The sequence below is a fragment of the Rhinolophus hipposideros genome (genome assembly GCF_964194185.1).
Source record: "Rhinolophus hipposideros genome assembly, chromosome: X".
NCBI classification, from domain to species: domain Eukaryota; kingdom Metazoa; phylum Chordata; class Mammalia; order Chiroptera; family Rhinolophidae; genus Rhinolophus; species Rhinolophus hipposideros.
In genome coordinates, this window is record NC_138046.1 from 126,257,686 (window position 1) to 126,329,774 (window position 72,089).

Here is a 72,089-nt window from a genome sequence, read left to right on the forward strand (position 1 = left end):
GTGTCCTCATCTCCTCTCCTTATAAGGGCACAGTCCTGTTGGAGCAGGGCCCACCCTAGTGACCTCATGGTACCTTAATCCCCTCTTTAAAGTCCCATCTCCAAATGATGGTTTATTTAAGAGTGAATGAAAGAAAGAAAAAATCACAGGACCCATTGTGTTTTTACACAGCAGTGGGAAAAGATTTCTTCAACTTAATAAATTGAAAAGGGTTAATAGAAGGTGAAAATGGACTTTCCTTTTACCCTATGGTTATGGACTGAATTGTGTCCCCCCAAACTCAGATGTTGAGGTTCTCACCCCCAGGACCTCAGAATGAGGCTGTACTTGGAGATGGGTCTTCAATGAGGGGATTAAGGTAACATGAGGTCACTAGGGTGGGCCCTGATCCAATAGGACTGTGTCCTTATAAGAATAGCAGATGAGGACACACACACACACACACACACACACACACAGGGACGACCATGTGAGGACACGGGGAGCAGACGGCCGTCCACACGCCCAGGGGAGAGGCCTCAGGGGGGACAAGCCCTGGGACACCTGGATCTCAGCCTCCAACCTCCAGGACCGGGGGACATAAATGTCTCTTCTTCAAGCCCCCTGGCTTGTGGCCTTTCTTAATGGCAGCCACAGGACACTAACACATGTATGCACTGGCCAGGCCTGTCCACACATGTTTTCTGCATATCTGAGCTCAATAGGGTCCCTCTTCACAACCCTTAACAGTCATGGTGAGAACCATCGCAGCTTACGTCACGGTATCTGGTTCATTTTTTTTTCCCACTTTCATCTTAGATTTGTTATCTTTGACCCACGTCAAAGTTCATCTTAAGACACAGTTGGCATAGAGAGTTTTGCAAGCTTGGCATAGAGAGTTTGTGGCAGTGACCTTTGACTTTTAGAGATGAGTATATTCTGTGCCTCTCTCTTCCCATTAGTAATAAAGACAGCCATTCGTTAGGAACTTGTAAGAGATATTTACTGAACCGAGTCTTAGTTAACCGCAAATGTCCGTTCACGGAAAGATTGCAAGAGTAAATCAGAGAGGTTGACTAGGAAAGGTAACTCCTTTGATTAGGGTTACAGAAACTCTTAAGTCCTGAGCCCTTTTGAACCACGGAGATCGGAACGTGAAAAGGAAATCTTTTCAGAGTATCCGCATAAAGTGCAGTGTGTGCTCTGAGTATTCACACTTCTGGAAATCCCATCCCACCACCAATACATGGTGAGATGTTTACTGTAGACCAAACAACGCAGCAGGTAAATACGAGAGCGCGCGCGCACACACACACACACACACACACACACACTCGGTGCTTGTGGAGGTGTGCCATTTTAGGTTGCAGATGAAATATCACAGCAAGGAAAGAGTGTTCTGTGCTTCCAAAGAAGTCATTGTAGGTTAGTTCAGTGCATTGGCTGGAGGTGAGATACGACGGGTGTGCTCTGGTGTCTTACGTTTGCAGCTGGCGTTTCTACAAAGGTTCCTCACTAGTCTAATCAGCAAATTAACTCCATGTCTAGACAGTGAGTTACGCCTGGCAGGGGTCAGCTCCGCTCATGCAGATAGCATGGGTTGCAGTCATCTAGCCAAGACCTCTGAGAACCGCATACTGTTGTACAGACAGCAAGGAGGACGGGTTCCATCATAAGAATGGCCCCTTTGAATTCTGAGGGATACGTTGCATATATTCAACGAAGGACCTCCCACACATTATTTACCTAAAACACAGCTTGCTGAGATCATTTTTGGCAAAACCAAAGCATCATAATAAATCATTATTTCCTAGTCTTCATATTGTTGGCAATTTTTTTTTTTTTTGGCCTGTGTTATTCTACAATTCCCCAAGGCACATTTTCATATCCTAACAGCCCTCCTTCCCTCCGCACACGAATCTTAAATGATCTCATGGCTTCAGCACGTTGTCAGTAGGTAACATGTCTGGAACGGTAAGAAGTTGAAGAGAGCGCATTGTCCGATGGGCAAAAACTAAAGGGAACTAGGTGATGAAACATCATCATGAAGAAACAAAAGGATGTAAACGTAGCACGATAACACTTATCAAACGCTTCCTGCATGCTAATTGTTGCACAGCCATTATCTTCCTGCACCCAGTGAGTCACTACTCTTAGGATTGATTATCCAAGTGGAGGCTGCAGTCTGAATCCATGGTTTGGCTGGTGTCTCTGCCTTCTTACTCACCAGTCTACACAGCAGAGCACTTCAGGGCTCAGCACAATCATGACATGTGGGTTTTTTGCTTTTTCCTTCTTCTTCTTTTCACATCAGGGATCTTGGAGTTCTTTCAAAATATAAATAAATGGAGATTTTTGGTGTATGAAACAGACACTTTTTGCTGGAATTTTTTTTTTATTTTTCACTTTTTTTTGCTTTTTCTAATCGCCCTCCAAGCCGAGGAGTATAAAGGTTCCTCACTAGTCTAATCAGCAACTGAAGTATAACTGAAGTGGTGATGCCCTCCAAGTAGGAATCACTTCTTGTGGGTGAGGAGGTACCAGAAACCTTCTGATTTTGTTCCAACACCAGCCTGGACTGAGGCCATCAGACTCTTAGCTCTCCACTCAACTTTCAATGGAGGGCGTCTCTCAAGGTATGGTTCACTGGTGGTTTCTGTAAGGTGCCAAAGGATATCTCTCAATGGGAAATTTCTCAATGACACAAACTCTGTAAATCTGTTCCTTACGTTCTCCAGAAGCCATGGTCACTGTGGAAGAGACATCTTTTGTTTCCAGAACTACAGAGTTTTGGATAGCCCTGCGCTGCGGAGTGACAGTGAGACAAGGCAGGCTGAGGCCCTCTGCTCTCTCACCGTTCACCCCTGGCTGTTTTACGCCCCCCTTCAGGCTGAGTTCATTTGCAGCTTCAGATACTGTTGGTTCTTATGGCTTTTCAGGAAATTGCTTTCGAAAACAAACAAACAAACAAACAAACAAACAAACACATTTTGATGAAGTTGACTGGGTGTGTTGGAAATGTAGATGGGCGGTACAAAGAATGGTGGTGTCCTCCAAATGAACAGTAGGATTTTGTGTCTTGCGAATGCTGGAACCCAGTGTCACCTTGACCAAATGCTTCTGTTGTCACCACCTGTCTGTCTCTCGTCTCTTCCTTCACCTCATGGCCTTGTAATTCGATCAAGGATGAAGAATGGCCTCTTCCCATGTGGTAAGCCACATCAACACCCAAGGACAAACGACAGGAGTGTGTGCTTGAATTTCCTCCATTCTTGCTTTGGTAACATGAACAGAATGTCGTTGAGTCCTAAAAACCACTCGATCTCATTCCCCTCTTTGGAGAACCCAGGTGTCGGTGTCAATCTGCAGTTTGCCATTCAGACTGCATGTTAGAGTTACCCGGGGAGTTCTAAGACAAATTCAGTGCCAGGCTCTGCTCCTAGAGATTCCAGCCCAATGAGTCTACTACTCAAAGTGTGGTCCATGGACCCACAGTGACAGCCAGCCTCACCTGGGGTTTGGACCCCACATGAGAGACACTGAACCAGAGCCTGCATTGTAACAAGACGCCTGAGTGATTCATCCCCACGTTAAACTTGAGAAGCTCTGGTTTGGGAGAATCTCTCAGATCCTTATATTATGGTTTTTCTTATTGCAAGGCATTATGCATATTGCCACATATACTAAAATTAGAAAGTACCAATTTTCTATTAAGAAGTTCTTACCAGGCAGATCATCCACGAAACACATTCACCCCAGAACACACTTCTCATGCCTATGCAGTACACCTATGCTTTTAATTATTATTATTATATTTTTAGATGTCCTTAATAGATACTTGCTCTTGCAACCCTTAATTTCATGTAGGAGAAATTATGCACCAAAGAGGAACCTGAAACTTCTTCCAAGTAAACAGTGTTGAGAAAGAACCCTTTTGATGGTGAATCAAATCTCTTTTTCTAAACCCAAACTAAACCCCAGAAGACTGTCTACTCCAATTCCAGGGCACCATGTGGAACTGTAGAAACAAATTATACGTTGAGAATTAGCAACCACAAATTCCCCGGTGATCAGTAACTGGGAGAATGGGCACAATGTACAAAGAATAAAGAAGAAAAAAAGAGGAGACATTTTTCCGGCTAAGGCTTTATTTTTTAATTTGGAACTTGGCTTCCTTTTCCCATTTGTCTTCCAAGATGTGGACAAACTTAATGAATGGCCACTTGCCACCTGCTTCATTCAATTTAAAACGCCTCTGATCATATGATTTTTTAAACCGCCACTTTTTGCCCCCTATTTTTGATCTACCTGCTCAGTGACAGTGAAAATGTGCATTTGCTCTAAGTGGCCGCAGTTTTCAAGGTCTTTGCCAAAATGATACACGTAGATACAGTTGCTTCTCTTTATTAAGTTTTTAGAGTTTTTCCTTTAGCCACTGACACTCTATAGATCATGGTTTATCTTCCTTTCCAAAATCTGTCTTCTGCGTATAATGAATATTCACCATTTGCATTATTTAGTGACAATGTGTTATGTTTTGCACTTACAGTATAGTCTATCATAGCAAAATAATTGCAGACTATTTCCCCCTGTGCTGTGGTCTCTATAAGAACTGTTCAAATAAAAATGTCTAAAAATACCAATTGTTTTCCCTTTTGGATGCAGTTGAATTGAAGATCCAAAGGGTTTCTATATCATCAAAGATTACTTCTGACTCCAGCGCCAAGATGAAGAAGTATGAGTCTTTTGAACTGATGTCACTTATTTTCCAAATGCTAGCCATATAATGGTTTGCAAATGCCAAGAACATACTTTAAAAACACCCAGAAGGCACGTGGCTGAAAATGATCAAAGGAGGATAGGACGAATATTTTAGTATCACATATGGAGATGAATTTTAAAAATACATTTGGTCCACATTTCTACTTTGAAAGAAAAGCCTCTATATCCTGTGAGTTCAATGGTTCATCTTTGCCTGATAGCATCCTGACCTGGAGAAAAAAGAAAAAAAGGGCTGATGAACAAGATGCAGCAAGCAGGCTTAACCTTGGATGGATATTAAAGGTAAAGAGGGAAATTCTCCCACCAAAAGAAACAGTTATCACCACCACCACCACCATCACCATCACCATCATCACCACCATCATCACCATCACCATCACCACCATCATCACCACCACCATCACCACCATCACCATCACCATCACCACCATCACCATCACCATCACCATCACCATCACCATCACCGTCATCACCACCATCACTGTCACCATCACCATCACCACCATCACCATCATCACCACCATCACCATCATCATCACCATCACCATCATCATCACCACCATCACCATCATCACCACCATCACCATCATCATCACCATCACCATCATCATCACCATCATCACCATCACCACCATCACCATCATCACCACCATCATCACCATCACCACCATCACCATCATCACCACCATCACCATCATCATCACCATCACCATCATCATCACCACCATCACCATCACCACCATCACCACCATCATCATTCTCTCCATCACCATCATCACCACCATCACCATCATCATCACCATCACCACCATCATCATCACCATCACCAGCCACCATCACCACCATCACCATCACCATCACCACCATCACTGTCATCATCACCATCACCATCATCACCATCACCATCATCACCACCATCACCATCATCACCATCATCACCACCATCACCATCATCATCACCACCATCACCATCACCACCATCACCACCATCATCATCATTCTCTTCATCACCACCATCACCATCATCACCATTATCATCACCACCATCACCACCATCACCATCACCATCATCACCACCATCACCATCATCATCACCATCACCATCACTACCATCATCACCATCACCACCATCACCATCACTACCATCATCATTCTATTGATGCTAAAGGGTCAGATGTTTAAACTAATATCAACTCATTTATCTTTCTACTTCTCTAGATTCAAGTGGTAGGGTTGCCAGATTTAGCAAATAAAAATACAGGATATTTCGATTTTGTGTAGTGGAAGGGGCGTTTCAGATTAACAAAGAGGTTTTTGTTTTTTTGTTTTTTTCTCAAAAAACAAATTTGACCCACTAAACATGTAGGATAGACTTACGCTAAAAAGAAATGTTCATCAGAAAATGTAATTGAACTGAAGTCTGGTCTTTACTCAGGAACCACAGCATGTACAGGGAACGCTGCACCTTTGATGCGTCAGACACGAGGGGAGTGCTGTGTTGGGCAGCCTTCTGCACACATGGAGCTCCAGTAAGGATGTGTTGCCTTGGGGACCATGTGCTATGAAAAAGGACGTAGGCAATCAGTCAGGCTCTGTCTGATTCGTGGTGTGGCCCTGCGCAAAACCTTGCTGTTGGAGCCATCCCAACACATGATTGCCTCATCCCCTGGCTAACGACACAGTTACCACAGAGTGACTTCATTAAGAGAGGCTGATGTCTGGTTAGTGGTTCCTAAGAAGAAAGGCATATGGACTAGTTTATTCCGAGATGCCTTGTAATCTCCTTTCTCCTGGCCACTTAGCACTCATTGCCCTTTCCTTCTGTCATCTGTTTTTGCCTCACCAACACGTGCCCTTCCTTGGTCTTGGCTATTCAGTAAAATAAAGTTAAGAAAAAAACAAGGCCTGCATTCTCGCAACAACTCTTTCTTTTCTGTCTTTCTTCTTTTTCTAAGGAGGGCGCAGCTCACAGTGGCTTATGCAGGGATCGACCCGGCAACGTTGGTGTTATTAGTCCCACTCTCTAACCAACTGAGCTAACTGGACACACTGCAAATGTTCTGAGTTTTCTTAGGCTTCTCTTTGATTTTGCCATCTCCTGTGTCTTCCCTTCTCTCACAAATCTAACAATACCAGACCCTCATTGGTTTTGAGTGGAGAGTTGGATAAATCAATGAACGGGGATTTAATATGAAACTGGGTCACCTCCTCCCCTAAGGTAGAGAATCCCTGATTTCCATGGAGCCTGGAAGTCCAAAGAGGAGAAACTTTTCTCTCCCTCATTGCCATGTGCGGCACTTGGCTGGCACCTGGTTTTGTATTATATTTTCATGGATATCTATCTATCCATCCACCGCACTGAAGTCAAGTTCTAACGGGAGATTGTTTCCAAAAGTAAATCGACACAAACAGACAGGAGGAGGTCATTTTAGGGAAATAGAAGCATGTAAGCTCCTCTGAGAAGGAGGTCTCTGAATAAACCATTCAGCATCAGACAAAGACGTTTCTAAGCAGAGGGACCAGCAGTCGCAAAGGGCCTGAGGTAGCTTCCTCTTGTAGTGTATGCTGAATGTCAGTGTGTACGTGTGTGAGTCTCGTAGGGTGGCTGTAACAAATTACCATTCATTGAGTGGCTTCAGCAAGACGCATCTATTCTCTTTCTATGCTGCATATCAAAGTCTTAAAATTAAGGGGTGGGCAGGGCTTCTAAAGCCTCCTTGCAATCCTGAGCTCACATTGCTCCAGCCTCTGTTTCTCTCAACACATCTCCTTTTTCTAGCACTGAGCCCGCTCCCCGCCTCCCTCCTCCCTTTCAAAAGGACCTCTATGATGACACCAAATCCACCTGGTTACCCCAGCTATCCTGATTCCTTCCACCACCAGCACATGCCATGTCCGTTCTATACCTGACGGGCAGAGATTTCTGACCAGCTCTGAAAGCTTTCACAGATATCTACCATGGACTCCATGTGGGTGGGTCGTGAGAAATACCTGCCCAGATCAAACGCTGTACCATGACATCCATTTCTATCACCTGAGGGGTAAACACGGCACTCTTTCCTACTTGGGCTCACCTGGGCAGCCATGAGCATGGGTTGCTGTGCTGTGAAAGGACATAGGAAAGGAGACGTGGGCAAGCAGTTAACCATGGCATACGTGAGCCCACATTTACTCCAAAGAGGATAAATGTAACATATGAAGGGCTGCCATGGAGAAGTACCAGGGATCTCCCACATGTCCCTTCGGGAGGTACCCAGGACCCAAGGCGGTTAAAAAGAGACAGACTCAGGGCGTAACAGCGCTGGCTGAATGTGGGAAGCACCTGCCTCAAGCGCCCATCACTGGGGGCTGTAAAGTAATTTAATCTGAGCAAGGATGGCATGAGATTCATTTTGCCATCAGGGAGCTGATACCATTCAAGTGGGGCACGTATGACCCAGCAGAGAAATGCCCCCGCTGAATTGCTTTCCTTTGAAAGCACAGTGTTATCTCTTATTTCAGTCATCCCTTAAATGACACTCCTCTGTTAAGCACATCAGCGTGACTTCTCTCTTTTTATATTATAGTGCCCCTCAGGACTAAAGCTAGAAAAGGATCCACTGTATCTGACTTCCGGATGTACACATGCTTTCCCTCCATCAAAGTTACACTCACTATTGCCACCCTATTTTATTTTTATTTTTTTGCAATGAATGTAGCTACTTAGGTTACGTTGGCAGACTACTGTTTCCTTACATGGAAACGATGTAACTTGTATCAGTACCGTCAGAAGAAAAGATATAACTTTCCAGGTGTTTCATTGCTGTTTTGGCCCCAGGGTTAAATTTGATGTATGAACATGTTACTTGCTTTTTACTTGTTGAACAGTCCTGAAATGTTTCTTCTTTCTTGGAAACTGTTACATAACATCCTCGCATGGGTGTCACTTAAGGATATAGGATATTTGGGTAAGTCAGCTCTTCTTAGATACCGAGGCAGGACACCTGGGGAGACTGAGGGTGGTTCCTTTAGAACACTTTACCATCATATTTTAGCGTTCTAATTCAAGTACAAAGGCCCATGTGGCACTTTTTTTTTTTCTGAGACTGGCAGAAGCAGGGTCTGAAATTATGTGGTCAAATTCATTTTTTTTAATCCAGCTACACAATCTGATTTGCACTCAGTGCCTCCACAAGCGCTTTTTAAAAAAGGAAGTTGGAGTGTCAAGTCCCTAAGTGGATGCTATGAGAATTGCATTTATGTGTCTTGCTGCCCACGTGTCCCTCAAATTACAAGCAAGATTGCCATCGGCGGGGTTGATAATTCAGGGTAAAATTGATAAAATTGGGGAGGAGGAGAAGAAAACTTATGACAAAGTTTCACCTCATTGGACTTGCCAAAGACTTCTTGTATATGACTCCAAAGGCAGAGGCAACAAAAGAAAAAACAATCAAAGTGGACCTCTTCAAAAATAACAAATTTTGAGCAGCAAAAGACAAGATCCACAGACTAAAAAATGCAACGTGAACCATAGCAGGAAATATTTGCAAATCGTGAATCAGATAAAGGATTACTATCCATAGTCTATCGAGTTCTTATAAAACTTAACAACTATAGCAAAAAAAAAACCCAATTTCACAAATAAACAAAGGACTTGAACAGACCTTTCTCCAAAGACAACGTAAGAAGGGCCGATAAGCCCATGAATCAACCTCACTAATTATCAGGGAAATGCACATGAAAACCACAGTGAGATACCACCTCACACTGTGTTTAAAATAAGAGAGAGAGAAAAATATGAGGGTTGGTGAAGATGTGAAGAAATTGGAACCCTTGTGTCTTGTTGGTGGGAATGTAAAATGGTACAACCGCTGTGGAAAACAGTATACAATTCCTCAAAAAAATAACAATAGAGCTACCATGTGATCTAGGAATTCCACTTCTGGCCATGTACCCAAAAGAATGGAAAGCAGGGTCTCACTTTTTCTTTTTTATATGGAAATGCATTTTATTATTATTTTATTTTAGAAGAAATCATCAGACTCAAAATTTCACATGGGCCTTTGGATAAGGCTTTTTTTAAAAAAAAATCAAACTAATAGAAGTGGGGTTCACTCATTTATCTTCAGTACAAGTAGATAAAGATTGATAATAGATGATAGAGATAGATAGATAGATGATAGATAGATGGTAGATATAGATAACCTTACTCCATCCAGCAGAGAAAAGTAGCATATATTAATATATTGAGTGGTAATAATAGACAAAATTTCAGAAGAGTTTCTGCGCCGAGAAGAAACTTACCATAAACAGGCCCTTATTAATACCGTTTTTAGTATCTGTCTCTCTACTTTTTCATACATGATGGATTGGAAAGATGTACGCATATGTACATGAAATGACTGAAACATCGGAACGAGACCTTATCTGGAAACGGGGTCTTTGCAGATGGGACTAAGTGAGGGGTCTGAGATGAGGTCGTCCTGGATCAGGGGGCCCTGAACCCAATGACAGTGTCCTCATCAGGGACAGAAGAGGAGGGACACAGGCACAGAGGAGACGCCACATGGAGACGGAGGCAGAGATGGGAGGGAGGCGGCCACCAGCCCAGGGACGCCTGGAGCTCCCAGGAGCTGGAAGGGGCAGGAGGGACGTCCCCTGGGGCCTCCGGAGGGAGCACGGGCCTGGGACATCTTGATGGTACACTTCTGGTCCCCAGGACTTGGGGACAATAAATGTCTAGTTTTAAGCAACCTGATTTGTGGTGATTTCTTACAACAGCCCCAGGACACACCATGCAAATAATACCAATGTTTGGAGGTAGTTTCTACTTCATGTTTGCTTTGCATTATTTCTTCCTTGCCTTTTCTTCTGGAGCTACCTTTTGTCCTCCACTCTTCCTCACCATTTCGAATCATGTGTTCCTTCTGATTCACTCACAAATGAATGATATTTATACCTGTAAATACTGTGTCCCAAAGCATGTGGACACTTCTTGAGTTGAGTTTGGGTGTCGGAGACTGTCTCCTGCTCACAAACAGATGCCTGAATTCACAACCAGGGAAATCTCTGTGGTCTCTTCCCTGACATGCAGGGAGAGCAGAAGGTTCCCGGGCACATAGATTTATTGACTTCAGGTCTCTCCACAAATCATCATTTGTCCATTCGTGAGGCAGCTCCTTCCAATTCATGAAACAGGCGTGTCACCAAAGAATCAACGACTTTACCTGAGGTCCTGAATGCATCCACAGGTAAAACGGAGCCCCCCACTTATTTCCTTATGAGAGCCATGGAAGGGCTGGGTCTCACCAGCCTTTGGCACTCAGAAATATCTCTTAATGACATGCTTTCCTTCCAGGCTGCATGGCGGCTTCCCTGGGAAAAGTCCTGGAAGCCACTGGGGTTTCATTCCTGGAGTCAGCTTGACTGGAGGAAGCGGAGTCAGCATGAATGCAGACCAAATGCCCTGCACAGTCCAAAAAAGGAACACACACAATCAAAGGTCTTGACGCTCTAGGGAATGCTGACACTTCCTCCTTTGCAGTCATCTTTCTGAAATAAATAGCTTCATGTTGAAGTGGAGACCTCCGGCAGTTTTTATTTTGCAAAGGGAGACGGGTCTCGGTGTATGCTGCTGAGTCAGCATCCAGCATTGAGGTCTTTGAAGGGGTGAACGCATGGGTGCTGGCCTCTCCACGTCCATCTCCCTATCTGCCTGTCACTGGCCTGTGTGGCACAGTGAGGACCGTGCTGAAAATGCACGCTCTCATCCCCCAGCAGTTGGTTTTTTCCCAAGCGGAATGTGGGCAGTACCCAGAGTACAGGAGCACGTGTCTGACTCCCCTCGTTTAGATACAGGACAGTGATGGATACGTAGCTTCCCTTTTGCCCTGAAATCCCTTGCAGCGTGTCCCCCACGATGGGTCACACTGACCTCATGACTTGACATGCTGGCTGACAGGCGGGCCAGCGTTTTCTCCAGCTTATTTTTGCAGAAATGATTCAACTGTCCTTGGGAGATCTGGAGAGTTTCTTCAACATGGACCTCTTTTTTTTTTTTTTTTAATCCTGTTCCATTTAAAAAATATGCTGTTGAGAAAATCTGGAAGCATTTTAGGACACACAACCAAGCAGGAGATGTCTACTGACTGTGGTGTGTGTGTGTGAACAAACCCAAACAAAAATACCCCGTCGTTTTCAGCGAGATTGCCAGCAGCCCGTGCTGCCATTGAAGGGTGACCTAGACAGACGGGCCTTAAGTTCCACATGGAAAATTCCTAGAAGGCTCTTTCTGCTCACATAACGATATGGCCTCACGCGCTCTTGTCCACCCCCGGGATTTCCCAGCTGTGCAAGTAGAGACTTCCTGTATAGCCTCTGTCTGTGTGTGTGTGTGTGTGTGTGTGTGTCCACGCGTGTACGCGCGTTTGTCTCCAGTCACCTAGAACATTTGGGGGCCACCATCCGCTGGTGATGCAGGTTGGACAGCAGTGGGGATGGAAGTCAGCATGAGTCAGGAATAACGTGTACAATCCCTGGTAAGCAGAGAGCCATGTATTTCCCTACAAGTCTGCTTGACAAAAGCAAACTGTCCCACTGAAGAATCAGAAAGCCTAAGACCTTCAGCCCAGGCAAGAAACAGCCAACATATCTGCAGAGATCCTGCCTTGGGGTAAAATTATATACAAGGATGAAAGACACAAGCATGCAGTCACAATGAATGACTGTTGCTTCGCGAGGTGCTGTAGATTGCATCCTGTCGTCACCACAGCTCTGAGAGGTGGTGTCATTGTCCTTATTTTGTGTCTGGGAACGCTGACTCCAGGGAAGGTGATGACTCTGTTCTCGGCTCGCCATGGAGCAGGCTTGAGGAGCATGGCACCTGTCTGGCTCAGGAAGCATTTGCTCTGAGGTGGCTTTATGTGGGCCATCCTCTCCTCAGAAGACAAGCAGATTGGAGGGCCCTTACAATGATGCAGAAAAGACTGGGTGGTGAGGGGTCCCCCACAGAAAGGCCAGAGGGACTTCTGGGCAGAGCTTTAACTACCCCCACATTCCTAAGGGAAGCCTGATGAAGCGCACGAGTTGGAACCTGGGAACTGAGCTGGCCAGCCTTGCTGGGGTTTCCTTCTGAATGGACACACATACACACACATACACACACACACACACACACACACACACAGAGCTGAATTTCACGTATCAGTCATGCCTTTTCCACATATCGCCTTTAAAAGGCTGCACACCCTCTATGGCTGCTGCTGCATCTCAGTAGACAGGAGCTGGAAACCATACCATTGGCCTCGTAACAAATATATGTGTGTCCTAAGAGAGGCCTTTTGTAGAGCTGAGACCACAAGTAGGCGAGAGTTCAAGACGAAGTGTATTGTCTTAGCTGGGGGACTGCTGTAACAAAATAGCCCACAGGGGTGGGGGGTGGGGTTAGACCGCAGACATTTAGTCCTCAGAGTTCAGACACCAGGTCAGCAGCAGAGTGAGTGACGACCGTCTTCCTGGTCCCTGACGGCCGTCTTTTCCCTGTGTACTCACGTGATGGAGAAAGACTTCTGCTGTCTCTTACTCTCCTTCTAAGGACACTGATGAGCTGCATGAGGGTCCCGTGGCATTGGGTCACGAGGAGGAGTCCCTCTTCCTGTCAGGCCACCATTACTTCTCTGCTCAAAGCACGTTAGTAGGTACCTACAGAGTTGTCCTGTCTCCTTGGCCTGTCTGTCATTCTCTCAATCGTCCTCAAGCACAGCCAGAGCAGCTGAGAGCGCAGCTCAATTCAATTCAACCAACATGGATTTCAAAGCTACCCTAGGCAGACACAAACTCTGTTGGTGCTTCTGGGGATCCGACCACAAGTAAAACAGGGTTTCCTACCCGTGGGGCTAACCACCCAGGAGGCGGGCAATGCTAGCAGGACAAATGTCAAAAGGAAAGCACGACACACACCGTTACCATTTCTTCCAAGGCACACATGTCAGCAGATGCAATATCCCTGGGATGGGCTGGGGTGACACTGGAAGGTCATGTGCCACCCAGGACAATGTCAGGACCTGTTTTGGTGGGGATGGCAGCTTTGGTGGCCCCCTGGAGGTGGAGTAAAGAAGGAATCAGGGGAATCAAGTGGTTGGCAGAGGCTGAGACATGGGTACTCACTACTGCAGTGAGACAAAGGGAGGCTGTGGGGTCCCACAATGCTTAGGAATCAAAAGTCGCTCAGCTGGTCACCAGTTGACTTGAAAGTCTGAAGGAGAGACATTGGGGGGGGAGGATGAGCTCCCAGTTTAGTTGAGTTCGTGGATGATGAACACTGATATTAAGGAAGGTAAGGAGATCATCTGGGAACAGTCTTTGTTTTGTTTTTGTTTTCTGTTTTGTTTTAATCGATGGGTTTTGGGCTTTCCAAGAAAGTGAAGACCTGGAACGACCTCCTGGAAGTATGTCAACACATAATTGAGAAGTAAAGTTACAGGAGAAGTGAATCGACCCATTAGTGAACCCACATCTACGGAGACTGTACCCTGGGGGCAGCGCCCTGGGCGGGGGCGATGAGCAATTGCTGGACGCTTCCTAGGGGAAACCGAGGCACACCTTACTCCATGCTTTGGAAGGAACTCATCTCAGAGCCGGTCTGAGGCCACCTCCTAACAGCCCTGCTGTTAAGAGACCTGAGCGTGCAATACGCTCAGCCAGGACCCCAGCACGCTCCTCTCCTGCATGGATGCTGGTGCTTGGACACCTCTGTTCTTGCTCTTCACAGTACCTCTGTCCTTTGGTCCCAGGTGGGTTCAGATGACGTCTGTGCCCAGCTGACCGCTTCCTACCTTTGGAGGGTCTGATTCCTTCTGGAGGCCAGATGACCTCCTTCTCTTCCTTCCCTTTCTGGGTTAGCAAAGCACCATCCTCTCCAGCCTCTGTTTCTTGCCTTCTCCAGGTCGTCCGTTCCCATTTCCCCCAGCGAGTACCATGACGCTCCCCACATTCCCCGTGCTGGCCCGGCTCCCTCAGGCTCCCCCAAATTCCCTGCTCCCGCAGGCTCCCCGAGCCGGAGGAGAGCCGTTCCACCTTTTTGGCAGGAGGACGCTGGCAGCCGGAGGGAAGCAGGCGGCCAGGAGCCACAGGAGAGGCGGGAGGGCGTGTCCGTGGGTCTCACGTTGCAGCAGGGCCCGCAGCTCGGGGGACGCTGGCGGGGCGCAGCCGGCTGCTGCCTGCACACGGGCTCCGAGGCGCTGCCGGAGGACACACACTGCGTCCCGCCTCGGGGAGTGCAAGCCCTGCTCCTTCCCTTTTCCCGAAAGGAAAGAGCCCGTCCCCAGCTCTGCTGGGAGGAGAGCTCGGAGCGCGGACTGTGCAGCTCGCAGCGCTTCCTGCTGCCCCTCCCCACTCGGGTCCCAGGACTCTCTCTCCGACCAGCAATACACGGTGCGAGTCGGGCGCCTGCCCTCCTGCCAGCGGGAGTGGACGAGGCGTGCCCACCCGGGACGAGGCGCGATGAACAGACGAGAGGAGGGCTGAGCGCAGCGCGGCGCGGCCAGGGTCCCTGGGCTCCGGCCCGCGCGCGTCTCCCGGGGTGGGGCAGGGTGGGGGTGGGCCGAGGCGTGGACTCGAGAAGCCTCTCGGCGACGGGGATAAAAGGGCGCCGGCTCGCCGTGCCGCGCTGGGACGCCGTGTCACCTCGCCCCCGGCTCCGGGAAGGGGATGGCCCCGGCGGACCCCCGGCGGTGACTCGTGCGTCCCGGCCTCGCGGATGCTCGGTGCGCACAGCTCCCGTGTGTCGCGGCTTCCGAAGAGCAGGTGAGGTCGGAGGACGGCCTGGGCGGCCGGGGGAGATGGAGGGCGCGGGCTCTGTGTGCACTGAGCGAAGAGCCGTGGGGAACAACCAAGGCGAAGACGGACGGGGGGGGGCGAGGGCCAAGCGGCGAGGGCCAAGCGGCCGAGGGACCACTTAGCTCCAGAAGGGAAGCTGAGGCAGTCTGGCGGGTGGGTGCTGCAGTAGGTCTAAGGAGCGTCCGACTCTTCTCCCTCCTTCGCTCCGTCTCCCTAGGGACGTGTCACCCATGCACCCCTGGTTTCCAGGGGGCCACCTCCTAGAACCCCGAGTGAAAGCGACTGCGCCCCGGCGCCGGTGGGGAAAGCACAGTGGCGGGGCCTCCTCCCCAGACCCTCGGGCTCCCGGTGCTAAGAGTCTCCTCCCTCCTCCTACCCGTCCCCTGGAAAGGGGGAGCCCGAAGGCCCCGCCGGCGGCTGCGCCGTGTGGAAGCTGGGGAAGTCATCATGTTACTCAAGAGGCGGTCGGTGTCCCACTCCCAGGCAGCAGGGATCGGCGGGGCCACCCGAGCCACGTTCGCGCAAGGCTCTTGCTTCCCCGGGGCGCGTCCGAGCGGGCGCTGGAAGCCGGCGGGGGACGCCAGGCAGCTCCAGGTTGTGCGCCCCCGGCGCGCACGGCCTCGCACCCCGCGCCCCGCTTTCCGGGCTTTGCCAGCCCGCTCCGCGCAGCCTCGCAAGCTCAGGGCGCTTTCCCGAGCGGGCCCGGGACTAGGGTTCCCTGGGGGCGCGCGCGTGCTTTCGGTGCCCGGGGGACCTGGGCAGGGCGGGGAGAGAAGCCTGCAAAGGCCGGGTCCTCGGTGCCCTTGGCGGAAGCCCAAGCCGAGCGCGCAGGCGGGGGCGGGGAGGCTCCTCTCTGCAAAGCTGCCCCAGCGCTTCGTTCCAGAGCGCGGAGGTGCAGCCTGAACTTGCTTTTTGCAAAGCTGCCTGCACGCTCAGCTCCTCCGCAGCGGCTGGAAGGCGAGACGCACACGGGTGTAGGAGAATATGTATTTGTGTCACGGATGGAAACGCTGCGCAGTTTGTCCCGACCCGGTCTGAGCCCCTGTGCAGTTTTCATGCGTCGTGAGCGCCTGTTCACCGCACAGACGAATGGACAGGCGCGTTTCTCTGCTGTACCCTTTCCTTTCCGTGTGTATGACTGTTGTTAAATAAACTTCATTCCAGAGATGACAAAAGCATGAGACGATGAAGTCAGGGTCGGTGCATGGAACTACCATCACGGGCATCTAAGTGGGGCAGCTGATGCAATCCAGTACTGATGTGAAGTCCTTCCTTTCCTTTCCTTTCCTTTCCTTTCCTTTCCTTTCCTTTCCTTTCCTTTCCCTTTCCCTTTCCCTTTCCCTTTCCCTTTCCCTTTCCCTTTCCCTTTCCCTTCCCCTTCCCCTTCCCCTCCCCCTCTCCCTCCCCCTTTCTTTCTTTCTTTCTTTCTTTCTTTCTTTCTTTCTTTCTTTCTTTCTTTCTTTCTTTCTTTCTTTCTTTCTTTCTTTCTCTTTCTCTCTCTCTCCCTCCCTCCCTCCCTCCCTCCCTCCCTCCTTCCTTCCTTCCTTCCTCTTCTTTCTTTCTTTTTTCCTTCCTTCTTTCCTTCCTTCCTTCCTTCCTTCCTTCCTTCCTTCCTTCCTTCCTTCCTCTTCTTTCTTTCTTTTTTCCTTCCTTCTTTCCTTCCTTCCTTCCTTCCTTCCTTCCTTCCTTTTCTTTCTTTCTTCCTTCCTCTCTCTCTCTTCCTCCCTCTATTTCTTTCCTTCTTTCTTTTTCTTTTTTTTTTTTTTACCTCACTGATCGTTTTTGCTTCCCTGAACATATTTCATCAAGCAATCCTTTTCCTGTTTCTCTAATGGCAGATTTTACAGAAATTTCCCCAAAGTTCCTCCGTGAAAACAAGGACGCTGCACCAGCACCACCAGCCTCTGGCTCTGCCCAGAAAAGAAAAGAAAAAAAAAGATAATAAACAAACCCACAAATAATGGAATAAATTTCGCTTTAATGAATGCCTCCTTACCAAGACATAATTAAAACTTTAAATAATGTCATTAAAAGAAGGAACTAGTCCTAATAACAGTGACCTTCTTGGAAGTTTTCTTATTCAAATACATACCATATATAATGGCTCAGAATGAACATTGAAGACAGACATATAACAGTTATTTTTATTGTTACCTTTACTTTTACTTTTATAGAAAGAGTGGACCTCTCTCTCTCTCTCTCTCTCTCTCTCTCTCTCTCTCTCTCTCTCACATCTCTCTGTCTGTCTGTCTCTCTCTCTGTTATCTCTCTCCCCCACCCCCACTCCGAATTCCATACCCTCACCCACAACATAGTGAGATTTCCAAATCCAAGTACCAAACTCAGGAATTAAGGCTATGTCCTATAGTAATGATTAAAGTTAACGGCTAAAGGTCACCTAAATATGTTTCGTGGGTTTTTTGTTTTGGTTTTTTTCCTGCCTTAAATATTTGAAAGGGCTCTAATGTGTATCAGTGGAAGCCTTGGGATGCTGACAGCCGTGACGCACAATTCAGACACCGTTGGCTGGCCACGAGCAAGCGCCACCTGACAGTGAGCGCATCTCCTCTTTGTGGTTCTCCCCACGCAGGTGTCCAGCGCCCACGAAGCTCCACAAGATGCCTCCGCCGGCGCCCTGCGGAGCCCTCTCCGTGGTGCTGATTCTGCTCTGGGCACATCCACGCACGGGTCTCGCCTGTCCTCACCCGTGCGCCTGCTACGTCCCCAGCGAGGTCCACTGCACGTTCCGCTCCTTGGCTTCCGTGCCGGCTGGGATTGCTGACCATGTGGAAAGAATCAATTTGGGGTTTGTACCACATTCTTCCTAAACATTTTCGCCTGTTTGCCCGTGTGTGTACTTGCTTCTGCCTGTGCGTGGGTGCGTCCGTGGAGCTGCAAATGGCTTTCTTTTCGGGTGGCTCTTGCGAGCGCTGTGAGGTTCTATGTGGGCAGAATGGAGGTGGTGAGTTTTAACTCTACTAAATACATTCCCTCCGGGCGATTATCGGAACGTATCCGTCCTCTGTAATCGTCCTCATCGAGTTTCATAAGGAAGCCTCAGGAGCAACTGCAATTGTCCAGGAGTGTCCCTCCACGACAGTTGGTTAATATGTCGTACATAGGAATGCACACAACGCACACGTAAATGTATGACTATTATTTAAGTAGACGTCAGAAACTACTCAAGAATAATAAAAAGAACAAGTGGGACATCTCCGACATTTTGTAAGCTGTCTGGATGAACTGCTGTGACTTTGAAAAAATAAAAGCGTTCTTTAGGATTCCACCTATTTAAATAACATAGCCAGGGGTGCCAAAAAACTGTACACAACTGGACGCTTTGGTCAACGTGGCTCAAACCGTAGTTCGCGGTCATCAGAAGTGTCTGGACCCTGATGGGAACTACTCTGAGCACCTCTTGTCATTGCAGAAGTCACATGTGACTTTTAGTCATCTTTTGTTTTCGGTATATGTTGAATATTACAATTTTAATAGTTTTCATTTCTTAACATGTGTATACATTTTTTTGGCACCCTCTGTCTTTCAAGAGATATTTTAATGCAGCATTCTGGATAGAACTTTTGCATTTTAAAATTTCATTTTATACACCTAAATGTTTTGTATACATAAATGCTAGTTGTAATGAGCTGCAGGTACTCATGGGCAACTTTAGTTGCAAATGACTATTTGGATTTCTTTAAAAAAATATATTAGCGATATTCTACCATCGACAAAACAAGAAAAGTAATTTAGGGATTGGTGACTATCTACTGTGGAGAAATATCGATACCATAAGATGGTCAAGCTTGAATCAATGAGCAAAGGCTTTACACCTTAGCATACAGAGTCTTAAAATATTCTCGGTTTTTTGAATCCATAGTGCAAGAGCAGAATGAGAGAATGGGAAGTTAAGACAATAAAAGAAACTTCCCTAGTCCAAGGCCCAGACCATTGCATAGTTTTCTCAATAAAACCTTAGGAACAATTTATGACTTGACTGTCTGAAAATCCAACCACAGTGATAATAGCTCCGTGGGGAAAATCATCTGGGTTTGCCAGAAGAGGGAATATTAATAGATAATCTAGTTTCCTTTTCACAATCTTACCATTTATTATGACTCGTTTTTAGCATACTGTCCCTTTGAAGCACTTAATCCCTCAAGCCTGACCCCTTTATGGGGCATAGAGTTGTGGATTCTACTAGACAGGCCCTAGAAGAGCCCCCTGGAAAGTGTGACAATTCACCTGCTGTTATTTGGGGGCCAAGGCCATCAGTTTGAGAATGGGGTGGAGAAGATACTCCATGTATCCTCCCGAAAAGGTCAACTGTGTGATGGCTTTACGCTTGCAACACCCAGAGACGACTTCTTGTCAAGCTGTTGGCATCTCATGTACCCAGAAACTCTGTCCCACTCATCTTTACATTGAAGTATTTTTGTAAGTGCGGAAGGTAACTAACCTTTCAATTAGAACATCATTTCTTGAGGTTTCGTTTTGGGCAATGCACGGTAAACACAGGAATTATGATGCCCTAAAAGCTTTGCCACAAGAATGAAAGAAAGGTAGCCAATGCTTCCTTTTCCTACCGATGCCAGTGATACCCAAGATGATTTTGTGTAATATTCAAGATAAAAGAAAAAATAACTAAGGAATAGCTTCACTGTCTATAGATGGAATATATTACTTCCAACTGGCTTAATTTGCAACGTGAATTAATATGCCACATTTCTAAGTCACGCTTATAATACCACAGTGCTGTTTTTGAAAACTAGTCTCGAAGTAGGTTGCGGGGCGGGAAAGAAAGAAGAGCGATATGTGATGCAGATAGAAATCGGGATCTAATTTGTCTTTCAGCAGCCTGGAAAGAGTAAAAAACTCTGAAGGAATGAGGGATTATTGACAGAGCACTTATGCAACTTTTCATTCCCACACAGATGTTTTTAGGGTTCCCAGTCTGCATTGAAAGACACGTCTCCTGTTTCCTGTTTGCTTTTCCAAAAAGCTCCTTTCCAAGTATTTTTGAGCAAACAAAATAAAACCGTCCACTTAGTGTCTGATCTGTAGACCTTTAAATAGTTTGCTGCTTATTTCAAACATTAACTTTGGTGACATAGTTCTGGAATTTCCAAAATACCTATACTATTTTTTTTTTTCAGTTAAAGTTCATTGAGGTGACAGTGGGTAGTAAAGTTACATAGATTTCAGGTGTACAATTCTGTATTAAATCATCTATAAATCCCATTGTGTGTTCACCCAGAGTCAGTTCTCCTTCCATCACCATATATTTGATCCCCCTTATCCTCATCTCCTACCCCCCAGCCCCCTTACCCTCTGGTAACCACTAAACTATTGTCTATGTTTATGAGTTTTTGTTTCTTTTCTTTTCTTTTTTTAGCCTTTTATTTACTTATTTATTTTTATTTGGGAGAAGGGGAACAGGACTTTATTGGGGAACAGTGTGTATTTCTAGGACTTTTTTTTTATTGGGGAACAGTGGTGTATTTTTCCTAGGACTCTCATCAGCTCCATCCAAGTCAAGTTGTTGTCCTTTCAATCTTAGTTGTGGAGGGTGTTGTTCAGCTTCAAGTTGTTGTCCTTTCAGTCTTAGTTGTGGAGGGCGCAGCCCAGTCCCAGGTCCAGTTGCCATTGCTGGTTGCAGGGGGCACAGCCCACCATCCCTTGTGGGAGTCGAACCTGCAACCTTGTGGTTGAGAGCCCGTGCTCCAACCGCCTGAGCCACCCGGCCGGCCGGAGTTTTTGTTTCTTTGTTTGTCTTGTTCCTTTGTATCTTTCAGTTTTCTTTGCTTTGTGATACTAACCGGTATCCATGAAGCAGCTTTGCAAATGTTTTTGATATAAAAGAAAACATTTCACTTGGTTGGTTATGTAGTCAGTTACTGTCAACCAACCAAGGTGAAGGAGACCCTTTGAAGAGGCAGATGGATTGCAGAACTGGGCTCCCCCCACCCCGGGTCCTTCCAATCCCCCAACAGCTTCTCTTCCCCGAGTGCCACGTTAATTTCCCAGCTCTCTGTGTGTTCCCTTTCCTTCACCTCCCTACCCTGGCATCCACCGTGCAGCTGGATGTCAAATCGGAAGTGAGAATTTCTGGAGGCTAAGCTAGGAAACACTGATGAGCATAGCACACCCTTGGACTAGCGCGTGCCAAGGAACATCAGACCCTTTCTGACCCGGTTTAGCAATTTAGCCTTTGACCTCTTCCTCCCCTGTGTCAAGGCCCACCTGCTCTTTCTGGTCTGTCTACTCTTCCTTAGCTTTGGAGTCTTCTCAGGTGATCTTTACTCCATTAGTCAGTTGGCCAATTCTCCTGAATGTGCACCTTTTGGGTCTCTGTCTCAGCCTTGAGCTTCACCTTGGAGTTTCACAAATATCTTCAACACACATGGCAACTATAACTGAATTGTTCCCCCCCACACACACCTATCTCTCCCAGTCTTGCCCATCTTGGCAAATGGCACCACCCACCTATTTGTTCACATCTAGGCAGAAGCCAATCCTCCAGTTTTTTCTCCATCTGTAATTCCATCACTCAGCCATGCCTGTTAGTTCTTCCTCTAAGCACAGCTGGAAAGTTTCCCTGCACCCTTATCTCCACCGTCCCCACCTTGGTCATGGATATCAGTGCCCCTCCCCAGTATTTACCTGGTCTCCTGCCTCTGGGCTTCTCCACCCCCCCCCCCATTCTCCCTGGAGGCACCAGCATTGTTGTTTTAAGCTGTAACTCTTCTCACATCACCTACTTTCTTAAAACCCTCCAATTGCTTTCCATTGAACTTGGAACAACTGACTTCTCATGTCTCCCAGCTCCTAGATTACCTGGTCCCTGCAGATCCCACCTACTCCAGAAATTGGATGGGGGAAGGGTTATATGTTGATATCCATTCCGTTTGTGTGTTCACCATCCCAGATGGATTTCCTTGTAGAATCCTAAGCAATGGCAAACAGATGAGGCAGAGTGTCCGCCCATACAATGTGTGTTATAGTGTGTGTTAACTGTAATTGGAGAATGCATTAAAAAATATCTTTAAAATATTTATTTTAAAAAAGACTTTATAAAATCACACCTGGCTGGCATCTCCTGCATGAAGCTATGAGCGCTCCACCTGAGTTCCATACACACCTATTTCCTTGTATTTAGGTGATAAGGAGAAGTAGTAGATAATGTCAGGCTAGGTATGTTAAATTTCAACAGAAGCACTCATGTGTGCGGTAAGTGCCCTACGGGTTCTCCGTTCATTTTATCGTTGGTTCTCCAGGGGTTAACTTGGGGGGCTCCTTCTGCTATTACAATGTAGCAATGGGCGTTTTCCAGTCAAGGGAGCATCTTTACCCATGTTGACACAGAAACAAATCCCCACACATGCCAGAATGTTTACAGATAACGTACGTAATCTATCAGAAAGGACCACCTGTCCCTTGTAAAACAAGGCTGTCCATGTTTGCCGTGAGCACTGTAATCTGGTCCTTTAGCTCAGAGCCCTTTTCGTCCCTTATGATATGCACAGCTACTTCCTTCTGATGCTGCCTGCTTCTTTCCAATGTCGGGGGCCACGTGTCATTTGTTAGTACTGCTGCTGCACCGTGCAGTTGGCAACGAGAGGCCATTTCGACAGCTTGCTGTAAGAGTCTGGGCCTTGCTGAACAGCCTCTGACTGGATCAGCATATCCCATGTCGGAATTCCCAACGAGCACGCCTTCATTAAACGAGTGTAGGAATGAATGTGTCAGGATTCTTGTGACACATATGGACAAGGACACAAAGAGAGGACTGTGCTTTGGAACAGCACCAGTGAGGACCTCAGAATCCATCTCTGCTAAGTTCTTGCTTGGTGGGATGGGGAATCTTTCCCATGTGGGATTTATGTGTTCACGGTTTCTTACTCCCGTTGTTCATTCATTCATTTATCTATCTTTCCATCCATCTGTCATTCATTTATCCATCCACCCATTCATTTATCCATCTATCCATCACCGATTCATCCATTTATTCATCATCCATCCATCCATCATCCATCCAGCCAGCCAGCCATCCAACCAGCCATTATTTATATACGTATGTACATATGTATTTTAGGTTTAATAGTATACAGGCTCTGTCAGAAACCTCCTTCGCGGGACTGACCAAGTTGGAGCTGCTTATGATTCACGGCAACAACATACCCAGCATCCCCGACGGGGCGTTGAAGGACCTCAGCTCTCTGCAGGTAAAGCTGGGCACGTCACAGCATCCCCAGTTCAGTCTCGAGGACCCATCCTGGCGTCCTGGCTAGCGGAAGGAAATTCTGTAATGCTCCCTCATGATAATGAACATTGCCAGGTGTTTTTTTCCCCCAAGAAAAAACAAGCTTCATGCCATCACTTTCCTGCCCTCTGTTCTGCTTTCTGTTCCTGGTTGTGGCCCAAAGTAATGACCATGATTTTCACTAGCAGTCCCCCCACCCCGCTTCTTGTCTTCATAGGTTTTCTTTTTTTTTAATTGAAGTTTATTGGGGTGACAATGGTTAGTAAAGTCACATAGGTTTCCGGTGTACAATTCTGTAAGATGTCATCCACATATCTCATTGTGTGCTCACCACCCAGAGTCTGTCCTCCTTCCGTCACCATATATTTGATCCCATTCATAGGTTTTCAAGTTCAGCTACAATAAGCTGCGCGTGATCACAGGACAGACCCTGAAGGGGCTCTGGAGCTTAATGAGGCTGCACGTGGACCACAACAAAATCGAGTTTATCCACCCCCAAGCATTCAAGGGCTTGACGTCCCTCAGGCTCCTGCACTTAGAGGGCAACATGCTCCACCAGCTACACGCCGCCACCTTCTCCACGTTCACCTTTCTGGACTACTTCAGACTGTCCAACATCAGGCACCTCTACTTAGCAGAAAACAAGATCCGAGCTCTTCCCGCGGGCATGCTTCAGAACATGCCGCTCCTGGAGAACCTGTACCTGCAGGGGAACCCGTGGTCCTGTGACTGTGAGATGACATGGTTTCTGCAATGGGATGCAAGATCCAAAGGTAAGAAGGGAAGCGTGTCAACGTGTGTCCTCGTGACTCACCTTTCTGGAGAAGTCACCTTCTCCAACCTCCTCACATGGCTCCATCTTGAATCGGGTGAAATCGCATCACCAAATCAGGAGGGCGGGACACTTACACGTCAACGGTTACAGCTTAAATGTTCGGCACCTCCACTCCGTGATTCAAATGCTTTTCTGTCCTTTAGTAGAATGGAACGTCACTGTCACCTGATGGGTTATACTCAGTTGATGACGGTTGTCATACAATGGATATCTGGAGTGTTATGCTCAACGGGGCTGCAGCTAGATGTGGGACTTTCTGTGATTTCTTGCCCTGTGAAGAAACACACAACGGTGTTTCGAAAATAGAAGGTTGGGGATGGCTATGGGTCTATGAGATTATTCTTTTATGGAAGTGGAGAGAGATGTCCTGCCGATTCAAACAATAACAACGAGAAAAGGACCAATGTGTAAAAGTCCTAAGAAAGTAGATGCTGAATCAAAATAATGAAGTGGTTTGTTTTTGTTCGGTTTTCCTTTCTTTACCCCCTCTTCCAAGCCGTGCCTTGGAACCTGTCCTCAGATGCTATTGGGTTTATCATATCCTGGGTCTCGTGCTCGTCTCTGTGCTCACAGCCACCAGCCTGGGTCCAGCTCCTTCCTTATCTCTCAGGAAGACACTGGAGCATTGTCTGCAGGTCTTCCTGCAGCTTTGCTCACACCCTTTCAACCATCCTCCACAGGACTTGTCAGCACACTTTTTCAGAATAAGCATCTGGCCACGCCCCACTTAAGTCCTGCAATCATTTCCCATTGCTTTTAGGAGATAAAGCATGTATCCTAAAGTCCTTGCCAATGGTTCCTACACAATGGTGCTTCCTCGTTCTGCCCCCCACACCCTGCAACATGCTGGCTCCACAGCTTCCCTTATTGACCCAGTTCCAGCTGCACTGCCCCTTCCAAACTTATTTCCAACCTAGTGTCATGGCGGTCACTCCTCCTCCTGCCGAGAACACTTTTCTGCTAGACGTTCAAGAGGCTGGCTTCTTCTCAGCACCCAAATTTTTCTAAAAGATTACCGGCTCTGAGGGGTCTCACTGTCCTCAGTTTCTGCAAGACCCTCAGCCCGTGGCAATCGAGGAACTTCCCGCACACACACCTTCTGTCACAACTTGATGTGAGGGCTTTCCGTTGCCAGGTGGCTTTCTTCCAAGGACTGAGTGAGGAACCCAGTGCTTCCCTCTATGTCTCTCCTCAAGTGGGTCCCAGATTTGCTTACGTGGACAATGGAAGGGGAAACAGACATGTACCCGCTTCTTCGTAGTTTCAACCAGAAAAGACACATGTCACCCACAGTCGTACTTCCTTGACAGGAACTAGTCCCCAAACATGGAATGAGAGCGGGCTGGGAATCCATTGCTTACTCATTTCCCAGCAGCAGCGCTGCTCTATGGAAGTGGAATGGTGAAGTGTTTCTGGGCACAGAGACTTCTCAGCCATACCGGCCATACATGTGTGTACCTTTGTGTGCACCTTTGTGTGCAGGTGTACGCATGTACGCTTGTTACCTGTGTACGTGTACGTGTGGGGGTGTGTGAGTGTGTGTGTGTGTGTGTGTGTGTGTATTCAAGGAGGTGTGTGAAACAATCATACTTGCATGTTGAGGCGTTTACTCTGAAAGTTACATACAACGCTGTATTCAGGGAGGCAAAAGTTCATAGAGTGAAACCAGTGAAAAGTTTTATACTCCTCCAAGTCATAGGTGATGATGGTTTGAACGGAGTATTCCCAGTGGGAACAGAAAGAAGAGGGCAGGTGCCCAGAGGACTGTGCAAAAACATTCCTAGCCTTCCAGGATCCCCGTGGGGAGAGTCTGTGGCCCACGTCCTGATATAAAACAAGGCATAAGAAGTCGAGGTGTGGAGCAGGGAGAAAACGTAATTTGGTTCTGTATATGGAGGAGCTTTTGTAATATCTAAATAGACATGTCAAGTAGGGAATTAGGTGTGGAACTCGTAGGGATGTGTTTGGAGTGGAGAAACACATGTGGAAGTCATCAATGCCTAATGCATGGTAATTGAAACCACACATGTGGGCAACATCATCGCTGATGGGGAGGAACAAGAAGGAAAAGAGCTTAGACCAAGCTAAGGAACACTGCATCACTAATGCATTGGGCAGAGAAGAGGGAAACAGGAAGAGAAGGAATGGTGGCCGGAGGCAAAGGAGAAAATTCTGGAGGATTTCATGTCTAGAATGTGAATCCATAAAGCAAACACTGCCTGAGACAAAAAAATTGTAGAAAGAAGGAAAACAATGATAAAAAGTAGATAGGATGTGATTCATGCCAAAAGTCGGTCCTTTCCTCTGGAAACACCTTCATGAATTATTTTACGTAGATTCTCTTGGACCTTCACAGAAGGCAATACGTGAAATGCGTGTGAGCAGAATTTTTAGCTGAAGAAATGTTCGCAATGTACTCGTTACTCATTGTCAAGCAGTTATAAAACCCTGGTGAGTTGCCACACACTGTGTGCTTTAAATTGAACTAAGGTCAGACGTGACATCACAGAGGCAAAGCATTGAGTCCCTGTGGAAAGGCACCCAGGTGAGAACCGTGCGCGGGAAGCCTTTATCCTCCGGCCACGTGCCAGGCGTGCCGTTCCACAGGTCACTAACCTGTAGCGTGTTTGTTCGCTTCTCTGTTTCAGGGATTCTGAAGTGTAAGAAGGACAAAGCCTATGAAGGTGGTCAGTTATGTGCCATGTGCTCCAGCCCCAAGAAGCTACACAGACAAGAGCTTCACAAGCTGAAGGACATCCCTTGTCTGAAGCCTTCCATAGAGTCCCCTCTGAGATCCAACAAGAGCAGCAGCAGTGAGGACGAGCAGGAGTCAGAGGACGACAGTGACAGCCAGCTCTCCCTGGAGGCGTTCCAGCTCCCCCCCTGGAACATCTCTCTGAACATGACCGACGAGCACGGGAACGTGGTGAGCCTGGTGTGTGCCATCAAGAAGCCGAAGGATGTGTACAAAGTTCACTTGAACCAAACGGAGTCTCAGGAGGTTGAGATCAACGCAACCGTGGCCTTGGACTTTGAGTGTGCGATGACGCGGGAAAACTACGAAAAACTATGGAAACTGATTGCCTATTACAGTGAGGTTCCTGTCAGGCTGCACCGAGAAGCCATGCTCAGCCACCACCCCAGCGTCAGCTACCAGTACAGGCAAGACGCCGATGACGGCACTCTCTACTACACGGGCGTCAGAGCCCACATTCAGGCAGAACCGGAATGGGTCATGCAGCCGTCCATAGACCTCCAACTGAACCGACGGCAGAGTACGGCCAAAAAGGTGCTCCTGTCCTACTATGCCCAGCATTCCTTGACCATGTCCAGCAAAGACGCAGAGCAGTCTCGGAGCAGGAGCTGGGCCATGATTGAGCCCAGTGGAGCTGTGCAAAGGGCTCAGACTGTCTTGGAAGGGGCTCCGTGCCAGCTGAGCTGCAACGTGAAGGCTTCTGAGAGTCCATCCATCTTCTGGGTGCTTCCGGATGGCTCTGTCCTGAAAGCACCCACGGAGGATCAGGATGGCAAATTCTCCATCCTCACCAGTGGCTGGCTGAAGATCAAATCAACGGAACAGTCGGACTCTGGTTTGTACCAGTGCATTGCTCAGGTGAGGGACGAGATGGACCGAATGGTATACAGGGTCCTTGTACAGCCACCGGTCGTGCAGCCCCTTGATGGACACACAGTGACAATTCAGAGGAACCCAGGGGAGCCAGTGATATTGCCTTGCAATGCACTGGCAATACCTGAAGCCCAGCTCACCTGGATTCTTCCAAACAAAAGGATCGTTAATGAGCTGACTAACACATCACACGCGTACATGCTGGCCAATGGGACTCTCTCCATCCCCAAGGTCCAAGCCAGTGACAGTGGTTATTACAAATGTGTGGCTGTCAACCAGCAAGGGGCAGATGACTTCACTGTGGCGGTCACGGTGAGTAAGGAAGGATCTGGCAGATCATCAAAAAGAGGCCGACGCCCCGGCGGGAAGACTCCTTCCAGGCTGAGAGGAGATATTGTGGAGGATGAAGGGGGCTCAGGCATAGAAGATGGAGATAACACTTCAAGGAGAGTTCTCCATCCAAAGGATCATGAGATGTTCATCCAGACAAAGGACGATGCCATCCCCGGAGGTAAGAAAACCAAGAAAGGGAGAAGAAAATTGAAGCCCTGGAAGAATTCTGAAAAAGAACCGGAGACAACCATCGCAGAAGGTCGCAGAGTGTTCGAGTCCCGACGAAAAATAAATATGGCCAACAAACAGATTAATCCAGAGCACTGGGCAGACATTTTAGCCAGAGTACGCGGGAAAAATCTCCCCAAGGGAACGGAAATCCCTGAGGTGACTGAAAGCACCACTCCTCCATCGGTGAGCCTAGAGGCAACCCCCGTTTTGCCTGCCGTCCCCCCTCCCTCAGTGTCACTGGAACAGGCCATAATCAGTGCCGAAGAATCCTCTGCAGATGTGTCTTTATTTGGTGAGGAAGAGCAGGTTTCCAGTACCATTTCCTCAACCAGGTTGGGACTGGAACATGGCCACGATGGAGTCATTCTTGCCAAACCCAAAGTGACAGGCACAGATCTGGAAGAACTAACTGATGACGAGTTTTCCGAGAAGGCTGAGGATACAGTTCCAACTGAAATTGACTCAGCATGGGCTACAACCACGACACTGATATCTGTGCCTTATACGTCATCTCCTACTCTACAGACCTTGGACACCGTCTATGCAGAGCCCACCAGTGAAATCACAGCCACAGAGGAGGGCTGGTTCGCAGTACACGTGGGATCCGTGCCAGAACCCACATCACGAGATGACCAGTCTCCTTTGGACGAGTCTGAAACTCTGCCATCCGTTTACCCAGAGGTGGAAACCCATTCACCACCCGATGAAGATAAGATGAAAGAACTGACCCCCAGGCATTTTCCTCCAACCCCTACCCTGTTGGTTGTGGACTCCAGGACATCGAAGCCATTTGAAATTGTCACTTTTGGGGAGCCAGACGTCCCAGCCCAAACACATCGACAAGAAAAAACAGGCAGCCCCCAGCTTGTGAACAATAGTTTCAGTACTCAGGGCAACTCACCGATTAAAAAGAGCAGAGAGGAGAATTCTCTGACGCTGCGGGAAGGAGCTGTGGCAGAGAGAGACCGTGCAGACTCCGGAAATCCTGGGAGAAAGAGGCAGCGCATGAAGTCCAGCACTCTGCTCGACTCTTCACCGAGAGCCAGGGGCAGCGTGGCTCCCTCCCAGGGTCCCCGGGAAACAACCCTGGTTGTTCTGTTTGACAAGGACACCACAATGACGATACCAACCCAGAAGGCCACTTCACCATCAGTGCCACCCACTCACCCTTCTCGAAAGAGACCCAACGGGAGGAGGAGACTTCGTCCCCACAAATTCCGACTCCGGCATAAACAGACTCCACCCACCACTTTTGCCCCAACGGAGACTTTCTCTGACCCACCGACTCGAGCCCCTGAAGTGAAGACTCCAAACAAAGTGGAGAGTGCACCCATTCCTACCTCTTGGGCTGAGAGCACAGTTGGGATCCCCAAACAGTTAGAAATGGGGAAGCATGCAGAACCGGTAACCAAGGGGACCCCACGAAGGAAACACGGCAAGAGGCCAAACAAGCATGGTTACTCCACGTCTACAGTGAGCTCTGCCACATCTGCGTCCAAGCCCAACCCTTCCTCAGAAAATCAGCATAAAAATACTATTACTCCCAGTCCAGAGACTTTACTTTTATCTACAGACGTTTCTTTGCGAACTGGAGAACCACGTCATATGACTAGAGTGGAAGATTCTATGACAACTGCCACAAACATACATTTATCTCGCGACACATTCCAAGAGACAATTCCAGGCACAGATAAGCCTGCATCCGCTGGAAAAGAAATTAAGAATAACGGTGTCACAGATATGAATGATGATAAAACTGGTGAGTCAGTCATTAAGGTCGAGTCAACTTCTGGCTCCAAGGTCTCCACTGTGGGAGAATTTAAGGAAGCAACCTCTCCTTTCAGCTTTCCAGGAGCTGAAAGCTGGAATCCTCCAACCACAGGCCAGCCGGGAAGGCTACAAACAGACACAGCCCTTACTAGCTCTCCGGAAACCCTGATAGACACATCTTTTTTTACCAGGTGGGAGGATCTAGATTTTCCCTCTGAGGTTTCACCTTCTGTGGCAGTCTCTACACTATTTCAACAAGAAGGACATGTCGCTTCAACGACTCTCTTGGACATGAATGTAGAGTCATCTTCAAGTCGGGCAGTAACCGTCAGTACTCAGGATCATCAGGAAACCACTCCCGCTATTACCCGTTCTGAAATCAGACCACCGAGTCAAGACCCCACCCCGACCCCAATGGAGGAGCCAGCATCCCCATTCTCCCACACGACCTTCGTGTCTTTGCTACAAACCTCCACAAAACCCACACCTCTTACTTCAAGGGTATCTCCAACCCCAGCAGAGTCCAAGGAAAACGTTTTCTTCAATTACGTGGGGATCCCAGAAACCAAAACCCCACCAGTCCACAATGAAGGCACTGGGCATATTTGGAGGCCAAATGAATTATCCACCCTATCTCCCAACGAGGATGGGTTTAAGTTAACTCCAAAGAAGGAGTTAGGAAGGGAAGCATTTGATGGTAAGGCCCAAAACATTCTTCCACATGGCCCAGACCGTCACCACCAGGCAGGGAGAGTCCAAGTTTTCCACCAACCAGCCAGAGTTCCTGCTTCACCTATCCCACCAAGAGGGACTGTACGGCCACAACCTGTGACCACACAAAATGCCTTTCGATACTTTGTAACCGTCCAGCCCCCTCGCCACTTGACCAACAAACCGGAAATAACTGCATACCCTCCTTTCAGGGGTTTGCCTGAAAGTCACCATGTCACGACTCCCAAATTCTCAAGCACAAGCCCTCCTGAGGCTCCATGGCGTAGTTCCAAAGCTGGCATTCCTAGTAAGTTTCCCGACCAAGGAGCTGACCGATGGAACGGCAATGCCAAAGTGTTTGGAAATAACTACATCCCGGACCTACGAGACCCTGGTGGCAAGCCTCCAAGTTCAAGAGGTCCTCAGTATTCGAGTGGAAGATTCCCTTTCTTTTTCAACAGGACCCTGTCTTTCCCACAGTTGGGAATTACTCTGAAGCCACAGATACCCACCTCTCCCGCCCCAGTGATGGGTGAGAGAAAGGTCAACCCCGGTCCTTACACGAGGATACACTCTCAGAGTATCAGTCATGGCGACTTGGGTCCCCCAGCACCGCCATTAGTGCAACGGCCCCGGAGCACGGTACTGCCTTCAACAAACATCCAGAACATCCCTCTCGTCCACTCCACCCGGAGCTCTATCTCCTTCGTGACCTCTTCTGGACAGCCTTCCAGAAGCTTCCATCAGAGCAGCTCTAAGTTCTTCTCTGCCGGAGGATCACCTGCATCCAAATTCTGGACCCTTGGGGAAAAGCCCCAAATTATCACTAAGTCCCCGCAGACCGTGTCTGTCACTGCAGAGACCGACGTCATGTTCCCGTGTGAGGCAACTGGGAAACCCAAGCCTTTCGTTACCTGGACAAAGGTTTCCACAGGTAGGCGAGTTAAGCATTTTAATCATCAGGGCTCATGTAGCAGGAGGCACTTGAGTCTGTGACCTCAGGCCGAACAAGAGACTCTGGGAAGAGGACAGGCAGGTGGGGTAGGAGGGAACACCTGAGAACCTAGGACATGCCCATCCCTTTACAGGGACAGGAAGTAAGGAGCTGAATTGATATGAGATCTGAATGCAGCCATGGAAATGTAATAAATAGGTTCTTTGCATGGGAAATAAGGTGGGCTTAGGAGCACTTCACAAAGGAGCCCCTGACTTCTCCCAATGAGGTCCACTTCAAAAGTTTTCCACCGCCCCTGTGGGGTGCAGTGGTGGGCGCACGGGAAGGTGGGGGCAGTATGCAGAGTCCCCTGGTCCTTCCACTGCTTTGCAAAGGTAAAGTCTCCAGGTGTCGCTTTGATTTGAACCTGGAGAGACAGTTGTATTTATTTGGTACAGCTGCCATAACCAATACCCCAATGCCTTACACTGCAGATGTTTATTCTCTCCTGGTCCTGGAGGCTGGAGTCCGAGATCCAGGTGTCTCAGGGCTGGTCCCCCCTGAGGCCTCTCTCCTGGGTATGTGGATGGCCATCTGCTCCCCGTGTCATCAAATGGCCGTCCCTCTGTGTGTCTGTGTCCTCATCTCCTTTTCTGATAAGGGTACAGTCCTATTGGATCAGGGCCCACCCTAGTGACCTCATGTTACCTTAACCCCCCTTTTAAAGCCCCGTCTCCAACACGGTCACATTCTGAGGTCCTGGGGGTGAGAACTCTGACATGTGAATTTTGATGGGAACACAGTTTACCCCTAACGATGGTCTATATGATGAGCTGTACTTGGAATCCGCACATGCCCAAAGCACACCCTGCTGCACAGAAATGACCATGTGCATTGTTGGGCAGAAACATGCTTTCCAGGTAACAGAAGAAAGTAAATCTGAGAAGCACAGCCACCACGGAATGTCCTTCCCTTTCCCCTTTCTCTTTCCTTCTCTCTCAACACAGCTGTGTCTTCAGGCCTGGACTCTGATCAGAAGGTTTTTTCGTTTTTTGTCTCCGTTGTGATAACAGAGCCATGATTTATGCTAACAGCACTTGGGAGACCCATGCTATCTTTACTCACATTGATCTCACAAGTGTGGGAAGCATGCCAAACGTTAGGTGCTTGGAGCGACTGAGCGTAGGGAAATTGGCTTCTTTGATCAGCTTAGCATTTGATGTTCTATGTTTCGTAATGATTTACTAAGGGATTTTGCTTGAAGTAGCAAATGGGAACACCATGGGTTTGTCCTAATGAAAGGAGAGTGTCTTTGATGGAAGGTACATCCCTCGACGGGGAAAACCCACTGATCCTGTGGGTCTCCCACGTCCTGTGCCACTTCACAGCATCCGTGGACCAGGCGCCCTCCATGCACATTCACACACATTCTTCCACATGTCCGGGAAGCAGCTTCCACTGCCGGCTACTTCTTCTTTAGCTAGCTCCAGTTTTGAGAAAGCTCTTTGGCACGGCGTGCTAGAATGACATCTTCTTGTGTCCACTGAGTGCTGCAGTCTACAGTTGTGGAGTTGCACGATGCCTCTAGTTTTGTGAGCCTTTTCTGCTGGATCAACCCAATTAGCTCCTTAGGTGAGGGCACCTTCTACCTGCCCAGCTGATCAGCAGGTGGACGTCTCAGCTGCAGCCTCTGGAAGGCAGGCGGGTGACACCGGCATCAACCAGCACCTATTCTGTGGGGCTCGGGTGGCTGGGCCCAGCTCTGGAGCCGGGAGCTGTGGTCTGGCAGTGTCGACAGGCCGTTGTTTCAGTGTTCCCTACTGGAGTACACCATCCTTGACATGCCGCGTGCAGGTCTCTTAGGAGGTGTGTGACCTTGGCAAAGGATATGAGTCGTCTTCGGGGGTGAGGACTGAGGGGACCTTCCAGCATTCAAAGCTCCATCTAAAGGAAGGACTCCCATCTTACACAAAATGATGAGAGGAAGAGGCAGAGTTGTGTCTCAGCCAGGACCCAGGAACCCAGCAGCATGCGACACGAAAGGATGACTAAAAATCAGGGTTTTCCCATTTTTTAATATAAGATTTATTATTATTCAGGTATGGCGAGGTCAACAGAACAGGGAGAATTACCACTGAAAAGATAGTTGGTTCCTAAGGAGGATCATGGCATGAGACACAGGTGCCCCCGGGGCAGCAGCAGGGTGGGTGAGAAGGCAGAGGGGGAGGGAAAACGGAGACAGGAGATCTTACTGCGGTTTCTGCTGGAAGGAACAGATGAGGCAGAGTGAGTAGACTGACGACTGGCTGGCTTGAATCCTTTCAGCAGGTTCTGTGGCATAAGGGCTGCCCCTAGTTTTCTGGTACCTGCCCTGTGGTGACAAAGGTGGGGTGGGGTGGGAGTGGCCTGCCGTGTGACAGCTCCGCAAAGGAGGTGGTGAGTGTGGGCTCTGGACGGTGGGTTTGTACATGAAAGGAACACTCGAGTGCCAATTGTTGGCTGGATATAGGGATTGGCCGGCCCCAAGCAGGAGTCTCTCCAGGGTCAGCAAGGTCCCCAGATGTCACAGCATCAGAAATGCTCGGTTCACACAGAGGCTGAGTAGGGCAGAACACCGAGAAGACAGGCTATGAAACATGGTGATTATAGAGAGTGAGGAAGAAAAGAAGCAGGTGTCCCCTGATGCGGGGAGGGCATGTGAGGAGCCACCTGGGAGCACGAGCTGATGCCCAGCTCCACCAGACGGTAGACAGGAAGAAGCTCCATCTGGCTCTCTTGTCGGAGTGAGGAGTCTGGCTGGACAGAGCCGGCTGATGGCTGCGAGCCTGGGGCGTCCCTGCAGCCAACCTGGGGACCCAGAAGGACATCAGCCATGAAGAGAGGCAGGGGCTGTTTGGACGGAGATTGGGGCTCCAGCACCTGCAGGGAATGAGGTAGCCACTTTGCATGGGCCTGGGGCTCATGGAGGGTTCCAGAATCGTTGATGAAACCCATTCTGGCTGCCCTTTACTTCAAGGTGGCATGTGTCCCCTTCTTGGATGGGTATTAAGAGTCCAGAAGAACGGTGGAGCCCAACGTTCTCTCGTCCCCATTCTGCAGGTGGGGATGGGTCTCTGCTTTTGTGCTTTCCCACCTACCCAGGAGAATTTGGCTAAGTACCAAAGAGCCCTTGTTTGGTCCTTATCGAAAGGGCCCCCTTCTCTGTCACCTGATCGTCCCTGTTTTTGATTGCCAGGTGCTCTCATGACCCCTAACACCAGAGTGCAACGCTTTGAGGTCCTCAAGAATGGCACGTTCGTCATCCGGAAAGTGCAGATGCAAGATCGCGGGCAGTATATGTGCGTGGCCAAAAACCTGCATGGTGTGGACAGGATGGCGGTGGTGCTCTCGGTCACTGTGCAGCAGCCCCAGATCCTGGCCTCCCACTACCAGGACGTGACCGTCTACCTGGGAGACACAATTGCCATGGAGTGTCTGGCCAAGGGAACCCCCGTGCCCCAAATCTCCTGGATCTTCCCGGACAGGAGGGTCTGGCAGACCGTGTCCCCCGTGGAGGGCAGGGTCACACTGCACGAAAACCGCACCCTGTCCATCAAGGAGGCCTCCTTCGCCGACCGAGGCGTCTACAAGTGCGTGGCCAGCAACGCGGCGGGCGCCGACAGCCTGGCCATCCGCCTGCACGTGGCCGCCCTGCCGCCTGTCATCCAGCAGGAGAAGGTGGAGAACATCTCGCTGCCCCCGGGGCTCAGCATTCACATCCACTGCAGCGCCAAGGCGGCGCCCCTGCCCAGCGTGCGCTGGGTGCTTTGGGACGGGACGCAGATCCGCCCTTCCCAGTTCATCCACGGCAACTTGTTTGTCTTCCCCAACGGGACGCTCTACATCCGAAACCTGGCGCCCAAGGACAGCGGGCGCTACGAGTGCGTGGCTGCCAACCTGGTGGGCTCGGCGCGGAGGACCATCCAGCTGACCGTGCAGCGCGCCGCGGCCAACGCGCGCATCACCGGCACCTCCCCGCAGAGGACCAACGTCCACTACGGCGGGACCCTCCGGCTGGACTGCAGCGCCTCCGGGGACCCCTGGCCTCGCATCCTCTGGAGGTTGCCCTCCAAGCGGATGATTGACGCGCTGTTGAGGTACGTGCGTCTTTGGCTTGACACCAGCCCCTGGGCCTGCGATGCTGGGGACAGTCCTGGGACACCTCTTCACCGAGTGTCCTCGTCCAGAATCAAGGCACACAGGTGTAGCTCTGTGTGTGCCCTGGGGGCGGGGGTGGGGGGCATTTGTTTTTCACACAAAGAAATCTTTATCACCCAGGATCCAGAATTAACCCCCGGCCTTTCCCCTGCTCTCCCACCCGCCAAAACAAAAGTGGCCCACATAGTGTTCATTTCAACGATTATATTGGTAACCTCATTGCAAATAATACTACCAGCTAAAGCAATCCCCGTTGCCTTCTTTATTGTTATCTAATATCCACAAAACTCACAAACCTTTGGCTCTCATTTTTAATCGGCGTTAGTGATGGAAGGAAAGGCTGTCAAACAAAACATGTAAAGCCACGAGTACAGGACCAGGGTGGCACGTTGGGAATCCTGAGAGATCCTTTGGGCCAAGAAGGAAGCCACCTGCATGCCAGTGTCTTCAGTTCCAGACATGTGGAGCTAGCACAGTGGTGTCCAGCTGGGGACAGTTTTGTCCCCAGGAGACATTTGGCAATATTGGGCGACATTTTGGGTGGATGTGACTCAAAGAAGGGAGGTGGGTGAAGACTAGGACGCTGGTCAATGTCCTACAGGGCCCAGGACTCCCCACACCAGAGCGTCATCAGCCCAGAGGTCAGCGGTGTGAGGTTGAGAAACCTGCTTTAGCAAGAGAGAGCATGTGTGTCTGTCTGTCTATCTATCTTGGTCTGTTATTTATGTATCCATCATTTATCGATCACATATCTATCTATCCATCAACTCTCTATCTGTATCATCTATCTATCTACCTATCATCTATCTATCTATCTATATCTATCTATCTATCTATCTATCTATCTATCTATCTATCATCTATCTATCTATCATCTATCTGTCTGTCTACTGTCTGTCTGTCTATCTATCTACTAACTATGACTGATAGATAGGTTCCCAACTAGAAGCATGAGCCCCAGGAGACAATCCTCGGTGTCTGGAGACATGTTTTTTGCTTGGCACAGCTGGGGGTGGGGGTGCTCCTGCCCAGTGGCTGCAGACCAGAGATGTCCCCCACAGCCTACAGGGCCATGCGCAGGAGGTTTCCACCACAGACAGTCACCGGCCCCAAATCCAAAAGAGTCAGTGTCTCTTTAACAAGCCTTTCAAGATACAGAGGAAAGGGACAATGATTGTAAGATGGAATCAAGGGAATGTCAGAGGTGCCCTGGTGGAGGAACCCTGGCTTATGATGAGCCTTCAGCATCCCCAACCCAGCAGCTCGGGCAGGACCGCACGTCCGTGAGGGACCCTCTCCAGGATGTGAGCGAAGCCAGCCTTCACGGGTCCTACACAGCTGCATTTCATCTGTGTCTTCCCGATGCAGGAAAAAAGGGAAAGTGCTTTCCCCGCTGTGTGTATGTTATCTTTAGAAGGCTGGGTGGTGCCTAGTGGACCTTTCCCTGTCAATCCCAAATTCCACACACCCAGTTTTCCCAGGAACATCTTCCAGCTGGGCAGCTGTGCCGTCTGTGCACAAGTGTTTCCAGTTGATTTTGGCACAGCTGAAGCGATATGAACTATAAAAGAATATCGTTCCAGTATGAATGTGAACCACTCCATGAGGACCTCTGTATAAATCATGAGTCGCCATCTCTGTAGCTCCATCATTACTACATTCTGACTCTCTTCCTAGTTAAGAGTAATTAAACAACCCACGTGACATGTATAGCACAGCAGCTCTTGGCCCTCCCTACCCATTGAGGCTATCTAAAAATACAGATATTGGAGTCCCCACTGGTGCGTGGGCACGTCTAGTTTTCAGAGTTCCTCAGCTGATTCTGATTACGACTGGAGCTAGGAATCACTCTTACAGAAGTTTCAAAATGTGTACAGACATGTGCTACTATACACATTTTCGGATCCAAACTCCAAAGACATATTAAAATATCTTTTATATCCCCTCTTATCCTACCAATTTATGTTGGTGACATTGTCACTACGGCCAACAAAGCGGTGTACTTAATCATTGTCCGTAGCTGCTTTTCTTAACAATAATCAGGTTGAAGTGAGTCCTAGGCAGACTTTATTTATTTTTTAAATATCTACAACATAGTCCCAGACACCCTATTAGAAGAATAGGGTATGTTTAGGAAATATTTAAGGATTAAATTGAAGCCCCCACCCCCAACTCATGCCACCATTGTAATTTATGTGTCATTGAGATTGACAATCTGGACACTTTTAAAGTAGGAGCCTGCCAAATATTTTCACCCTGTTACTCAAAACATTAGTCCCGAATTGCTCAAGAACACACTAATATTTATAAAAATGTCATGTGCAGAGTGAAGATATTTCTATTATTCTTTCCATGTTGCTCCTTTAAAACAAAAAGCCTTTTATAAATATTAACTCAGGGGTGTGTGAACTTGGGTCCGATCCTTACCATTTCACGTAGAGTGATGGACACTGGTGAGTGTCATCCAGCTTTGGTTTCAGATTCTAGGGAAGAAGACTACACCAATATTGTCACTTTCCTAAGCATCAACTTTTAGCATTGAAACTGTGGGCGTCACCACAGTGACGTAATCCATAGTATAGCCATTTTGCTGCCTGTCACTTCATAATGGGACACAATATTGTAAAAAAACATCAACAGTGAAAATAGTGTCTAATGCATTTTTTTTTTCAGAAAGAACTTCATCTCTTTATGAGGATAACTGAGATTCATTCTGTCCATGATGGTAGCATGTTACCTTATTTTATCATTATAATACACTCTTCACGGGCCACCATGCAAATGCTTGATCCCCACACACCCACACTAACAGGGCTGAAATCCTGCACTGCATTTAATGTCCTCTAATCAGTAACCAGGCCACCCCAAGGTCAGACTCAACCGGGGAGTTCTCATTTGCAGTAAATAAGCTGTTTCTGCGTGTGGACACAGTCCTCTGGAGGCTGTAAAAACCATTTGACATTTGGCAGGAGCAGTCATGTGTGCAGATTGTTCTCAGAACCACGTTTCTGCTTCATCCCAGGGACCTCCACCCAGGGGATGGCATTTAGGAGACAGGCATCTTACGCCTTTTCTTTTTCTCCATTAGCTTCGACACCAGGGTCAAGGTGTTTGCCAACGGGACCCTGGTGGTGAAATCCGTCACCGACAAAGATGCCGGGGATTATCTGTGTGTCGCTCGAAACAAGGTTGGCGATGACTTCGTCGTGCTCAAGGTCAACGTGGTCATGAAACCGGCCAAGATCGAGCACAAAGAGGAGAACGACCACAAGGTCTTTTACGGGAGCGACCTGAAAGTTGACTGCGTGGCCACTGGCCTTCCCAACCCTGAGATCTTCTGGAGTCTTCCAGACGGGAGCCTGGTCAACTCCTTCATGCAGTCCGATGACAGTGGCGGACGTACCAAGCGCTACGTGGTGTTCAACAATGGGACCCTCTACTTCAACGAAGTGGGGATGCGTGAGGAAGGGGACTACACCTGCTTTGCCGAAAATCAGGTGGGGAAGGATGAGATGACCGTACGTGTCAAGGTGGTGACGGAGCCTGCCGCCATCCGGAACAAGACATACTCCGTGGTCCACGTCCCCTATGGGGATGTGGTCACCGTGGCCTGTGAGGCAAAAGGGGAGCCCACGCCCAGGGTGACGTGGCTATCCCCAACCAACAGGCTGATCCCCACCTCCTCCGAGAAGTACCAGATCTATCAGGATGGCACGCTCCTCATTCAGAAAGCCCAGCGCTCAGACAGCGGCAACTACACCTGCGTGGTCAGGAACAGCGCTGGGGAGGACAGGAAAATCGTCTGGATTCACGTCAACGTCCAGTCGCCCAAGATCAATGGGAACCCGGACGCCATCACCACGGTCCGGGAGATAGCAGCTGGAGGCAGTCGGAAGCTCATCGACTGTCTGGCAGAGGGCGTCCCCACCCCCAGAGTGTTATGGGCCTTTCCCGAGGGTGTGGTTCTGCCGGCCCCATACTACGGGAACCGGGTCACCATCCATCGCAATGGCACGCTGGACATCAAGAGTCTGCGGAAAAGCGACTCGGTGCAGCTGGCTTGCATTGGCCGCAATGAGGGCGGGGAAGCCAGGCTGATCGTCCAGCTCACCGTCCTGGAGCCCATGGAGAAGCCCACTTTCCATGACCCAGTCAATGAGAAGATCACCGCCATGGCCGGTCACACCATCAGTCTCAACTGCTCAGCCGTGGGGACCCCGACACCCACCCTGCTTTGGGTGCTCCCCAATGGCACGGAGCTGCAGAGTGGCCAACAGGTGCACAGGTTTTATCACAAGAGTGACGGCATGCTGCATATCAGTGGTCTGTCGTCTGCAGACGCCGGGGCTTACCGCTGCGTGGCCCGGAACGCCGCAGGTCACACCGAGAGACTGGTGTCCCTGAAGGTGGGGCTGAAGCCCGAAACGAATCAGCAGTACCACAATCTGGTGAGCATCATCAACGGGGAAACCCTGCATCTGCACTGCCTCCCTCCGGGGGGCCGGCAGGCACGCTTCTCGTGGACGCTCCCCAATGGTATGACTCTGCAGGACCCCCAAGCACGGGGACGCATCTCCATTTGGGAAAATGGCACCCTGACTGTGCGAGAGGCTTCTGTGTTTGACAGGGGCACCTACGTGTGCAAGGCAGACAATGAGTTTGGCTCTTCCGTCATGAACTTCCCCGTTATCATCATAGCGTACCCACCCAGGATCACCAGTGAGCCAACGCCGGTCATCTACACCCGGCCCGGGAATACCATTAAGATGAACTGCATGGTCATGGGGATCCCCAAAGCTGAGATCAGCTGGGAGCTGCCAGACCGATCACAGCTGACCGCCGGCTCGCAGGCCCGTCTGTACGGAAATAGATTCCTTCACCCCCAGGGGTCATTAACCATCCAGCAGGCCACACACAGAGACTCGGGGTTCTACAAGTGCACTGCGAAAAACATCCTGGGCACGGACTCAAAAACAACCTATATCCATGTTTACTGAAACTCTGGCTGGAGAGCGTGGACTCCACGGTCATTGCTTAGGAACTTAGAACAAAGCCACATCTGTACCAAAAGCCCTGGGGTAGAGAATCAGAGCTCTGAAAGGCATTGTCAGGCGCCATGGTAGACCCCACTTGGGTTTGGGGTTCATGTTGACTTTGACCTATGCTTGTTGGCAAAAGGAAGCGACACAGACGGGGAAGGAGGGCTCAGCCTCTCCGGGGACTTGCTTTCATGTTTACAGGACTCTGTGTGCTCTCACCCGCATGTCACAGGCCCTGGGCACACATCGCGATTTCTGTGCTGCACACGCCACTCCGATGCTTTCATGAGTGTCTGTAGCAAAGCTAGCAAAGGAGCAGTCACTGAAAATAAGCCACAGAGATGAGTAGCACCCTGTTATCCAATTGAAGATGCCTCCTCTACTTAACCCTCTGCAGATGTACCACGATAGAACATTCTAGAATGAGTACCCGCCTCTCAGTTACTTCCTCTGTCACTTCAAAACTCCAGTTTGCCCACTACGGGCTTAGAACCAGAGTGATTTATTATTTTTTTTAATGTACAAGTTTCATACACTACAGCTACCATTTTATGTGAAAGAACTCTTTCTCCCTGGAACTCACTTTTTATATAGTGTTTTATATATATTATATATTTTTTTCTTTCTCATTAGACGATGAGGCTAGAAAGAGAAAGAAATACTTTCTGTCTCATTAAAAGTAATAAATTATTGGTCTTTACAAGACTTGGATACATTACAGCAGGCATGGAAATGCAATTAAAAAAATTCCTACCCAACTTCCTTTAAATTCACTCACTACTATTAGATTACCTTTCCCGGGAACCCCACAGTGGGGGAGGCTGGATATTGGATTTCCTAGTTTATAAAGTTTATCTTAAGAGCTGCAGTTGGGGGAGGAGGGAGATGAGAGGAGAGGAAAGAGAGAACTAAGCCGTGACCCCACAGAATGAACCCAAAGCCTTTCAGGAAAGCCTGAAAACGTTTCTCCCCCCCATCAGTTTGTGCCCACGGGACATAGGAGACCTGATATTTCCATGACTGCTTTACTGTATTTTTAAGGTCAATATAATGTACATTGGATAATAAAGTGATATTTTCCAAATAACTGGGCAGTGATGACAGTGATATTTTCAAGAACAAAAGTACCCCATGAGAGAAGTGGAGTTGAAATCAGAGTGGTCGAAGAACTGCTTTGATCCATCACTTTGGAATTATCCTATTCACTATAAGTGTTTCACAGGCAAGGAAACTGGGTCAAAGGACGGATCTGACAGCCCAGAAGGTGGGTGGGGCCTGCCTCAGTCCCCTGTGGTGACAGTTCCCCTAGGAAGGGAGGTGATTGCAGGATGGAGAAATGGTGCCTCAGAAATCTTTCTGGAAATTTTCTACAGGAACAGACATCTGGGGTGCATGAACGCATGCTTCAGAGTCATGCAGAAGTGTCATTCATTGGCTCAACCCTGAGAGGAAGGAGAAAAAGGAAACTCAAGATAAATATTTGGGGAGAGCATGACTGTCAGGGCTGAGAGAAATGCAGTGCTGCCAATCTTTAAAGAATGTCAGGCATGGAAACAGTCTCTGTGGGAAGCCCACAGACTCTTTCACTCGTTAATCCATTTATCTGCTGGATTATGTCTGCACAGACTTTGTTTACTGTGTGCCAGGTACCAGCCTGGGCTCTGGGAACACCCAGATGTGTAGGAAACATGTTCTGGTTGAAGTGCTCACATTCCATACAGAGGCCCTTCAGCTAGTTCAGGCTCTCTCGGATTTAACACTAGTGACGTCTGGGGCTGGACCACTCTCTGTGGTGAAGACTGTCTTGTGCACGGCAGGGGGTTGAGCTGCAAACCTAGGAAATACCTACTAAACGGCAGCAGCACCCTCCACTCCAGGTGTGACAACCAAAAATAGCTCCAGATATCACGAAATGTCCCCCTTGTGGGGATGGGGTGCAGAATCACCGGTGGTTGAGAGCCACTGCCATAGATGATGATAAATGGATGGATGGATGGATGGATGGATGGATGGATGGATGGATGGATGGATGGAGAGAGAGAGATAGAGGATAGACAGATAGATGGATAGATAGATATAGAGATGATAGATAGATAATAAATATAGATAGATCAATACAGACAGCTGAGTAGATGACAGATACACAGAGTCTTTCATGCTTAGGCAGGTCTTAGCCTCACACTACTGACCTTTATGTCTGGATGACTGATGCGGGGCATCCTGGGTCCTGTAGGACACTGAGCAGCGTCCCTGGTCTCCACCCACCAAATGCAGGAGCACCCCTTAACCCCTAGTTGTGACAACCTGAAATGTCTCCAGATGTTGCCAAGTGCCCCCTGGCGAACAGAATCCTTCCTGGTTAGAAATCACTGTGCCAGATATATAAATGCAGCAAGGAATTTTAGAAACATGTTGGGTCAGACTGCTTCCCTCGGGTTATGGATGCAGAAACTGAGACCCAGGGAGGTAGGGCCATGCAGGGATAGGAAATCATCTGCTGCATATACCTGACTGCAGTGTCATCTGGAAAAGAACCAGTACACCATCCCACTGATTATCATTCAGGGTCCACATAAGGTTATAGACTGGTGATAAACTTCCATGGGTGGACTAAGCATACATTCTTGTGGACTTGTTCTGTCCTGCTATAGGCAAGGTACGTTGACATGAAGGTGCAGATGATGGTTATTGTCTTCTCATAGGACCTCTACCAAATGTGCAAGTCAAGTTACTAGAAGGCTGAGACATGCAGAAGAATTAATGGTGGTTCAGGGAGCGTTCGAGTTCCAGGGGACTCAAAGACCACAGGAGATGGAAGGCTAAGGGAGGTATTTAAGACTGACAAGGCATTTTTATGGGCTAAGAAAGAGGGATGACTGGACGGAATGTCACGGGCAGTAGGAAAAGACTGCCCCCCCCCCTTCCCAGTGGCAAAAACATTGCAAAGAAAGTTATAGCCTCAAGCAAGGAGACCTGGTGTGTAATGGCAGATAAAATGTAATAGGCATATTTGGACTAGAGTCTAATGTGTTTCATTTTGGGTTGAAATGTTAAGATATTGTAGTTGGTTGAATAGGGTCCTCCAAAAAATCCACCTCCACCGGGAAGCTCAGAAGGAGACCTTATTTGTAAACAGGGTCTTTGCAGATGGGACTGAGTGAAGGATCTGTGATGAGGTCGTCCTGGATCAGGGGGGCCCTGAACCCAATGACAGTTTCCTTATAAGGGACAGAAGAGGAGGAACACAGACACAGAGGAGACACCACGTGGAGACGGAGGCAGAGATGGGAGGGACATGGCCACCAGCCCAGGGACACGTGGAGCCCCCAGGAGCTAAAGGGGCAGGAGGAACCATCCCCCGGGGCCCCTGGAGGGAGCGTGTCCCTGTCACAATGCTGTATTTCTTTCTTGTGACTGTCATATAAATGACCACAAACCAGGTAGCTTAAAACAACAGGAAGTCATCCTCCTCAAGTCCTGGAGACCAGCACTCTGAAATCAAGGTGTCTGAGGGTTGTCAGAGGCTTTCTAGCAGAGGGTAATTACTGTAGGGTGTTGTCTGCAGAGGGAAAGGAAGGGCTAAGAAGCCCAATGAGTGCTGAGCTTTATGGGAGTGACATGGAGCCCGTGAACTTTTACTATGACTCATCCTCAATTTGTCCCCTTTTGTGCACAGTTTTCATTCTCAAACACCTCCCAAAGTGTGGTAAAATCCCATGACACAAAACAGGCTCAGGTGGTGTGCTGGATAAAGTCTGCTGGATAATGAAGAAATACAGCTTCTTTCTCTTCTGCTGATGTAGAGGAGTTGTGGGGAGTCCAGTGGCCTGAAGAAATGTGGTATAAAGCCCTGAAATGCCTGGCAAAACCTCAAGAGTGGTTTGGGAGCTGGAAAAAATAAAAGATCAATAGTGCCTCCTGCCATGTCACAGACGGGGTTAGCTCTCCTCAAGCCTCAAACACCCCTACTGAATGATGGTGGTCGGCAGCTTCCGCCACTGAAACTACATTTCCCAGGCTCCTTTGCAGCAAGGTGGGGTCATGTGACTAATTCTCACCAATGATGTGTGCCCCTTGTAGACTGCCGTGATAAAGCAGCAGAAATGCCTTTTCCAGCTCTCTCTTCCTAGCCCCTCACTGAATGAAGAGACTACAAGGCACTAGGGATGGGAGGAGGGGCACAAGATGGGAAGAACCTGAGTTCCTGAATCTCCAAAGATGGTGGAGGAGGGCTGCCAAGTGGGGCTTTGTCTGATGCTACAGTCCTCTATTATCTTACCTCCTACGGCCCCTAGAGTTCCTAAGAAGTAGAAAATAATGCTTCTGCTGCAAGTCTGAGGTTTATTTTACCCATAGCCCAATCTCACATTAGACATTCCACCCTCTGTTTTACCCATAGCACAGTCCTATCTGAGACATGAGACCATAAAAACAGTGATGCTTAAATTTGTACGGGTGGCAATTTTCAAAATCTTTCATACACCCCGTGATATAAAATGTACACGACTTTAAATGAAATCCGAGTCTGACAATTAAGTTCATGAACATGTGGCAACAATGCTGCCAACCTTTTTTGATATCAGAGGGGATATTCATTATGAATTTGTACCAACTGGACAACAGGTAACCAAGTTGACTATTTGGAAGTTCTGAAAAGGCTGCGTGAAAAAGTTAGACGACCTGAACTTTTCGCCAACAATTCATGGCTTTTGCATAACAACAATGCACCAGCTCACAGGGCACTGTCTGTGAGGGAGTTTTTAGCCAGTAAACAAATAACTGTATTGGAACACCCTCCTACTCACCTGATCTGGCCCCCAATGACTTCTGTCTTTACCTGAAGATAAAGGAAATATTGAAAGGAAGACATTTTGATGACATTTAGGACATCAAGGGTAATACGACGACAGCTCTGATGACCATTCCAGAAAAAGAGTTCCAAAACTGCTTTGAAGGGTGGACTAGGTGCTGGCATCAGTGCATAGCTTCCCAAGGGGAGTCCTTCGAAGGTGACCATAGTGATATTCAGCAATGAAGTGTGTAGCACTTTTTCTAGGATGTTTGCGAATTTAATAGTCTTACCTCATATTTCTTCTTTATTCAAAATCAAGGAACTAGAGCTCCTGGGATCCAGGGCCAACCCCAGTTCTCGCATCTGTGAGTGGCATTGAAAGACTGCCTGCAGCACAGACTGATATTTAAGTTGGATTATTAAACATGGCACGTACTAAAACTTTCTACAATGATCTACTCAAGACATCCAGACTCCGAGGCCCTCGCTTTCATTAAAGAGGGAGACAAAGTAAAGTATATTTTAATTTTTGGAAAGTCATAAAGAGGTTTGGGAGTAGCGATGAATTGTGAATAAAAATGTAATTGAACATTCTGTTATGAAAAAGAAAAGGCAGACATACTGCTTTTGGAAATAAGAAAACAAGGCTGTTTTTCATTCATGTCCTGCAATGTGAACTCCAAAACAATGGTAGAAAACAAACAAACGGAAAACCTAAGAGATTCCATACATGATATGAAGTCTCCTGAAGTCCCTGTTTATTATTGTATGTTGCATAACCTTTTTGTGAAATACTTCAAAATAATTCAATGGTACGTTTTCTGGGCCTAGATGAGGCGTTGGAGTTTCGAGTCTTCCTCAGGATATCACTCTGAAAATAGCTTATGTGTAAAAGCTTCTCTCTATTTTTCTTTCTGGACGATGCTTAGGAGCTTGGCTCTATTTTAAATAAACAGAGAAAGGAAGAGATTCAAAATGCAGTTTTCAAACAACCGGGCGAGGATCCACTCCAGCTTCATTTTCTTGTTGTTGATTCTGGAAAATGAGACTTTCGGCAAGCCAGGGTTTAAACTAATAATTAAAAAAAATAATAACCACTGAGATTTTTTTTTCCTACAGAAAAAGACTGCATTTAGTACATTTCAAAGTAGGGGAAAATAATCTTTTTTGACATCCTTCCAGCAGAAACCAGAGAAGTGTGCAAAAGGCCACCCACCGTGAGGCCAGCCTGCTGCAGGGGGCCGAAGGAACTGGCCACAAAATCAGATAGGGGCCATTTGGGAGAAAACGACCAGGTTTCTAAGGTTTTCACACATAAAGCTTCCGCCAGACTGAGTTTTGGTAAAAGCCTTTATTTCATATTATGAATGTTACAAATAATAAAATACAGAAATAAAGACAGAAATGTGAATAGATGAAAATTATTTGCAATCCCATTACTGAAAGACAAGTGCTCTGAATGTGGTCAGATTTTGGTAGGTATGTGCACAAACATACACATATATATATATATATATATATGTATATATATATGTATATAAATATTGCATATATATAATATATATATAATATATATGGTGCTAAAAAATGTATACACATTTTAAGAATGAAAAAAACTATTAAAATTGTAATACTCAATATACAGTGATAACAAACGATGAATAGAAGTCACTTTTGACTTCTGCAATGACAAGAGGTGCTCAAAGTGGTTCCCATCAGTGTCCAGACACTTTGGATGATGGCGAACTCCTTCTTGAGCAACGTTGACCAAAGTGTCTACTTGTATACATTTTTTTGGCAACCCCAGTATATATGAAATTTCAGTTCTGTTTATAAACCAAACCATATGGTTTAAAGTCCATTTATTTTCTGCATAACAGCATATGATTTGCATAGGATTGCCTAACAATATATGATTTGCATATTCCAATGAGTCGGGTTATTACCCCATTATGTGGCAGTGCTATAATGTGTTTAATCTTTCCCCCCACAGTTTTTGGCCATCTCTGCAAAGAATCTCCCACAAATCTCTGAAATTCCGAGATGCCCCACGGCTACACTGAGGGGTGTGAAGATGTTTAAGGGTTTTGCCAAACATTTGGAAAGCACTCTGTTCAAAGGATTTCCAGTTTTTATTGCCACCAGACTGGTGTATGACAGTCTTATTTCCCCACACTTTATGCCCAAGGGTGGCTCCCATCGTAACAACTAATTTGTTAACTTAATGTTTCTTTCTGTCTTTCATGTTGTTTAGTTAATAGCCAAACTACATATTTTGGGCATTTCATGAAGGAATTATTTATTAGCTTGTCCCCACATTTCTATTGAGCTGTTTAGACTTTGTTTTTTGAGTAATAAAAATAATTTACATAATAAGGCATTAACACATCGTAAATATAACAAATGTACCATAAGGCATTAAAACTTGTCTTAAAAGTATAGCACATATTTCATTTTTACAGTCATTGTTTTTTCTTTAATTTTATAGGACTGCAATTTTTGGAAGTACAGAGGTTTTAAAATTGTAGCTGTATCTCTCATTTTTTAAATTTTTTCACTCCTTTCTTATGTGTGCAAAGCTCTTCCTCATTCTCATTCTGAGATTAGATATTTCCCTACATGCTTATATAATGTTTTTCATTTTTAAATACTGAAACTTAACGACATTTGAACTTGAGTGTATGGTACAATGTGAAAACGTAACTTTAATTACCCTGAGTATTAATCCAATTATCCTAATATCATGTCTTAGTCTCTTTCCTCAGCTAATGTCCCAAGTTCCACTTACATGAAATACATGGGTGGGTTTCTGTTCTGGCCTATTGTAGGGTGTTTTATAACATATGTTAATATGATAGTGCAACTTTCTTAACATTTTCCATATTATCACATATATTCTTACCCATTTATTGCCTTTAGATACATTTTATTTTCTAAAATTTCATAACAAAAAGTCATTGAGATTTCAATTGGAGTTTTTTAATATACGCATCCATTTTTTAGCCTTTATGCTTTATAATAGTGTGTCTTCCCAAGCAAGAAAATGAGTTGGACCTCTGTGTTCATAAGTTTCTGTATTTATCAGAAATTGTCTCATCTTTTCTTCCTACAGGTCACCAACATTTTTGCTAAATCTTTCTCATAAACGTCTTTTCTTTTTTATCTACATCATTTTTAGCTGAGCTACTTAACCATATTGTCTGTGAAACAACTATAGTTTATTCTCTGCTTCAATAGTTACATCCCTTATTTATTTTTCTCTTTCTACCCTACTGGCTATAGGCTCCAAAGCAGTGGCAGGCAACTTGCCCAATTCTTACAAAAGAAAAGTGTGTCTGGAGGAGGCTTTCTTAAGGGACTCTCAGAACTCTGCTCATAGCAGGTGTTCTAAAAAGGGCTATTCTACTCAAGAAAATCTGCACCAGGCAACATAAGGCAAACGTTCATCACCCTTAAGAATCATGTGACTGGCTCTAAATTACTAAGTGTGATCTTTTGCTGAAAAGAGGTGTTGACTGGGACCAAAGGCTTTCCCCACACAACTGTGTATTGGAGCAGCTCATCTCGGCTCTGCAAAGACAACTCAAACATCCAGAAATTTTGTGGGCCATCTGGTCAGTGATGCACAGCTTGAAATCAACTGTGGTGGAGTATTTACACCACAGAAATTGGCAAACCCTACAAATGATGGAGACAGAGAGATAGAGATGGGGATAGAGGGGCGGGGGACAGAGAGAGACAGAGAGAGGGAGGAGAGAGGATTACACAGAGAGAGAAACAGAGAGAGAGAGGAAAGAGACAGAGAGAGAGAAAAGAAGAGATGAGACAGAGACAGACAGACAGGCAGAGACAGAGAGAGACAGAGGGACACACAGAGAGAGACAAAGGGGGGGGCTTAGTTTTGGGAGCTGGTTTGCTTAGCACAGCACTTATTTATAGAGACTACCTCATTCATGTGTTCATTTAATAAAAACTTTTGAGAGTATTTTATGTGCCAAACAGTGTGAGAAGAATAATGAATAATGGAGGTAAAGATTAGATGAATGGTTACTCAGTAATCAGTTAATAAGCACAGTTAGGATAAGTATTCTAAGGAAGAACAAGATGCTATTAGGGTTTTCCAACACATGTCTAGCCACACCTGCAATTTCATTCCCCTGAGGAAATGGTGCGTCTGTTTTGACCTTGTCATTTTCCAACTCTCAGACTACCCTGTAAATATATAAACAACTGTTTCCTACCTGGAGTTACATATATCAGATACAGAGAGTCCACTTGCTTTTTTTGAAACAGCTTTCCACACTAAAAAGAACACAGTTCAGTAAACACACCCATGCTACAGCACTGAATAATACAAACTCACTCATATGAGAGACATCTGAGAGATCAAAGGAACAGCATAGGGCGTTCATAGTGAAATATAGAAGAGATTTCAGGGCTCACCATCTCTTTTGTAGGCTTCTCTTTGTTGAGGCTTCCCAGGTTCACTTTCCCACAAGTCAACCTACCATCAGTTCTGGTCCTTTGGTTTCCAGATAAATTATTGTCTCTGTGTAACACAAGGCTCGATGGAGAAGAAAAGTAATGAGATTCACATGGTTAGAAATGAAAACACCATAAAAGAGTAACTTGGAATAATTCATATTTTCTCACTTCCAAATTCTCCCACCCAAATTCTGCATGTGTGTGTGTTTAGGTTCTTGGAAACTTTTTTGTTTTCCCTGATTCTCTGTCTTGTGTTTATAAGCAGCCCAAGGTCACAATATGGTTTATTCTACCAAGTGCTGTTTCTGTTAGCTTCACGTGACAGAAGTGCCATTTTGATTGTGCTTGCTGTTAAACCGCCTGATGAAAGATCACACCAATATACTCAGGAACTGGGCTGCTTTTTGAGATCCTCCCTTCATTCTTAGTTGCAGAGATCCAAGGATAGCCAACCTTGCATGGAGCTCTTAACATGGCATGACGAGGACATTATGTCAGTTTCATCCATTCCCATCTGTCCATATTTAGTGAAGACCTAGTATTTAAAATGATTCACAGTTCAGTGGAGAAAATGAGACAGACATCCCAATGATACAGTACACCGTCTACGACGATCTACCAAATACTCATTAGCAGGGGTCATTGAGAGAGTTGTAAAGAGGAAATGAAGTTGGATGAGAAAGGGTTCTTAGAAGAAGGGTCAGTTTGGGCCAATGCAGGTAACATGGAAGAGTCATCTGCAGAGAACCAGCTTAAACAAGGTGCGAGGAGGTGGAGCCTGGTGCTTTGGAAAACAGGGAGTGATTCAACTGGGCTTAGAGATGGGTTTCATGCAGTACAGGGAACAGAGAACACTCGAGAAGCTTGTTGTACTGTGCCTGAGGTATGTCTGTTCCATGATGGGGCGACGTGGAAAAGTTGTCGGATTTTCTTGTTTGTTTTTAACTACGTATCATAGAGTATTTGACCACTAAGGAATTTCAAGGGAACTAATGGAGACTTGGATTGACTCCCAATGGGAAAAATTAATTGGACTATTGGAACAATTAAATCGGAGGACATTGTCATAATCTAAACAAGAATTAATGGAGATTTGATTTAAGGTGGTCTGAACGAAAACAGAAAGGAGGAAAAGAGAGTTGAGCAATATAAGACAAGAAGATTCTCTAGAATGTGGTGATTGCATGTGAAAGATGAAATAGTGATATCAAAAAGTATTTCAGATCTGGGTGACTGAGAGTAATATATCTCCTTCAACAAGAGTGGGGGTGTTGAAGGTACCAGCCCAAGAGTTAGAAATAACGAAATGTCTGTTCTGCATGACCATATTCAGAAACAATTACATTATTTTAATGTTATCTATTCCATGATTCTAAAGTTGAACCTTTTTGACTGTTAGATATGCCTTTGTATGCTCTGAGCTCATGACACAAAGAGAAGAGTGGTGTCAGGGCAAAACTTCCAGCTGGCACAAACAGCATGGGAAGCATTGGGATGACGTGTACGAGGTAAACTGAGGATTTTGATTTAAAGTTCCCATCATTACAACCTCCAGCATGTGCTAGATGCAGATTCGTGAAAAGTTAATGAGCCTCCCATAAAAGCTGTTACTTGGTCCAAGGAAGGGCCATAAAGTGCCAACACTTAAAATCAACCTGTTGCAATGAAGCCCAGTGACATGTACCCTGAGGACCGTGGACCAGTGGCAGGGTCCCAACTGGCCTGCCCAGCTCCGTCCTTGAACATTGAGGAACCATGGTGATTTGTGGCAGCTAGTGACATCCCAGCCCACCACACAAACGCCCAGACACAGAGCCTTCTCCTCAGGTATCAGCGAGAAAAAATCTGGCAGACCTGTGAAGGTAACTTCAGGTGCAACCTTTATCCTCCGCACATGACAGCCAGTCAGACTCTCCTCGGCCACTGCTCCCAACCCCAGAAGCCAGTGAGAGAAAACACATTGGGGACAGAAAAAAAAAATCCCATGTTTATGTTGCAGAACGTCCGACGTGTGTGATTATGAGGTGAACGGGCTTCTCAGCAGCCTGAACGGTCGTTGACCCTTCACCGCCACCCAGTCTGCTGGGATAAATAAAGCCCTCTGGATCCATCCAAGCTTGGTGAACAGCTTCAGTGCTCAGGGTGGAGCACGTGCAACTTCACGCTTCCAGCAAAAATGCACTCAGGCTCTTTCCACATGCCTCCAGAATGAGTCACGCTGGAGCTCAAGCAGCAGGAAAAGGAGCAGGCAAGTAAGGGACAGCAGGAGTTCTGCTTGGGTGCAGTGGTGAGTGTGGTGGACTTTTCCTGTGTGTTTTTAGAGACGGTAGCCTCGGTAGGTTAAAGGAAGAGTCACACAGAACCAGAAGCACTGCCTACTACATCACTTCTGGAAAACCCTCGGTTACCATTTTCCTAGTTGATGACGATAAGATTGAAACCACGTGGGATAATGGATATACGATGGGGCAGTAAACGAAAGCCATGCAATGGAGCGTGAAGACACGAAGCCGGGATAAAGGAGACATTCCTTTATCCTGTGATGAAAGGGATACACCGGCATTCTTAAGACCAAAACCAGTGAGAGTAACATACGGATTTACCTGCAAATACCTGTCTTCGTGAAATTAAGACTGCAGCATGCCCTGTCAACATGAAAGAAATGTTAGAAACCTAGCCACGCACTGTAATGTTTCCTAACAAATGAAACAATACGTGTATCCCTGGATGGTGGAGAAGTTAAGGGTTTGTTCACTGGTAAATTTTGTAATGTGTAAGGGGCAGTCTGCCAAAAAACGGGCCACAAAACGGATTGCTTTTGGTCAGAGGGGATTAACAAACGACAGGCAGATCTCGGAGTTACTGCAAGTTCTGTTCCAAAACACCGCAATAAAGCACATGTCGCAATGAAGGGCGTCACACAAAGGTTTTTGGTTTTCCAGCACGCATAAGAGTTATGTTTACACTACACCGTAGTCTAGGAAGTGTGAAATAATATTGTGTCTAAAAAAAGCACAATGACTGTAATAGTTTATTGCTAAGAAATGCTAACCATCGTCTGAGCCTTTAGCCCGTCGTAATCTTTTTGCTCGTGGAGGATCTTGCCTTCCATTGGTAAAAAGTACAGTATCTGCAAAGCACAATAAACTGAAGTGCAATAAAAGGAGGGATGCCTGTGCTAGAATAATTGGAGAGAACTGATTGAACATTTGCAATACACCACCCCCTCTCCCACCCAAAACCTCAGGATTCAACGGAGAGTCTGGTGCACTTGCTTCTCCTTGCAGTTCTGAAAGAGATGAAAATAGTCCTGCGTGAGGCATACATTTTTCCTTCTGAACTAAATGCCCCCTTCTGTGTCCCTTCCTCCCTTATGACCTTCTCAGTAGCCCAGGTGCTCCACATGTGGTCCAAGATCAGCAGCCGCAATATCACCTGAGAGCAGGTCCGAAATGCAGAATCCCTGGCCCTACCCTGAACCTGCCCCATCAGGAACTGAATTTCCACACAATCCCCAAGGATTCCTGTGTATCCCAAAGTCTAAAACACACTGGTCTAGAGCATTCACCCTTCCTGGGCCAATCTTCTCACAGCCAATCTTCAGAATCTTTTGTGGCCGAGGGGGTAGCTCCTTTCTGTGGGATACAAAGCAGCCTTCTCCAGCAGGCGGCTTCTTTCTGTGCACGCACACTAATTTGTATATATTATGAGCACAAGTTTGCCACTATTTTAACTCAGCATGCTGTGTCCAGGAAGCATAGTGATTTCCCCATAATTAAGTAACATGCACTGTTCAGGAGCCCACTCCCCAGTGGTTGGTCCTATGTCGTCTTTACCGTAGAATCCATCCTTTTAGGATACGAGGTTTGACAATTAAGTTCATGAACTTGTTGCAATGATTTTGCTAACTTTTTTTTGATATCAGAGAGATTATTTATGATGGATTTGTACCAACTGGACAAACAGGTAACCAAGTTGACTATCTGCAAGTGCTGAAAAGGCTGCGTGAAACAGTTAGAGGACCTGAACCTTTCGCCAACAATTCATGGCTCTTGCATCACGACAATGCATCAGCTCACACAGCACTGTCTGTGAGGGAGTTTTTAGCCAGTAAACAAATAACTGTATTGGAACATCCTCCCTACTCACCTGATCTGGCCCCCAGTGACTTCTTTCTTTACCCAAAGATAAAGGAAATATTGAAAGGAAGACATTTGGATGACATTCAGGACATCAAGGGTAATACGACGACAGCGCTGATGGCCATTCCAGGAAAGAGTTCCAAAATTGCTTTGAACGATGGACTAGGCACTGGCGTCAGTGCATAGCTTTCCAAGGGGAGTCCTTCTAAGGTGACTGTAATGATATTCAGCACTGAGGGATGTAGTACTTTTTCTAGGGTGAGTTCATGAACTTAATTGTCTGAATTTCTATCTCTCTGAAGGATAAAATTTCAGATTCTTCACAATTTGTGAATATAGTCCCTCCAGAAATGCTAGGGGAATTCAGGTGAGTTTAGGAATTTAGGTCTTACAGGTGAGTACCTGGGCTAAGGAGTGTGATTATACAAACGGGCAGTACACTATGTCGCTTGCGCACAGTAACTGCACATGTGTTTTATTTGACCATTCTGTGGCCTTGTCTCACTGCCCACCTTGATTTCTTCGTGAACCAGTTCCCAGTGATTCTGATGGTGCTGTCCCAGGAACCCTACTTTGAGAACCATTAAAGCAGAGAAGAGAAGCTGACACCTGGGAAACTCCATGGCCCAACCATCAGGTTGGGACACAGAAGAATGTAGAAGGAACTGCTAACTCTTTCCTGAGATCACAAGGAAATACCAGCTCTTCCATCCAAAGCCAAGAGCTGACTGTTCTCACTTCAACGAGGTGGTTATGCCCTTGTCTTTTTTCAGATGCTCCTGGAAGGTGCAGACCAGGTGGAAAGACCCCCGCCAGCTCTCCGACTTGCAGAAGGCTGAGAATGCATGCCGCTTGTGTTCTGACACCTGCCTGCCTAAGTGACGTCTGTGCGTGCATCTTACATGTGCCCCCAATTGGTTCCAGAGCCACAGATGGAAAGCTTGCAGACAGCTTGCCAGTGCTCCGTGAACCTGGGTTTTGTGTGCACAACACGCTTGGTGGGTCTTTAACGACAACCAGACACATTAGAGGCATCTTCTGCACACCAGATGAGAGCTGCCTTCCTCCCTCAATCATCTGTTTAGATGAAGCAACTTCAGTAGTCCACGGAATCACATGGCTTGGTGTGCAGACACCCAGTCACTCTGAATTCCACGTGAGAACAGGCTGCCTCTGTCCCCTTCAGCTGGGTTGCCAGAGGCCACTGGGCTGCAGGAAGCTACAATGCTTGTCAGGACAGTCCAGTAGCCGCTCCTCTGACCTGGGGGTTCCACGCTTGGCATCACCAAGGATTGAAAACCTTCCCCATCTTTCAAATGTGTGAGAAGAGGAAGGCCAGAATTTGGCCACGTACCCAGCAAAGAAAAAGAAAACCCTCCCATCTTATCCACGGGACTACTTTCTTGAGCAAATCTTGGCTTGATTGGGCACCGAAAGGCTTCCCTCTTGAAATGGCATTTCATAGATTCAAATCATCAGAGAGTCTTCAGCCTTACCCTCATTTAAACAAGTCTCTATGAAAACATTTGCTTAGAACACAAGAGGACACGGAGAAAGCCACAAATCATTCCATTTTGGTTTTTTCAACTATGAAGGACTCTGTCTTTCCCGGGAAGGTGATTCTCTCTCTCTCTCTCTCTCTCTCTCTCTCTCTCTCTCTCTCTCTCTCTCTCTCTCTCTGTCTGCCTCTCTCTCTCTCTCTGTGTATGCTCATGAAGGATTTACAGTTCTAGAATGTTATTCCCACTTCTCATAGCGACTCTGCTTTGTGCCCACACATACTGCCATTAATTGTGGAAAATGTGCCTGAACTGAAATCTTGCCTGGCGGTCCTGGAGAGCCACACAGGCACTTCTTCTAAACACTCCAGCTTTGGCTCCCTTTCCCCTGGGTTGCCTTTTTTCCTAATCAGCAGGGTGAGTGCCTGCGAGTCCCTGACTCTGCACGTCCCCACATGCACAGCTGCTCTGTGATCTTTATTTGCAACATCAAATGTAACCTCTTCTTCTGCTCACACTATAAACACCAGGGCTCACTCAGGAAGACGGTGGGGGTGATGGGCTGTACACGCAGGGTGCTGTCAAAGCACTTGAGAGGCTGATGGGCTAGCAAAGGAGCTGTGGTGCTGCAATGACTGAGGGCAGCTACAGAGGTCGAGTTGGAAGGTGGAAGGCCATGGTGGAACGAAAGGTCCTTCAGGGACTCAGTGGGTCACGGTGTATTGGGGATGGGCGTTAGTAGATAGGGCATCATCTTGGTGTGACTTTAGCGTCATGCTTTCATGATGATATAACTGGCAGAACTCGGTGCTCCCCTGGCAAAGCCAATGCGACAACCGATTAAAGCATGCTGCCAAGAGTGTTGGAAAGAATCACAAGGCAAGTAAATCTATCAACAAAAGGGACGTCTGTAAGTGCGATTCTGGCATGGTTTGCTTGCCGTGTTCACCAACCAAACTGAGGCATGAAGGAAGAGTCGCCTTGTTATGGGTTGGTCTATAATTCATGTTGGCGTGTCACTGGGCTGCTCCATCAGGGAGCAGGGACAATTTCTTTTTCCACACGAACACTCTAGTTACAAATGTGGGGTCCTCACACTGGACCCCTTCTCTCATCCAGGATGAAGTCAAGAGGGAAAGCTGCTGGCGTGGCCCAAAGACCTCGTTAAAAAACAGTTCCACTCTATGGTGTCAGTATTTCATGCACCATAGAATAGTTTTTGCAAAGAGGCAGCTGATGTGTACGTTCTTTACCAAGGAGCTGGCATAATGAATGGGAACCTTTATGACTGCAAAGTCTTAAGCATTTTGCTTCACGTGCATGTTTATTAGGCTGGAAATGAGGCACCTTGATTAACCAATCTATCCATTTGCTTTGGAGCAGAAGACAGTTCAGCACAAAAGCCTGACAGCAAGTAAAGAAAGATATAATGTGGCAGCTCCGCACAAGATCCTTTTCTGAGTTCAGGCACAGGGAGGCATGTGGCTGAGAACTCTGAAGAGGAATTTGCGTCCTGACAAAGACAGAGCTCTGCTGCAAAGACACCTACCACGGAGAAGACTTTTGGACACCACCACACTCTTATTCAAGTTGCGTGGAAACCTGAAGCCTCCTGTGATCTGATATTTTGAGGGAGGACCATTCTGTGTCCTCGTAGAACCTGCTGTTTGCAGCACTTTGAGACTCTGGGTATCATGTCACCGATCCAGCCAAAGTCGACATTCTTTTCACTCTGCAAAGTCTGCTCTCTATGTCTGTGACATTGGAAACTACAGTGCATTGGGAAGGATGTTTCAACTTGGTCTTGGCAGATGGTTAAGTCACTAAAGTAGCTTCTGGATTCTTCTTGGCTCCTTCTTTCTTCACTTTTTTGCATTCCCTTCTCCATCATTCTCTTAAACCTACCAAACTATGCATGAAGCCTTCTCATGAGGGAGAATCCGCTGAGACTCTCTATCTAGGTCTCTTCAAAATTCCTGGGAGACACACAAACACAAACACACACACACACACACACACACACACACACACACACACAGAGTCCATACTCGTTATTCATGGATTCCATACTCATGAATTCATTTATCCTCTACAATGTCCTTGTAACCCCAAAATCAACTCTGGTGTTTTCACAGTCATTTGTGGACATGTGCAGACGAGTGAAAAGTTTCAATGGCCACATTCCCAGCAGACATTTAAAGAAAAGAGTGTCACTTTGCCTTCTTCTTTCAGCTCTCATACCCCAAACAACCCCAAACAAGTGTCCTTTTTGTAATCTGGTCAGTGCCATATTTTTCACATTTTTGTGCTGCCTGTTGGTAATGTCGCTGTTGAAAATGGCCCAAAGTGTAGTGCTGAAATGCTGTCTACTGTTCCTAAGGATTAAGGCATGATGTGCCTTCAGGAGAAAATGCGTGTGTTAGATGAGCTTCCATCAGACATGAGTCTCAACGTGAATGAATTGCAATGTAGACTCAATAAGGTATGTTTAGGCAGAAACACGCATACAATAGGTTAGGTAGCTCGATCGGTTGATGAAAATGTGACCAGAAGCTTGTGGGAACCTGACCCCGTAATTCCCCTATGAGCGATGGTTCAGCAGTCACTAATTCAGAGATGGCTATGACTTCATAGAACCTAACTGTGAATAATGAGAATAGTGAGAGTAGATATCGTTTCTCGTATATTCTCATTTCTTTCTCATATGTACTTCTCATATACATTCTCATATTTTTTCATCTATGTTTCTTCTGTGTTCTCTTATATATTCTCCAATGGATTTTCAAATATTTTATATGTATTTTCTAATATTTAATTCCCATATATTCTGATATATATTTTTATATATATTCTCATGTGTATTCTCACATATATTTCATGTATATTTTCTGATACATATTCTCATATACTCTCAAATATGTTCTCATGTATATTTTCATATATATTTTCTCACCTTGAATTCAGGCAACTGAATTTTTCTCTCTCCTTCAGAGCTTGATGGGGTGTCAATTTTACATATTTTTTTTGCACATAGCTTTCTTAACTTCTGCTAAGTTAAAGGAAAAGGTGACACCGACGTTATCAGCTAGGAGGCCAGGAGAATGTCAACAAAGATTTCCTATTGACGTGAATAGATTTAGAATGAGTGAGAAAATATAACTCATTACTATGACCCAAACTTACGGTCTTCCTGTCACCACCCTTCCAATTCTTCTCACTATCTTTGTCCTAGCAATCACCCCACTCTTGTATTAGAGTTTAATGAGTAGCTATGTCTGTCTCTTAGGCTAAGAGATGGACACATACACACATCTCCCCTTGAAATGTGATGACTGTACCACCATCTGCTGCTGAGTCTTTGCCGAAGGTGACACAAGAGGTAGACCAGTGGTTTGACATGGGCTCATGTGGACGTGAGTGGAATTTTAAAATACGTAACTACTAGTGAAATGAGCATGCCTGCATAATACCATGAGTGATATATACTGGGTTTCTGAAATCGAACATTTCTTTCTGAAAACATATTTAATTTTGTTTTTTTTTTTTACTTTTTAACTATTAAGCATTAATTCAAAAGCAAATATCCTATATGGTTACAGAGTTTTAGTTTTGCAAGGTGAAATGAGTTCTGGAGGTTGCACAATGGAAATGTACTTAACACTACCAAACTGGACATTTAAAAATGGTTGAGGACGTACATTTTATGTTGTGTGTGTTTTACTGCAATTTTTAAAAATGTGGTGCTAAAAAATGTGGCACATTGTTAAAAAACAAACAAACAAAAGCCTTCCTTCTTCATAATAATCGATAAGCTGATACTACATACATATTCCTCTCCCGATAATAGCAGACACATAATGCTGCCTGCATTTTGTTCTTAATATCACTTACCAGATAGCTCACCAAAAGCTATAAATCCCGCCCCCCCTTTTTGTGGTGCAGTGAGAAGCATAGGAAACAACCACATGTGTCTGTCTCTCAGAGCCGAGGAGCTGCTCATCACAGCACACTCATATCCAGACCAAGCAGAAAGAGACACCTGGATCTCATTTACCTGTCCACAGAGATGCTGTATTTCAGAGATACCAGTGGAAACCCATTTGTTCAAACCATATTCATTTCTTTTAGCCTAGCAGTGGAAATCAAAGAAACGTCCTTTCTGATAAGATGGCTTTAAAATACATGCCCCCAGACAAGCAACTTGTTTTAATATCCGTAGTGATTGCACCAGAAAGGAACACCCTCAACATGCAAGGTGATGTTCAAGTGTGTTGCCTGCCTGTTTTCATTTAATTCTTACCAACAACGTTGAGGTAGGTATTATGGCTCCCTCTGCTTTACAGTTCAGGAGACTGTAATAACGAGCCCAGAGTCACACAGTTAGGAAATGTGCAGTCAGAATTCCAGCCCATGGAGCTCGTCTCCAGAGACTCTAAAAACTCTTACCAGCATCCTGATTTTCACATCGATAGGGAGAAAAACAGCCTTCTCATGGAGTTCCATGGGGTTCACAACCACACTTCTTCTTCACAGAGTAGCTCATTTCACACATGTGCAACCTGAAATTAAGTAATGTGAACCCATCTTGCCTATTTCTGACTCGGTGGTGTTAAGCTTCAACCCACCCAACAAATATGGGGCCAACCGCAAAATACAAACTCAAAATACATTTTGATGTCCATTGAAGTCGATTCAAATGTCGATGACTCAGTCATCATCTGTACAGATGATACTCTGCAGTGGACAATGAAGCACCAGTAGACAAGTAACTGACACAGACACCTGTAGACAGGTAACTAGCACAAAGCAGCTTGGGAAGTACGATCGAACATGTGAGTGAAACATATGGAAGGAAGAAGAAGATTTGTTTTGGGTGGAGGAATTTGGTAGGGTTTCAAGAGCAAAATGACTTTTGAGCTGAGATTTCCAATAAGTTTCTGGCTTAGAGAGAAGAGGCCAGAGAGGCAGCACGAGTGTTGGTGGGGGGAGGGGAAGAGATGGGAGAAGCAAATGGACCAACAGGAACTGCAGAAGTGACACTGAGGGAGGAGAGACCCTGGAGAAGCCGACAGAGGTCATCGACCTTTTTCTACCTAACAACAGCTTTTGGTGTTTTTCTGACGTAAGATGGGGTCCCACTTTTGAGCTTCAGCATGTTCCCCGATTCCTTGAACTCTCATCTTTCAAAATCAAAATCAACAGGAGCAACTATTTCACAGAATAGTTTGTGTGGAGTATTTATTTTGTATTTATTAAATTTATTGGGATGATATTCTTTAGTAAAATTATAAAGGTTTCAAGAGTACATTTATGTAAAACAGCATCTGTATCTCGCTCACCACCCAGAGTCAGTTCTCCTTCCATCACCATATATTTGATCCCCTTTTTCTTCTTCTACTACCCACCTCCCCACTTACCCTCTGGTAACCACTAAATTATTTTCTGTTTGTTTCTTTGTCCTGTTTATAACTTTCCATTTTATGTCCCAAATATGAAAGAAATTATATAGTTCTTGACTTTTTCTGACTTATTTTGCTTAGCATAATAATCTCAAGATCCATCCATGTTGTCACAAATGGCAGTCTTTCATCTTTTCTTATGGCAGAATAGTATTCCATTGTGTATATATACCACAACTTCTTTATCCATTCATCTAGCAAAGGGCACTTTAGTTGTTTCCGTGTCTTGGCCAATGTAAATAAAGTTGCAATGAACATCAGAGTACATATCGAAAGTGCCAAAAAAATGTATGCACATTTTAAGAAAGGTGTCACTTTGGTCAGTATTGCTCAAGCAGTAGTTCACCGTAATCAGAAGTGTCTGGACGCTGATGGGAACCACTTTGAGCACTTGTTGTAATTACAGAAGTCAAATGTGACTTGGATTCATCATTTGTTATTAGTATATATTGAGTATTACAATTTTAATACAGTTTTTTCCTTTCTTAAAATGTGTATACTTTTTTTGGCACCCTCTGTATATCTTTATGGGTAAATGTTTTCAGATTTTGGGGGTAGTTTTTTTTTTTAAAGGCATATAAAATGCTTATTACATTGGTTGTCACATAACATAAAATAACCAAACACAACCCAAATTCAAAAGCAAGGAACTGACTCACAGCGCAGAGTTAGTGATATGTAATTTATAAATGTTTATAATCCCAGAGTTTATGGATAGCCTGTGATGGCTTTTAAAGCAGTTCATTTTCCACAGATTCAATATTCACAAAAAACACTGATAAGCCAAAGTTTATGTGTAATCACCATGTCAATATTCCTGGTGCTTTCGCTGTCACTGGCAGAAAGGCACAGGGTGTAAAAAAAAAAAAGTGAGTCTCCTGACACACACATTCCCAGCTGGGAGTGAAGAGGGTGGCTCAGCTCTCACTCTGTAAACACATGTCCTTTATGCAGTCTACCATGTTTTGTCTCATTTTGATGCTTTCTGTTCCTGATGTTGCTATTTCAAGTGGCCTCAAGCGTCGCACTGAAGAGTTGTGTACCAACCCTACACACAAGAAAGCTAGACTGAACCTTACAGAGAAAATATTAATACGTATGTTACACGAGGTTCATTCAGGCAACACAGTCCCGCTGGTTATGAGTTCAATGCTAATGACTCAACGATATCTATTCAGTAAGGTGTCTTTAGATAGAGACACACAAAATAAGGTTAGACTAGTGACTAGAGCCTGTGGGAACCTAGTCTATATCTCTCTCAGAATTTGCAATTTCAGCATTTGCAGTGACTTTGTAGAACAGAACCACTGTGAAAACAAGAATTAACTGTAATCCGAATTTTTCTTTCTCCTGGATGGTGACCTCCATCAACCCAGAACCTGTTGGATTTGCTCATCTCTGCACGACTGGTGCTCAGCTAGTTGCTGAGCTCATAATACGCATTGGATAAACATGGGATCAGTAAGTCAAATTAACGATGTACGTGCAGGCGGGCTCTGTTATTTAACTCCGTCTACTCCCAATGCAAACGGTGTTGCATTTGCTAAGGAACTGAGACATGGAGAAGTAAAATGCATAACATTTCTGCACTAAATCATGACTGAATGTAATGTGAAATCACTATTGTGGGAAAAGAATGGCAATTTGTACCCCAACATCACAGTAGAAGGTGCTTTAGGAGACCAATCGTGTGCCTCATGTTGACTTTGACCCAAAGCCTGTTTTACATATAAGAATGAATGACAACAACACAACCTAAAATATGCAGACATCTCCTGTGTCAGTTTTCTGAGGCTGTTGTGAGAACAAATTATCACAAAACTGGGTGAGTTAAGGATTCCATCCTCTCTCAATTCTGGAAACCACAAGTTCAAAATCAAGGTGTCAGCAGGGATGTACTTCTGGAGAGTCAGGGGGAAAACGCATTTTTGTCTGTCCCACCTCCTGGCACCTTGCTTGTGACCACATCACTCCAATATCTGCCTTCAGGGGCTAAAACGCATCCTCTTCTGTCTGTTTTGTCCTCGCAGCATATTAGATATGAACACTTGTCATTAAATTTGGAGCCACCTGGATGGTCATCAACCCAGGATTGTCTCCTCATTTCAAGATCATTAACTTAACTATATCTGCAGAGATTGTTTTGCTGTCTCTCACACCCACACGCTCACACCCATACACTCAAAAAACTTGTCTTTTAGGGACCATCATTCAACCCACTACCTCCCACCCACTGAGGCAGAGAGCTGCAGAATTGGAGTAATTGAGCAGATGACTTTTTTTAGAGATATAATTGACATATAACAATATATTACTTTCAGGTGGGCAACATCATGGTTTGACATCTGTATATACATATAACATCTCTGATTCAACACAACAGCAGACAGAACAGCCACAGAAATCCCCAGAGAAGTGAAACAAAATAAACCCAAATGTCTCTCGTGGGCAACTCGGGAGGACTGGAATGCAATGACATACCCAATTCCTACCCTAGCATGTTCCCAGAATCCAGTTAAAATGGCATTAATTCTGCAAACGTTCCTTCAATGACAGTTTGTTACAGAGAAAAAGACAACTTTGCATTCGGTTCAAACTCTATACAAAACACATGTGGGAGCTCTTCTTATCACCTCGGCCTTGCAATTGTGGCTGACAGACAGGGAACATAAATCACATCATTTTTTTCAAAGATAATAAATGGACAAAGCCAGCTAACACAAAGTGAAGACAAGTCAGAAGGCTCTAGAAGAAAAAATTTAAAAAAGGGAAACTCTGGATTGGTCCTCAGCTGTGGGGAGTACATTTAGAAAGCGTGTATGCTTAGCAGTTTCTCATGGTCCGTGTTTGTCCAACAACATGTTTACATGTTTGGATGACATGAATTAAAATGAATGCCAACTGCGGAAGTCTACAGGAAGTGTCGGTGACGCCCTGAAGAATTTGGCTGACTTGGTGCCAAATGCATTCATCCCTTGATGGGTGCACTCATTGGACAGGAATTCATGGAGCATCTGAGATGGACTAGCAGCGTGCTGGGTGACTCTGACAGGCGTGGATGCAAAGCTCTTTGCCCGGATCAGCTGAATCTTGATGCTGTGTTCCAGCAAAGGTGTAGGGGTTCATGAATCTTCTGTCCCCCAGGAAATGGGTCAAGGTGGAATCACGACAAAGAACAAGTCCTGGGCAATGTCCCAAGACCAAACACACCCGCTCAGGGATTGTGGCATGGCTCCCACAGCCCTGCAGCCTCTGGGCAGGCCAGTGGCAGTGCTGGGGAAGCGTGCTGTGACACGTCTGCCTTTTCTCGGGGGTGGGGGGGAATTCTCTTCTGAACAGTGTCCAGATTTGGCAAAAGTTCTCCCCATTCTTCACCTTGGGGAGAGTTAGGGCTTCTACATACAGGGCACTCGTGCATTTTTCAGGCTCTGATATTTATATACACTGTCATTGGTTTGAACTATATTATACTCTGGAAAAACATGTCAGGCTACCAATACATACACCTGCAGCAAATCATTTAGCCACCCATGTGTCACCCTAACTTTCCAGTGGCCTCATTTCAGTGGCGTGAGATTTCCTGATGCTATTGTTGTGTTTGGTTTTAATATACAGGCATTTGCGAAGGGAAAATAAAATAGTGCTACGGGTAAGATGATGGGCTTAGACAGCATTGCAAACACTTCCTGGTGAGTGGACAGTATGTTAGGCTTCCCAGTATGAGAAAAGGGAAAGGAAACATGAGCAGTAAGATCCTGGAGCACGTCAGCATGTCTTGTTAGAACATCAGAGGAAAGTGCTCAGGAAGAACTGAATCCCATGGAATGGATGGGCTCTAATTGGAAGATGGTGGTCTTGTCACCCAAAAGAAAACCTCCCATCCCAGCACATGGCAGCGTGAGTCCACCTAGAAGCTCATTTCTGCCCACACTGGGAAGAAGCATCCTGACTGTAGACGGGTGGCCCCAGAAAGAGCCGTCCACATCCTAACACCAGGCACTTGTGAAGGGGAACTAACTCAGAAATGGGGTCGTTGCAGATGCCAAAACTCAGGATCTGAGATGAGTTCATCCTGGAGTAGGGTGGCCTGAAACCCAAAGACAGCATCCTTATAAGAAATACAAGAATAAAGAAGAAGCAACATGAAGACAGGCAGAGGTGGAAGGGATGCACCCACCAGCCCAGGGACACCTGGAGCAAAAATTAAAATGTACAAATACAATCACATGTCTAAAGGCATTGTCCCCCCAGCTTTTGAAGCATGATGGCTATGGCATCCTTTGTGGGACCTAACCCAAAATGCCGGTCGCCCTTGTCCTGGAAACAGAACTCCTTACAGTGCATCAGACAGGAAAGGCGGGCGTATTGTGCAAATTTACCAAGTTTTGACTCCCTCGCTCTTCAAAAGAAAAGGAGGAACAGGAACAATACAGGTTTTGCCCGTGTTCACGGATGTTTTTCTGGGCTCTAACATTACTGGTGAGGACCACTGACAAGGCTTTGTCTTTATGAGCTGAAGTTTTTACCATGTGATGCCTGGCTCCTTCTTTCCAGAAAAGTCTACAGTCCTGAGATTCTGCAGAAAGAGAAACCTGGCATCATCACGCCCAGTGCTCTCAGATGTCTTCACCAGAAGGATAAAATCCCACAGCCCAAGGTGGCAAAATGCCGGCTGAATGTCATGGAAGGGAAAAGAGTGAAAGACAGAAGCAATACCAAAAGGGAAGCCACATGGTAGAGAACTCTGGAGCCTTTGGTGCTGGAATCCTTCCCACCACTGGTTCTGGGGTGTTCAGCAACGTGTTCCACATCAAAGGATTTGAAATGTTTTTCTCTTTTATAATGGATTCCAAAACTAGGTGGGAGAAGGCTGAGAGGGTCCCACTGTCCATTCTGACTTTCTTTTATTCTTTCAACCTATGCGCAAGCGTCTGAATGCACACAGTCTCTAAGGGCTCAGGTGGAAACAAAATCTGCACAGGTATCCACGAGAAACGACCTGGAACTTATCAGCCACACACCCCCTCCAGGGGGAAAAACCAGCCCGGCCTCAGCTAAGACCAAGCCTCGTGACTATCAAAATCAATGTTAGCAGGAAGCCCACATACAAAGTTCCATGGGGACCCACAGACCAAACACAGGACGATGACGTGTTTACCAAACCTACCTGGACAAGCCGAGGCTCGTGTTCCATCAGCAGAGAGAATATCCGGGCAACAAGACGTCATTCCGGAGTGAGGTCTTCTCAAGCCACCAAGAGACGAGGCCATGGCCCTTGGTGGCTCAGGGATTCACTGGCTCGGTGATTCCCCCAAAGCACTCTGAAACTCTGTTAAAATAATTTTGGTCTCCTTGGAGTGAAATCCTTCGTGTAGCAGAGTCTATAGGCTTCTGTTGATATGGCTATATATTGTGAGCATTAAAGCGTTTTGAGCGCTTTCTAAGTAATGGGTACAGAAGATTTAAAATGTTTTGTTTCTCTCCTGGAGAGCTGGGTTGAATCTTTTTGACTATCTCGAAGCTGTGAGAGATTCGCATTATGAATGACTCATATGATGTGTTTGCTTTTATCAGGGATTCATCAGCTCACTCATTCATTTGTTCATTCATCAGCATTTACCCAGGGGTCACTGCATGTACCCCGTCACCAGGGCACTGGAAAGCAATGCAAATGTGTCCCTGACCTCACAGACTTTCCACACCAGGGCATTTCAGGAAATCATAGACCATTTATATTTGAATGTATAAGTTCAGCAAAGGAAAAACAAGGCCTCTAATTTGCTATTAAAGGAAAGAATGTGTGTTTCACTTTGCAGGAAATTTACTTCCGGCAGTTCTGCTTGCTTCTTTGCTTCTTCTTCTAGTTAGTTCTGCTACTGGCTCTTATTCATCAACATATGACCTTACAAACAAGAGTGGGGGACGTTTCACATAAATGGGGTCACACACTGGGTGGCCTTATGTGCCTGGCGTCTCTCACTGAGCACTGTGTGTTCAGGGTCCATGCACATTGTAGCGAGTGTCAGAGCCTCCCTCCTTTTCATGGCTGAGTAATATTCCAGGGTGTGGATGGACCCCATTTTGTTTTCCCATTCATCCATCAGTGCACACTTAGGTTGCTTCCCACCCTTCGGCAATTGTGACTCACGCTGCTATGGGTTGGGGGTGAAGAAAAGGTTCTGGGACCAGATGGTGGGGATGATTGCAAACTATTCTGAATGGACTCAATGCCGGTGAGTTGTACAGTTTGAAATGACTACAATAGTAAATTTTCTGTTGCGTGTATTAAAAAAAGGAAAGGTGGGGAAGTTGTATTTGCCTTTTAGATGGAGATAATAAGATACAAAAGAATGGACAGAAAAAGCATTCACTCCCTTACATGATGTTAATCTTCTTGTTAACACCCTGGTCATTTAGTAAAAATCCCTGCCCCCTTCTCTCTCTCTCTCTCTCTCTCTCTCTCTCTCTCTCTCTCCCTGTCTTTCTCTCTCTCTCTTCTCTTTTTCCCCCACTCTCTGTCTCTGCCTCTCTCTCTGCCGCTCTTTGTTCCTGCTTCTCTCAACTTGAAGAGTCTCTGGTCTTATTCCTCACATTTGTATCCAACCTCAGAGACCTGCTTATGGCCCCTGTCGACGCCCTTGTATTATTTTTTTAAATTCATTTTAGGTTGTGTAAATGCCCTTTTCCCAACTGGATTGGGAGACTGAAGAATGGGGTCCCTTTCTTCTCCTCTTTGCAACTTTTGCATTTTCACATACACATGGTGTGGCAGGTCGCTCTTTTGCTTGAAGGGGAGGACAATAAAATTCCATCAGAAACATTAGCAAGCGGATTGGAAATGTCTTTCCACTGAGGTGTTAACCAAAAATAAGCATGACTTCACTGCCATGAGCAGCGAAATGAAGCAATCCAATAGCTAAATTTAGCAAAAAGCAGGGAGGAAAAACTGCTGTAATTCCCACTGACTCAGATACCCGCCGTCCACGCTTGCAGTGGTCACTCCATCCTGGCCGTGGGCTGGCCACGTCCCACTGCAGAGCTGGTCACAGCGCCTGTTCACGGAAACCACACACACACACACTTCCTTCCCTCTGTGCCTTCGTGGAAAGCAGATGGAGGTTGAAACATGTGTAGCATGAAGGCAGCTTCAGCACAAGTGAACGGATCCAAGCTTTAGCCTTGGATAAAACCTAAAGCACAAAAAAGTGGCTTCATGACGAGCTGACACCATGTCACTGCCTGGGTCACAACAGTCTGTTCAGTCTGTGTGTATGTTTTATCCGTCTAGGACTGGACAGTGGTAAGCACACAGTACAGGAGATCTCAGCCTACAGTTCTACTTTCTAACTCAAGTCTTGCTACCCAGCAGCAAAGACAAACCAAACCTAGTGTGTTATGTAGCCATTTGGCATTCCTATTTTGTATGCGTGCCTCGTGCAGTAGTGTTTTACTGGCATGTACACATGTATACTTATATATTATTTATGTTTATATGGATAGGTACAAGTGTATAAAATATTTTTATATCTAAAATGTCAGTATAGGTGTCTACATACAAATGTGCTACTGTTTCTATCAATCCCAATTTATGCAGGAATTTGTCTTTCCACATAAAACTGAAACCCCACCCAAGAAAGAGGTGCAGCTCTACATAATCCAAACAGGGCTAAATTACTCTAAAGTCTCCATGGGATGTCCTCATGCCAGCCACAGCTCTTTGCGGCATGGAATCACGTTTTCATAACAGCTAGCCGTAAGAGATTAAAATTGACACAACCTCAATTGAAATGTATAGCTGAATCTCAACTCCTTCTGGTTCCTGGGTTTCCTCTGGTTATCTGTGAACTGATTCTTATTCTACATGTGGCCAGAAGTTCTTCCTGGCAGCCGGGGCAGGAAACACAAGGTGGGTTGGGTTTGGAGGCTGGCCATGGCTCTGGAAGAGAGCCAGCCTGCACGATGTCACATGTCTTTCTAGATCGGAACAAGATAAATGCGCTTCATTGCGTTCTCCCAGGATTTTGTTTTCCTCCCTAAAGCTTCGGTGTAGGGAAGTGACCATCTCCAATTATCTTACCATAGCACAGCGGGATTTAATATTGGGGATATTTCTATTGGCTCTGATTCAAGAGGTTTATTTATTGAGATGTCCAAACAATTTCCTATAAAGTTATTTCAGCTGGGAGGCAAGCCCACAACTCGTAATCAAGAGCGTATTCCAAGGCACCCCCATAGAGTGAGGGTGAGGTTTCTGTCCAGGTATGAAGGGAGGCCATCTGCCAGTCAAGTGGCCAAGGAGGTAGGTCACTCGTCCAATCTATTTTCACGGCATCATAATTGGAGAAGAAACACGCTAATGAATGTTGCAGCTGTGGTCACATGGGTCTTCAAGCTTCACTCAAAGTCCCATTCTTTGAGCAGCTGGTTTTCTCAGGATGCTGGTCAATGTGTTGTGTGTGTGTTTTGGGGGGGGCTCCAGTCCTTCAGGTCATTCTATTAGTCACACACCCCACATACACAAGGCATCACTCTTTTTCTCCCTCTCGAATCAGTCATGCAACCATGACCCTCTCATTGCCTCCAGGAACGAATGGAGGACCAAAGGGAATGAGTGAACTCCCACGAGACCTCACCATGTACATTGGGCTTTGCTGAAAGTTTGGGGAATGAGGGACAGACCTGTAGCAAATATGCACGAACAGTTGAATATGAAATAGTCACTTCCTTCACGTTTCTTGTAGCTTCCCTACTACTTATTGGTGGTTTGTCACTGGGGCCACCACCCTGGAGTGTCCCCTGGCATGAAATTCCTGGCTATTTCTCTTCTACGTCTTCCTCCCCTGCAGGAGCAAAACAAAATGAAGTGCAACAAATGCAAAACAGAGCTGCAGGATGTCCCACTCTGTTCTTCCATCTGTGTCCCCTTCAGAGTCTCCGTCTCATCTTTTCATGGCTCCATCATCCCCCAGACAGGGCTTCTCAACCTCAGCACAACTCTTCTTGTGGGTTGGATAATTCTTTCTTTATTTTCAAAAGTTATTCTGTAATTACGGTTGACATGCAATGTTATATTAGTTTCAGGAATGTGACATAGCGTTTAGACATGTATATAACTTACAAAGTGAACCCCCATAAGTCCAATCCCCACCTGGCACCGTACACAGTTATCACCATATTATTGACGATATTCCCTGTGCTGTACTTTACATCCCTGTGACTACTTTGTAACTGTCTATTTGTACTTCTTAGCTCCTTCCTCTGTTTCACCCAGACCCCCAAGTCCCTTCCCATCTGGTGACCACCAATTTGTTCCGTGTGTCTATAATGGTGGGGTGTCCTGTTCACTGAAGGAAGTTGAACAGCATCCATGCCCCTCACCCTTTAAAGACCAGTGGGTAAGTTGTGCCGGTTACCATGGTCCCAAACTGTAACCAGACATTTCCAAATGTCCCCTGAGAGACACTTTTGCCCCTGGGTTGTGGACCATTCCCATAGGTAGGTAGACACAGAGACAAACGAAGAGATGGATAGCAAATGGACAGATGCAGAAATAGAGACAATCTCTCCTGCTAGATCAGGCTTTCTCAGCCTCAGCACCTTTGACCTTTGGGGTGGGCCATTATCTGTGCTGGGTCGTCCTGCACACTACTACATGGGTTGGACCATCATCCCTGGCATCCACTTACCAGATGCCAGTGGCACCCCCCCTTTCCCAGTATGACAACTCAAATGTCCCCAGACATTGCCAAGTGTCCCCTGAGGGGTCATGATCACTTCTGGTTGGGACTTTTAGTATGAACCTCATAGAACTCTTTACCAGCCACAGACAGCGTCTGTCCGACCATTTCTATTCTGTTTCTCAAACTGTAACCAGAACAGTTTCAACCCTTTAGGTAGAATTGGGGTTGTAGGATGTCCTCCACAGTTTTAAGTGCCCTCCACGACGAAATAGGGTGAGCTTCCCCTCTTTCTAAAACTTTTCCACGTCCCTTACCGTGATTCCGGGTAACCACAAACACGTCTAAATGAGGCTTGCCTTTGAACGTGTGTCGCCAAGGGAATTGAAACCTTTTCACTCACTGCATTCCACCAAACCCGCAAGCACTGCACAGCTGTGCGGCCTGATCAAAGTTCCTTAAGATTGTCGAGCTAATTGTACGCACTCTCTGTTTGCGCGCCAAAGAACACGCTTCCA

At 46.5% G+C, this 72,089-nt stretch overlaps 1 protein-coding gene across 1 annotated transcript; it reads left to right on the forward strand.

Moving 5' to 3' along the window:
* Window positions 1–15,412: 15,412 nt before the first annotated feature.
* On the forward strand, window positions 15,413–42,598 carry MXRA5 (matrix remodeling associated 5). The gene is made up of 7 exons (XM_081042628.1): window positions 15,413–15,543; window positions 18,167–18,382; window positions 23,672–23,801; window positions 24,222–24,612; window positions 27,323–32,281; window positions 35,517–36,417; window positions 39,567–42,598. The coding sequence occupies exons 1-7, from the start codon at window positions 15,497–15,499 to the stop codon at window positions 41,473–41,475; spliced, it is 8,553 nt and encodes a 2,850-aa protein (XP_080898754.1). The 5' UTR covers window positions 15,413–15,496; the 3' UTR covers window positions 41,476–42,598.
* The last annotated feature ends 29,491 nt before the right edge of the window (window positions 42,599–72,089 follow it).

Bases quoted from the DNA above. Each gene is read 5' to 3' on its own strand.
- MXRA5 (XM_081042628.1), top strand. From the start codon at position 15,497: ATGCTCGGTGCGCACAGCTCCCGTGTGTCGCGGCTTCCGAAGAGCAG. The intron at 18,383-23,671 runs GTTTGTACCACA...TATGTATTTTAG, and splicing joins GTGGAAAGAATCAATTTGGG to GTTTAATAGTATACAGGCTC. The intron at 24,613-27,322 runs GTAAGAAGGGAA...TCTCTGTTTCAG, and splicing joins ATGGGATGCAAGATCCAAAG to GGATTCTGAAGTGTAAGAAG.